Source organism: Durio zibethinus, chromosome 11, assembly GCF_047325235.1.
Source record: "Durio zibethinus cultivar Kanyao isolate XHJ-2024 chromosome 11, ASM4732523v1, whole genome shotgun sequence".
Classification (NCBI taxonomy): domain Eukaryota; kingdom Viridiplantae; phylum Streptophyta; class Magnoliopsida; order Malvales; family Malvaceae; genus Durio; species Durio zibethinus.
In genome coordinates this window covers 21,925,897-21,983,602 of record NC_143172.1, presented here as the reverse complement: position 1 = coordinate 21,983,602, position 57,706 = coordinate 21,925,897, and the positions used below count along the sequence as shown (strand labels likewise).

Below are 57,706 nucleotides of genomic sequence, written 5' to 3'. Positions count from 1 at the left end.
AATAGATAGATATAAGATAGATGGGCTATCTTTTTCTGTAATCGACTTTGGCTTAACTTGTTTCTTTATCACTATTACTTTTTCCTTTCTTGCCTCATTAATTATTTCTAAAGAATAACATCTTTTACTTCTAGTTATGCTATCTACACCAGTTATATTGGTAGTATCTGACTTAGGCATAATTTTTTCTTACTCTTAAACTGCCACTACATAGCCATACCTCCAATGTACAACATTCTCATTCTTATGTGGGAATGGGCTTGGGACTTTAAAAGTCACTAGCCTAGGAATAAGTTTGTCTATGATTGATTTTGGCTTCTCACCATAATGTAAGGTTATTTCTTTTGGCACCCACTTTGACTTATCAATCATAGCCACTTCAGCATTTTTTAAGGTTTATATTTTTTCATACAATTCGATTTGATATGAATTCATTAGATTTTGTATCTCATCATAAAATTGTTTACATGTTTTAATAGAATGACCTAAAGCCCCACTGTGGTACTTGCACTTTTGATTTAGGATACATCTCCCATGATAGATGCGTGGGTTTATTGGATGTACCATCCCAACCTTATATAAAGCATCATACAACTAACTGAATGGCATCTTGATCTCTTTCACTTTTTTTTCATGCGTTCTTTGTCTCCATTCAAAGCATTCATTATATGACTTGGTAGTGGATTGCCATTAATATTGTGTGTTACCTTTCCAATGTTATTAAAATTAATCAGCCCTTCTTTGATCACACTTTATACCCTATGCTTTAAAGATGTGCAATTTTTGATGGAATGGCTAGTTATTCCATATGATAGTCGTAGTGAGCAATAGAATCATATCACTTGGGGTAAAAAAGTTCTAGTGATTTTGTAAGGATAGAAACAACCAAATAATTTTTGTAAAATTCTTGGTACAACTCTGTATAGCTCATAAGAATAGGATTGAAGGTAGGTTTTTTTATTATTTTATGGTTTTTGTGTATCATTTGTTGGGTTTGCTAGATGAGCAAAGGGTTTTATAGCGATCGAGATGTTTGGGTTGTATGTATGGGCAGGTGGTCTGAATGTTGGTTGATAGGTGGGTGGATAAGAAGGTCATAGAGTTGGTTGGTATGGTAAGGCTAAAGCATTATTTACATTAGGATAATATGTGGGATAGATGGGTTGGGGATAAGAGGTGTAGCTTTTGAGTTATAGCCCTTCAAAACTCACAACTTGAGTTTTACTCTCTTTCTTCTTAGTTATTATTTTGGCAGCAAAGGGCCTTTATCCTTTAAGTTTATCATTCTTAATGGTATTTTCAATTATCTCACTCGAGATCACCATATCAATAAAATTTTTAGTCATTTTTTATTATTTTCTCGTAATAAAGTGACTTCAAAGTGCTCACAAACAAAACTATTGTTTCTCTTTCAATCAAGAATGGTTAGACTTGAATAATTATATCCTGCCACCTTTGAGCATACTCTTTAAAAGATTCAGTCATTTTTTTTTATACTTTACAACGAAAGATGATCAGAAGCTATATCTATGATATGGTGGTATTGGTTGATGAAAGATTGAGTAAAATCATTCCAAGATCATATACGATTCTTATCCAACTAGACATACCCTTTTATAGTAGACCCCATTAAACTGTCTTGAACACACATGTATGAACAGTTTCTCATTAGTAGCATGGGCTATCATTTTACGATAGTACATCATAACATGTGTAATGAGGCATTTAGTGTCGTTATATTTCTTAAACTCTGGTACTTTAAACTTCAAGGGTATCACCACATCTAGTGCTAGACAAAACCTAGTGGCATCCATAAAACCATAAAAATCTACGCCTTTTATGGCTCACAATTTTTCTTTAAGCATATTCGTCATATGATTAGATCTTCTAAGAACTTAGCCACCTTTAATTTTTCTTTTGATTTATCTAAATTAGGGATTTGGACTAGCTCAACTACCTTTTTAGCTAAGACAAGATTAATGTAACTCTAAACATTTTTTTGGCTGGGTGCGTATGGCATTCCCGGGTAATTATAACTTAAAAGTACAAATTGTTGTGACAGAAAGCTTTGAGTGGATTGGGCCTGATGTGGGCTATAACCTAAAGGATATAGTGGGTTAGTGACTTCATTTAAAATATCTTCCTCCACTGTTTTTCCCTTGTTTAGCTTACCCAAAGCTTCAAGGATCTTGCTCTATTTTCCTTTGATTTCTTCTTGACCTTTTTTCAACTTTCGACACGGCTCACATTATCTTGCTCCATTTTCTTAGCTTGAGCCTGGGTGTTATACTAATGTTGAGCTATACTTAAACTTTATATACCACAATCTAAAATTAATGACCTTATTATGAACTAACATGGTCAATGATTATAAATGAATGAATGAATACAATGCATGAAAAAGAAGTTATTTACCCCTTTAAGGAAATTTTAGCAAAAGTGAATTTTAATTTATTCCACTAAAGTCTATTTTACACTGAGTCTATTATTTTCTATTTATAAAAAAACTGAATCTGCTCATATTGATCCTTAGCCTCTTTGACGAAGTTTAATAGGCATTGTTTATATTTTTCTGATGGTTTAACCACTGTTTTCAATGCCTCAGTCTTTTTAACTTTCTCTCTTGCTTCGATCCCTGCCTTGCTTATCTAAGTTGTAAGATGCTCTATATATCTTTGCTTACCCAGACCTTCTCTTTTGTCAAACCATACTTGGTAAGATAACTCTTTATGCTTATTCGTGAGTGCCATAATGTGATCCCTTTGCTTATCCAACTTATGCTTCAATGCTTGAGTATATCTTTTAAACATCTCATTTTCCTATTGGGCTTCAACATAATCATCCTCCATTTGGGAACATTCTTTTTTCAAAATTTCATTCTCACAAGTTAAATCAATGATGTTCATTTCTTTGGCCTTCATTTGAATACACAATCTTTCATGCTCTTGACATAACTCCACCAATTATTTAAGGGCACTCTCATAGTCCCAATAATCTTTTTGCTCTCAACTTTTAATTTCTTGTATTGTTGATGAAGTTTAACCAAATCCTTAACTATTTATCACACATATTAAAAATCTTATAGACTCGGACCTCTAGCTTTTCTGCCTTGTCTTTTTATTGCTCTTTCTCTTCTTGAAGCCTTGACATCTCTTGCTTCATCTTATCTTTTTCAGCTTCAATTTTCAACTATAAAGGTATCTAATCCATCCCCCGATTCGCTGGCTAGTAATGATCTTTGAGTGTAAACATAACCTTTTTGCCTTTTTTGGGTTTTCACACCAAATACCTTATTTTCCTTGCGTAAAATAATGATATAAATGAAATTTTTTGATGATGATATTTTAAAGAAATCTGAGTAGTGATTCTCTAAAAATGCCTAGGTGAGGATATTTTTCTAAAAATAATACCAAAGTAATGGAGTATTTAAGAAAATATTCAATATAAAAAAGTTTCATTTGTATTTTTCCCAAAATTTTGATAGATGTTATTAATAATATATATTGATTTCTTTAGGTAATGAAATTGATATGGTCAAAGTTTAAAAATTAAATAAAAAAATATAACTAAGTAAGAAAGAACAAAATGAATAAAATTTTTCGAGGATGGGATTCTAAAGAAGTCAATTACAGATTCCTAAGAAATCCTTAGGTGAGAAAATTTTTCTAAAATACAGCTAGAGTATTGGGGCGTCTAGGAAAATTTTCAATAAATTTTATTTACTTTGTTCTTTCCAAAAGTGTTAGTGATAATTGAGAGAGAAGTAGGATGATTAAGATTTAATCAATATATTGTTTTGTGTGCATGATTGCATCATATAATTTCCTTTGTTCCTTTTAAATTAGTGAATGTAATTTTCAATGAATATACTTTCATGTTCATATTCTACTCTATTGTTTGTATTACATATTTTTTAAATATTTTTTTTTTTATGATGAGACTCTGAGAAGTCTGAATAGTGATTCCTAAGAATTCTCTAAGTGAGAAAAGTCTTCTAAAAATTACCAAAGTGTTAGAATATTTAGAAGTTTCTTTTCAATATGAAAATTTTCCATTTCATAACCATTTCTTTTAACTTAGATGGTTTTTCTTAATAAATAGGAAAATGTTTTCTAAAAAAATAAAATAAATGTATTTGTGGATTATTATATTATTACATGATTTTTAAAAATTTTTTTAAGAACAAACGAAAAATCTCTGAGGATAAAAACCTAAAGAAATTCAAGTAGTGATTCTTTAGGAATCTTTAGGTAAGAAAATCTATCTAAAATGCCGTCAGCGTATTAGAGCATTTAGATTAATTTTTGATAAAGATTTCTCATTTTTCATAAATAAGTCCTAGAAAAATATTATTTATTTTAGAATTACTTACTACTTTATTTTTTAAGTAACTATTGAAAATGAATATGAACTACAGAAGATAATATTTTCGAGAATTTCGTGTAGTAATTCTTAAAAATCCCTTAGGTAAGATGGTTCCTTTTAATATTATCAGTGTATTGAGATATTTTTAAGAATTTTTCAATATAAGGTTCTTATTTATTTTCAAGTTTACTAAAAATAATACAAATTTGTTTTTTTTTAAAAAAAAAACAATAATAATAAAAAATATATATATGAAAATTAATTTTTAAATACCAAGACTAAGACCATTTTTCTCAATATAAAAAATAATACATAATTAATTGATATCGTTTTAAACAGGCATTATGGGGTGCTAATCCTTCTGTGTAACCAACTCCCGAACCCAATTTATTTTTTATAGACCAAAACTATCTTTTTAATAAAACTTTAAATATGTCTTTATTGTTTTATTAAAGGATAAATTTTTTGGGTAGCCAATCACACCCTAAAAAAGATTGGTGGTGACTCTATTTCTTTATTTTTTCAAATTCGTTTAGCGGTCCCCAAAACCATTACGATAAAGCCCTTTTGGTTCATTAAACACATTAGAATAAGAAAGGAGTAAATTCTATGGTAGTTTAGGAATTTTTGTTTCACCATAATCAACCTGATCTTGTACAGCTCCACCCTAAATTTTTTCCTGCTAGCTTTTGTAATTTTTCACCAAAGATGAGTTTAAGTTTTCCATGAGGTTGTCCACCCTTCAATGTCACTTATTTTCTTTCTTTTTAAATAGTTCATTGAAATCAAGGGCCAATGGATTATACATTTTCATCCAGTCAACCCAAAAACCATATCACTCATTCCCATAGGTAAAACCCTTAGATCATGAGTAAATAAATGGCCCTGCATCAACTATTCCAGTTGGTGACACTTAGTTGTATTGTAAAACTTATCTTCATTTGTTATAGTTATCGTTAAAAGGTTTGTGTGTAGTAACTCCACTTTTTCTTTAGTCTATCGAGGAGTAATAAAACTATGTGTGCTTCCACTGTTAACTAGCAGATTAATAGGTTTACCCTTTATACTCCCTTATATTCTTAAGGTATTGTGTCCAACATTACCAGTCAATGCATTGTCAGAGATCTCCAAGCTTTCTTTTATGTTGATCGATTCTTCACTACCATCCTGTTCAGCTTCAGTTGGTTCAGTTTCTAATGTCTCCAATTCAACAATCTGTTCTTTACCAATAATAGAGTTGAGCTATATGTTCTTACAAGTATGCCTTGGGATGAACTTTTCTCCACATTAGAAACATTAGTTTTATAATCTTTTTTGCTTAATGAATAAGTTTTTGTTGGAATTTGGTAAGGTGTTTACGGTAGTTTTTAGTGTTTGGATAAATAAGGTTTGTGTCGGTTTCTAGTAAGTAGTGGTACATTGATTTGGCTTAAGAAATTGTCTTTACCTCTTACTCTCAAGCTCAATAGATAGTTCTTGCAGCTTGGCTTGTTTAAAAGCTGTAGTCAAGTTAGTAGGGTCATTGGCCTTGACTCTGATTTTAATATCTTTTCTTAACCTACTTACAAAATTGAAAACAAAGTAATTTTCTTTGAAGTTGGGATTATATTACAACATATAAGATCTCAACTTCTTAAATTTCTCTTGATACTCTTCCATAATGTTTTTCTAAACCAACTTGTTAAAATTTTCAATTATATCAAAGCATGATCTATCACAAAACCTTTGGCAAAGATCCTTAGCAAAATTCTACCAACTAACATCAGTTTTTTGCATTATGTAACCATCAAACCAAGTTTTAGCTTTCTCACTAAATACATGGCTGTTACTTTCAATTTTTTATGGTCGGCAATAGCAAAAATAACAAACTATTTTTGGCATTTCTTAATCCATCCCCTAAGATTATTACCATTAAACACAAGTAACTCTATATTAGATCCAAGTGAGAAAACATTTGTTGCTATGGCTGTGCTAGACACAGTAGCATTTTCAAGGTTTTTGTGCAATAACAAGTTCTTTTGAAAAATATAATTATTATCATCGTAAAGGTTTTTAACGAACAACCCAAGTTCATCCTTTTTTTAAGTAATTTTCCCATGTTCATTAATAATTGTCACCTTAATAGGTTGCTTAACTTCTGCCTTAGATTGGGAAATTAGAGTTTGATGACTATTGGACACCTGATTAGCGCCACTTGTTCCAAGCTTAGCTTGAACCTCATTTTTCTCCAATAATTTGAGGGTTGTACTAATATGGCTTTAATTCTCAGCCATTTGAATAACAACCTTATCTAAAAACTATTTTTTTACTCCTCTCACCATTTAGGAATCGTATGGTCTACCATTTACATTATCTCCAATTGAGAATGCATTTTTTTGCATTTGCTTATGCAATGTGTTGAATCTAGTTCCTTTTTCCATTACCTTTTATTGTTTATGTTTTCCCAGTTTTTAGTGGTTGGATTTCAAGGCTTTTATATTAATTTGTCATAGTTTTAATTAATAAAGGTTGAGAATAAAAAAGAATAAAAAGAACAGATATGGTAAAAGATAAGAATAAGAGAGAATAAAAATGAACAAAGAGAAAATAGAGAATAAGGAGATTGAATTTTAGAAAGAAAAGAAATTGATAATAACTTCATTCATGAATTTCGCATTTACAAAACATGTTCATATATTTCGTTACTACCACTACTAATGGTAATGCTAAATACAAAAGACCAATAGTAAAAGAGTAATATTCTCAACAGTCTACCAATTACCTACCCTTTTTCTCTTCTCAAATTTGTTCCATTAAGCTTCTTTGTACCATTTTTGTGATCAGCTCCCTCATGTGCCACATTCCTTGGTGAATCAACTCTTATCATTGTCTTGGCATTGTGTGCAGCAATTAAATTCATGACATCAAAATTCAAGAACAATTAACATATTTTAATTTTGGAAATACATAGGCATTAAGGTTGTTTGACAAAGTAAAGATTTCAGGAAAAAAAACTTTAAAAATTTTTTTGTTAGATTCTGTTAAAATTAGGAATTTTCAAGTTAAAAAAGATTTCATCCCTATAGAAAGACCTAAATTAAGCAATTAAGGAATAGACAGAGAAGCAATTAAGAATAACTAAATTAGCAATTTAGCACACAAGCAACTAAAGCAAAATTTTTTGAGTTTTGGGTTTTTAGGTTTTAGTTTAATCTTCTAGTTTTTTTTTTTTTTTTTTTGGAAATTTTTCTAGGTTTTGATTTTTGTTTTTCATTCTGGGATTTTGGAATCTATAAATTTTGGAATTTTGGACCATTTTGGGCTTTGGGGTTTAAATTTTGAGTTTATCTAGAAAATTCTAAATTTTTGTTTAAATTTTTGGGATTTTTCTAGGTTTGCTTGAATTTTCTAATGAAAATTGAGTTTTTCAGTTGAACTTCAGTGGTTAGTTTATGGGTCCTTTAATTTTTTGGGAACAATTTGAATTTTTTTGCACCATTTGAATTTTTCAATGTCAAAATCTAGGTTTTCTAGCCATTTTTGGAATTGGTGTAATTTTCCAATGGAAATTCTAAAGAGAGGTCAAAGCAATTTTGGGGTTAGAAAGAGGAGCAAAGCAATTCTAAAGAAAAGTTTGAAATTTGACTTTTATATTAAACCCAAATGATGTTTTTTGGAAGGGTTAGGATCCGCATGTTGCATCAAACTTATGTGTTAACCTGCTTTTGACTCAACCAAAATTATAGGTTTTTCTTTTTTTCTTTTTATTTTTTATTTTTTTATTTTTTTAATTTTATTTTTCTATTTTATTTAATTTTCTTATAATTGTGATTGAATTAATAGTGATGAGGAAAAGAAAAAAAGAAAAAAAATAGTAAGATTTGTATAGTTTTGTTTGCATGTTTTTATGTTTTTTTCATAATTTTTTATTATAATATTTTTGCATGATTTTTTATTATAATATTTTTGTGTGAATGATTATAACATATATATATATATATATTCAGGATATTTTGCAAGGATTTAATTTATTTGCATGATTTATTACATAATATTTTACATAGATTTTTATTACATTAATTTGATTGCATAATATTTTTGCTTTATTTTTTTTATATTTATTGCATGATATCTTTGCATCATTTTTTTGTATGATTTTTATTATAATATTTAGGCATTTTTATTATGATATTTACATGATCGCATGTTATGATGTTATTGCTTGCATGATATTCTTTATAATTTTTTTTATGATAATATTTTGTAAATAAATAAAAGGAATTGAAATTGGATTTTTTATGAGATATTTAATAAATCCGACGACAAAATTTCTTTAAGTGAACAATAAGTTTATTTTAAATAATTTTTAGGTGATAAAAAAAATTTTGTGAAAGCCTAAAGATTTTTTTCAATATTTAAATATCAAAATTAATAAAATTAATAAAAAAATCATCTTTGATTAAGGCTTAAACAAGATAATATATAATTAACTCGATACTAATTTTGGGCATAATCTTTTCTATACGTAATCAACTCCAAACTTAATCCTGTTGATGTAGACTAAAACATATTCTTTTTAGGGATCTTTAGTCAAGGTTAGGATAACTTTAAAAGACATATTTAAATACGTAGCTAATCACACCTTGGTAAAAAAGTTTAGTGACAAATCCATAATTTTTATATCTAATGGCCAAATTCTCGGACTTAATGTTTTTAAAAATAGAAAAATGATAAAACAATTAGATTTTTTCTTTTTTTTTTTTTTAGATTTTTTAGATTCCTTTAAATTTTTAAAGAATTTTTTAATTTTATATGTTTTTGTACAAAGTCAATTATCATGTTAGCAAAGTTAATAAAAATAATTGATCTTATTAATAATTAGATTAACATTATTAAATTTAATTTGTATAGGGATAAAATTTTTATGGATTATTTTAGAGGGATTAAAATTTAAATTCTATTATAGTACATTGACCATTTATAAAATATGACAACTAATTTCATCCATTTAACTTGTCACATCAACAAAAGTTAATGCCAAGTTAGCGATGTCAATACCTACATTATCAAATTAAAGGTTGCTCTAACAATTTTAATAGTAAAAAATTTGATTGAGTTAATGATTAGATTAAAATTATCAAATCAAAACAATATAAGGACTAAATTTTTATGAATTATAGTAAAGGGATTAATTTCAATTTTCAATAAAGTACAGAGATCATTAACAGAATTTGACCATTTTAGAATTTATGATTATGCAATTAGGGATATCAATGAATAGAGTATGGAACGAGTAGAGTATTTCCCATCTCCATTCCAAATTTTTTATATTATATCTCCACACCCATATCCAACAGGTATTTCAAATTCATTCCCATCTCCATTCTCGTAGATATTTAATTGGTATAGATAATTCTTGTACCTATAACTTTTTTAAAAAATAAAATGTATTTTTTAAACTTTTAAAAAAATTTTATTTTATTTTTGTAATTTTTTTATAAATATATTAATATATATTCTAAATAGAAATATATTAGTTCTAATTAATTTAAAATAATAATTTATATTATTTAATAGAAAATCTATCTACTAAATATATATATATAAATAAAATTATATATGTAGAGCATATGTACAGGTACAAGGCAGATATTATATTATCCGTAATTATCTCTTTATTCGGTAAAAAATTTAAAATCATACCAATTCCCATGATGTAATACTCAACGCCATCCCTATTCGGATAAAAAGTTAGATTCCTCATTGGGTATGAATAAAATTGATATCCTATATGCAATTAGATTTAAGTATAGGCTCTTTGCTGTGAAAATATCTTATATAAATATACAAAAATCAAAATATTTGATAAAAGGTAACTATATTATATGGACAAGCTCATTTTTTGACATGTGAAATGTAATACCCCAGCCTAAATGATAATTAGGCTAGACTAATACCAAAGCCCATTAGTTTATTAAGAGATTAATTAATAAAAGAAAAAAGGCTGAGGTATTAAATGAAAGAAAACCTAGCTATCGAGAAACAGAAAGGAAATGTGAGTTCTTTTTTCTCATTTTCCTTAGGTTAAAGAATATGAAAAATCAAGTTGGCGATTCAAAATCAGAGGCTACAATCAAGTTAATCCACTAAAGGTGAGTATATGCCCTCTTTTTATTTAAGAAAAATATACCATTTTGGTTGCTTTTATATGGAGTTAAGGTTTTGAAAGAAAAACTAAGAAAATTATGAAATCTTTCATTAATCTTCATGATCTATTTGGGTAAATTATCGGGCTTTGTTTATTTCATGTTCTTAAAATTTATTGATGATTATTGAATAAAGTTCAAAGGCTGAAAGTGGGGATTTGAATTTTTAAAGATTGAAGTAAAAAATCTATTTTTAGATGAGATGCTATGATCTGCAATAGTGAATCAAAATAGAATTATATATTAATGGATAGATTATTACTATAAGTATTATATATTGTTGGAAAGCTTGTTGAATCTACTTTCTAATGAAACAAATGGAAGTCGAATACGAGTTTTCTAATTTTTACTCAAGGATATGCAGGCTATATGATAGCAGCATCAGGGTTGGATTACAAAAATTATCTTAATTTTTATACAGAGAATTACATATTAAGCCATATATATTTAGAAAGCTTATTGAGTTTACTTTCCAATAGAATAAGCAGAATTGAATTTGGAGTTTCTTATGAATAAATGCATAATTTTTATTAGAAGGTATACAAGCTGTCTACAGTAGCATATAACGTGGATTTAAAAAATTGTTATAATTAATCCATAAGGAATCATGAGATGGGCCATATATGGTTAGAAAGCTTATCGAGTCTAGTTTCTAATGCACTAAAGAGATTTTAATTTTGAGTTGGATATCTCCAGATATGATCATTTTAGTAAAAGAAGCACAGGTTACCAGAATTAGTTACTTGAGTTAATTTTTATTTAACTTAATTATTTTGGTATAAGTGATCTCAAATGGGTTGATTAATCACTATTATGTTGAAATTATCTTGAATAGGTCGTTAATTATTTTGAGAAAAAAATTAGGTGGTGGAATCGAAAAGAAATAAGTAAAATTTTACATACTTTGTTTGTTTTTAAATCTATGTATATATGTATGTTTGTAAATGAATGAATATTTTATTTCATTATTTTTTATGTATGAAAATAGGATTAAGCATATGATTATTTTGTGTTTCTCTATATAAACGATGGATCATGCTTATGAATGAAATGAAAAAATGGTTTATGTTAAAAAAATGATTTTATGATAGCTACATTTTTACATCCCTGAGAAGTGGGATCATCGACATCAGATTAGTTCTACGACCCTGACTAACGGGTAATAGTAGTTAGCAAAGATATGATCGTACGACCCTGGCTAACAGGTAATAGTAGTTAGCGTAAAACCTTGGCTAGCAGTTATAATAGTTAGCAGCGATTATGATGATGAAATTGTCGATACGATCAATGTCACGGGTTATAGCAATGACCATAGCTAATGATAAACGAATGATAATGATGATTTATGATGATTTTTAATATTGTTCCATGATTTGTATGAAATATGTATTTGACCATAATTTGTAATTTATAATTGATAAATTGACATATTTTAACATTAATTTATGAATTTATGAAATGTTTGATAAAACGATGATCTTGGAATGTTTTGACATTATGATTTGATGACTATTTGAATACTCTATATGATATGTATGAAAACAATATTTAATCCGGTAAGGTATGTGAGCCTATACTTGCTGAGCTGTAGTTTGCTCATTCCTCTTTTACTTTTTTTTTTACAGATGAGTAAGTGATAAGTATAATTAGTCATATAAAAAGTTAGAAGATCAAATGGGGAAGATTACTTAGTCGTCAGAGACAATATTGGCTAATGAGATCTTATGAAACAGTTTTCTATTTTTTATGATTTGTATTTGATATATAAAGATATATCATTAGTTGGATTAAAGATATAGATTTTACTTGACAGACTATATCGATTTATTGAAGAATTTTAAAATGATTAAAAAAGAAAGCTTCGTATTACTTTGAGATTTACTTCAAGATAATATGACCATGTTGCGTCTTAGTTTCGGGGCATGAGATGAAATGTTTTGGATAAACGTCACATATTCTCTAATTAATAAATTTTATTTGATTTGATTTCAATTAAAATTTCAATTCTATTTAATTTAATTTTAAGTCAAAATCTATTTTATTATTAATTCTCTACTAACCTTAAATCATGCTCAAATCTTATTAGTAGTATTTTTAGAAAAAAAAATAATAAAAATTTGATTAATTCTCATTTATTCAAAAAATAATATTAGAAAAAAAATTTACTATGGCTTATTGACCATTGCATAAACTACTCTAAATTTGATATTACTCTTATCTTAATTTGATTCTTATTAATAATACAATTTTTAATCAATTAACTATTCAAAAATTTTGAATTTTTCATAATTATTTTCAACCTCCCATATGTAAGCATTCTGTTTTCGAATTCGATAATGCATTAGGGCAAAGTTTTGTTTTTGCATACCTATTTTTCCTAATTTTTTCTAAGAATGTGACTACATAAAATGTTTTTCTTTTTTCTTGATTCTTCTATTTTGTGCTGTTATATTAAGATTTGTTACTTTATATAGTTATAAAAAAATTTTGCAAAATGGTTTTATTGTTTTTAGGTTTTGTATTTTTGTATTCTTCTTGGATATAAAATTTTTTTTTATTCATGTATTTCATCACACCAAATAATATTGGTGGAACAATTATTCTTTTCAAGAAGTCTATTTTTTAAAAGAGTTTCATTCTTGAATATAATTTGATATATTCTTATATTAAAAAAATTATTCAACTTAAATTAATTATATATATATATATATTTAAAGAGTCAATATTCTTACTTTTTATTTTTATTTTTACTTCTACAAATAAGAACCTATTAAATTATCTAAAAATTAAAATGTGGATTTGAAAGTATACACTTCCCTATATTTCTTTTTAATATCACCTCTCTTTAAAATGTTTAATTTATTTGTTGAGCAACTTTTCATTCAGCTTTATATTTGGCTTTAATTTGCCTTTTTTTTATTTAATTATGCTAGATATTTGCTATGAAATTATTCGATCGTATATGCAAAATTTGTACATTTAATTTTATTTTATTAGATGTTGTTTGGATGTATGTATATGCGAAATTTATATTCCAACGCCTCCCATTTTCCGCCACGTGGGACGAACAACAATTTCATACGTGCAATCTTCTCTACCATAAACAGCAAAAATGAAAAATCTACTTGCTGCTGTGGCTCAAATATAGAGGCCGAAACAAAACCCATCTTATTCCACATTTACCCCTACTGTCTACAGGAACTTAACCAACAGGCCCAGGTCTGTTTTTGTAATTTCAGGTTCTAAACTTGCATGACATAGTCAAAATCCCGTAAACATCGTTCCGCCCGTTCGCACCCTATCCATAAGCCAAACTACAAAATTCTTCTTCTTCTTGTATCTTTAAAAAGTTTTCCGGGGAAATTTTTTGGAGCAAAGCGCGAGAAAGTGACGGAAAATTTTAATTTTCCGTCTAAAAAGTTAATTTTAAATAAAAAATGCATTCGCTGAGCCTTAAGGTTTTCACTGATTTGAATGCGGGTACGAGGAGGAACCAGTTTCCGGGTAGGGTCGGTCAGGGGTTGTCGGCGGATCTACACTTTGGGGGGAAGAGAAGGGTTGGGTCGGGTTGTTGGGATGGTGGCGTTGCGTGGAAGTGTAGGATAGTGGCTTGTGCGGTGGAGAGGAACGGGAATGGTGGTGGAGGGGAGAGTCCGAGTTTGAACCCGAATCCAACTCGGAATGAGAGTTCGTTTCTTTCTCGGAGCCAAACTTATGCAATGCTGAAACATCAAATGGAGGTTGCTGCTAAATCTGAGGTCAGTTGTAAATTTATTTATTTATTTTAAATTTGTCTTTAAAAAAAAAAACGAAGTGAGAGTTTTGTTTGGATTATAGGATTATAAAGAAGCAGCGAGGATACGTGATTCTTTGAAAATGTTGGAGGAAGAAGAGCCTATTTTGAGACTTAGGAGGCTGATTAAAGAAGCTGTTGCCGATGAAAGATTTGAGGTACTTCCCCAACAGTGGGCAGCTTTTTTCTTTTTCCCTGCCTTTAATTGATTCAGTCTGAATATGTAACTTTGAGTGAGAAGTATAGGTAGCTTGGAATCATGGAATGCGGCTTTTTTAGTTTGAAATGCTATCTGAACTACAACTGGGAAGGGTTGCAGTTCAAGATGGAACCATAATTCAACTGCGTTATGCGTTATAGACAAAACTTAGCTACCATTTCGTGTTTTCTTTTCCTACTGTTTCACAATGAATAGGTCTAAAGATTAAAATTATTGACCTCACCTAAAACTCATGCCAATTTTAGTTTTTGTGGTCAGCAATTTTGAACACAGTCTATTTTTTATTTGGATACCTAAGAAAGAGGACATAACTCATAAGTCTTGTCGAAGTTTTACCCATTATGCCATTGGGAGTCTAGAGATGGTATTACTACTGTGCTCTCTGTTTTGGTATCCTATCACAGTTTTTGTATGATATATTTAGATCCTGCATGTAACTGTTGCTCCTTTTATTTGTATACAATTTAGTTGGCTCAGCATTTAATTTTATTCATCATTTCCTTTTGCACATTTTGATGGCCTTTATATCCATTGTTCTTGTCTTCTTTATACTTTGAACACAGATAAGATCATCGCTATCATACTTTCTCCCCAGTTTTTTTTTTTTTTTTTCTGGCTTTTGGAATTTTCCTGAAAATCATCAGGAATGCAACCAAATTTCTAATGTTAGATAATTGAAGATTATTTATGGATAACAATCTTATATAATGCATGTGTATGTTAAATCTGTTGAAACTGATGCCTTTTCTGCAATTCTTTAGGATGCAGCTAGGTATCGTGATGAGTTGAAAGAAATAGCACCCCACTCTCTCCTGAAGTGTTCAAGTGATGCAACAACCTTGGTATGACATTGATCTAATTACACACATCTTCCATTTCTGGTTTCCAAAAGGATTTTTTATTATTTTTAAAATTATATTCTAGAGGACTACAGTAGGTTCATGCAATAACTCTTTTTCTGGTTTAGTGGATAGGTTAAGTAGTTTTTAGTCTCTATAAGCAGGATTTTACCTCCTTTGACTTTGTTTCTAACATTTAATTTGGTGTTAATTTTGTTGCTCACCTTTCTTATTTTGCAAGTGAGAAACAAAAAGTTTTGGATACAAAAGCAAATATATGTTTGAGGAATTGAAACTAAAAGTTTATTTTTCATAAATAACAAAATGAAATTTTAGATTTATGTGGGACCATTATATTTGAATTTATTTACTCTTTGAACCATTTTTTTCATTTTTAATCTAGTATGATTTTGCTTGATATCATCTTTTGAGAAAGTATAAGAGAAGCAGTACAAGCAAGAAGTGAAGCCTTAACTAAATTAGAGATATTTTGGTATTCGGAGAAGTCCTTGTTAAAGGTGTGCTCCGATGCTAAAGTAGGGTTATCAATTCCCATCTTCATTTATGTAACCTAATGGTACTTTTGATAACAATGTCTTCCTTGCTACTTTCTAAAATTATATTCTAGCTATGTAGGCTGAATTTGGCCATTATTGTTGTTAAGACCCCTGATTTTTAACTGAGATGCTCTTTTCAATTTTTTTTTTTAATTCTCTGACCAAATTCTTAAGTTGAGGTACCCTTTGGGATCCTAAGTACTTACCAACTGAATGGAGTAAGATCTGTAAGGTTTCTCCTTCTGACATTTGGCTTGGTGGAATATATTTCCACTCCCTTATTGGAAATTTTTATATAATTATCTGGATCTGTTAAGACAGAGCCAACACTCAATTACAGAAACTTGCTTATTTAAAGATGAAAGGGAAGAAAAAAATAAACCTTCAATGTGATACAAATCTTTGGATATTTCAGGGAATCAGAGTTCAAGTTAGGAGTGTGTACGTAGAGGGGCGTAGTATACCTTCAAGGGACCAGTACGTTTTTGCATATAGAATAAGAATAATCAATAACTCAGATCGTCCTGTTCAGCTTCTCAGAAGGCATTGGATTATCACAGATGGCAATGGGAAAACTGAAAGTGTTTGGTGAGTTAACTCTATTATCTTCTATGCTATCTTTTATTTATCATTTTGAAATAGCTTAGTTTCAGTCTTCTCCTTCCACAGTTTGAAAAGTATCTGATGGGATTTTTTTTTCATTCCTAATATCCATAAAATCTGATCCTGTAGCTTTCCTTTACTGCAGGGGAATTGGAGTTATAGGCAAACAGCCAGTTATACTTCCCAGAACAGGTTTCGAATACTTATCTGCTTGCCCGTTAAGTACTCCCAATGGCAGAATGGTAAGAGGGGCCTGCCCTTTGATTTACATTCTTTCTTGCTGGAAAAGATGTCTAATTTTATAAAAAACTGAAGTACTGTTTAATCAAGGAATCATGGATGCTTCTAAACCCCTTGCATACCTGTGTTGTATCCATGTTTGATGCTTTAATGGTTGTGACACATCGAAATAAATGTCAAACTTGGCCGGATTAAACAAAGAAGTAGAAAAAGAAAAGGAAAAGACAATTCTCGTGCGGATAATGATACCACATGTTCTTTTATTTTTGTGTCTATCATCTTTTTTTTTTCAATAGGGTAAATATCTTTTAAAAGTAAGCCCAATATCTACCATATATTTTTAACTGATGATTATAATAATAAAAAATATTTTGTTATTGTTGTGTCCTGCTGTATCCGTGTCCTCATTTTTTAAAAATTGTCGTGTTGCCATGTCTGTATCGTGTTGTCCCGTATTACGTGTCCGTGCTTTATAGTGTTTAATTAATAGAATTTGAAAAGAATTTCTTTTTCTAACTTGCAATTTTCAATTTGGCACTTGCCTTTACAAGAATGATGATTATGATGTTTAAGCATTAGTTAATTGATGCAACATGCTCTAATCTTTTTTAGTTATTGTGTAAATTGCTTCCAAGTTCCAACAAAGAATGTTCATATTCCAAGGTTTTAATCCTATTTATCTTACTATGCAACAAGTTGATGGCCTGGGTAGAAAATAGTACAGACAGATGACTGACAGACTGTACAAAGCCTATCTTTGAATTTATTCATTAAGCTACCAATGGGTTGAGATCCATAAGATAAATTTTGTAAATGTAGAGCGCATAGGACTCTTTATTGGGAGTGACATGTGGTTGTTTCATGATTTTTCTTTCTTTTTTTGCTTTTTTTTGTTTATTTAAAAATAATTCAGGTTCACAAATACTACATTTTTGTAAGTAAAAACGTAGCGTTTGAGAAAAAAAAAAAAAAACATTGTGTTTGTACATATTGAAACATAGTGTTTGGTTAAAAAAATTTACAAAAACTACGTTTCTTAAAGTAAAAAGTAGGCTTTTATATCTTACATCTTTTATACTATTTTTAACAATTAAAGTAATAAATTTAGGCAATAAAAATATTATTAAGAGTAATAAAGAAGATGTTGGAATTGATTGATAGAGATGGTGGTAAGTGGGCAGGTGTGACCCGTCCATTTTTTGTAATTTATTTTGTTTTCCTTTCTTTTTTTTTTTTTTTTTTGAAATTTTGTTTTGGTTTCAAACATGATTGATAATAAATAAAAAAGTTAAAGAGTAAAAATTTATTTAGACTATGTTTTCAATGTTAGAAGTGTAGTTTTTAATCACAAAAACCACGTTTCTTTAGTAAGAAACATAGTTTTAACATAAAATAACACCATGATATGACAGCATCTTGACTCCTTCTAAGGTAAGCCCCATGTCATGCTTGGTGTCTTTCTTTTTTCCTTCTCCCATCTCTTTTGCATGTAAACTCATTTTTTATCTGAAAAAATGGAGAGGGGTGGATGACAAGGTGTGTGAGGACTTTCATTTTTCGTCCTTTTTCTTCTTTTTCTTTCTCTTACCACTAAAGAAAGGGTTGGATGCTTCTCAGGCCATACCAATGCCAGAGTCACCTGCATTTGCCATTTTTTGGTGTTTATTTACTTTTTTATCAGAAATTTTTTTAAATCTAGAATGTATGAGATTGGTGATACTAACATCAGATTTGATCATTTTTTTCTTCTCTTTTCTTAATTTTTTTTCTCATTTATGCAAATCAGCGGCACCCGAGTGGCAAAATATGGCATGCCGATTGGCCTCTTTTGCAATTTCTCATAACTTTTTGAGGGCTCTCATATTTTCTTCTTGCCTTGGTTGTTGTGCTCTTTTATGCTAAAAATGTAAGATGTCAAGGAGATAAAATTTCCTCACTCAATCTCCAACTCTTCCCACCTCCGCTGCCTCCACTGCAAAGCCCTTCTCCTCCGAGGCCTCGATTACCTCCTTTGCATTTTCTGTGGCAAACACAAGACCAATATGACACCTCCACCCATCAAATTTAAGTCCAGTTGTGGTTACCGCTGGTTTATACTTTATCGTTCAGTTGTACATAGGTATTCTGAATGCAGCCCTAATGTTAGTCTTTCTACAGCATATTCATCATAGAATATGTTTGCTGACTATAAAAGTGAGTCAGATTACTTGAGTGTAGTCTACTTTGTGGTCATTTTCTCCACTTCCTTGAGTATGTGGAAGCTTATGCTAATGGTCCTTGTCCCCTTGGATGCATGTCATATGTACCATTTGTGTTTCATTTTTTTTTTATTGTTTTTAATACCCTTCTTTGTGAGCTTAGTCCTGAACTTTTTGGGCTACTTGGACAGTCTGTTAAGATGCTGTCAAGAAGTTCTTATTTCCTTGGGTTCATTGCAATGCAGGAAGGAGACTTTGAGATGAAACACATTGACAGAGTAGGCACACCGAGTTTCAATGTAGCCATCGCCCCATTTTCTCTCTCCACACTAGGGGATGATGCTGGTACCTTCTGAAATCTGAAATGACATTATTACCTTGGAGTAGCAGAATAACCTTATCAATAAATACAATCAGGTTATTTTCCAACTGAAGCTTGGCTTTGTAAAGCATGTTCTTTTGTGATCAAAATGTACAGATCTTCCAATGTAAGAGCGTACATAGGTTAATGAAATGTATTTTAACCAAACTTTAAACAAAATGATTTGATAGGGATAGATATAAATGTTTTATGTATAAAATTTCCCGTTTGGATGAATGAATAATCCCAATAGTATAAGTTGGAAGGATTTGGTGATTGCCTAAGCTTGCTTGTATATTTTGAGGAACTTAGTTGCCAACTATGGCTATTATTTTTGTGTAGATCTAATTGCAGGTTAAGTAAATTCCAAATACGCATGTACTGAAGTTGAGATTTCATGATCTTTCTATGAATTTCTAGACAGCATAAAAAATTGCTGTGATCATGAGAAGTTGCAGATTCCAAATTTTGTTGATTCCAAGCATTGGGTTTATATAAACCAACAAAAATGAGTTTCGCTGTTGCTTGACACATATCACATGGACCCGAATGCCCAACCTCTGGACTCTCATAACTTTTACACGAGTACAAACCCGAACGCTCATCAGAGCTTTGTCGTTAGTCTCTGGCTGCCTCACCAACAATCATTAAGAAAGCTCTCTCTCTCTCTCTCTCTCTCTCTCTGTGCTTTGCATGACATTGCATTTGAAAAAACTCTCCTTTCTCCAAAACTTAGAAAACCATGTAGAGAACCTCAACAATTGAACTACCTCGTTAATTATATATTGGTCTCCTTATGCTGGTTCATGCTCTCTGACCGTAACTAACCTAATCGATCGTATATTGAGCTTCCTCCTTTTCTTTTTCTTTCTTTCTTTCACCTTAAGCTTAGAATGTTTTTCCCTCACCCCTAATAAATTGTAGCTTTCCCTTCATTTTCGTTGCCTTTGCATCCAAGTTGTATGCTTTCCTTGGGCCAAGCTGACCATCAGCTCGAGTCTCGAACACCGTTCGATTAGAAGATAGGTAAGGACGAGGAAAAAAATTCTAATCTAATGGCTGACTCAAGTAAAACATGTATTATTTTATACCTCAATCATTATATTAGAACTTTTTTATCAAACGGAATGTTTATATGAAATTACGATAATTTTATATGGAAAAATATTATCTATCTTTTTTCATTCAACACATTAAAATAAAATGACAATAATTAAGAGAAAAGAGAAGATATTAAATGAGTTTCATGGTCTCTATCGAATCAAAACAAATGTATGCATGAGTTGTAACCATATAGTTTGTTTTCTAGTTTCATTCTTTGATTCATGACCTTGAACAAATTAAACACAACTATGTCAACTCAAATCCCAATCAAATTAATGGAAAATTTCTCACAGTACATTTTTTTTTAATTAATGAAAATTTTCTCACAATACATTTTTTTTTAACATAAGAGGTCATAACTTGTAAATAAAAAAAAAGGATTGCAAGTGCTAGAATTCGAACTCTAGACCTATTAAATGATACATCTTAAAAGTGATTGCTTGAACTGACAAGGACGGATCTAGGATTTACACTTAGTGGGGGCAAAAATATATATGATATTAAATATATATAAGTAAATTAAAATGTATAAAAAAACTGCTTTATATATACATAAAAGTAATATATTACAATTATTCTCTTTGAGTTTTCATATTTTGAAAATGTTGTAAAATCTTTTCATTATCAATATTACGAAATATATCTTTTTTTATATATGTAGCCAAACAATCATTCATTTAATAATCTCCCATTCGGTTGCACAAACGGTTCTTCACAATCTTCATAGCAAAAAAAACTCTTTCAACTGATGCAATAGAAATTGGTAAAATTAAAGCTAATTTCATAAGTAAGCATACCAATAGATATACAAAATGTTTCTTTATCTCAACAAGTTTCATGGAATACTTTTCAAGCTTGTAAACTCATCATGAGATCTTAAATTAACAATGTAAGTTTCAAGTTTATTGTCAAGAATTAGTAGCTCCACATTAAAAAATTTAACTAGATAAAACTGAACAAGACAAATAAACTTTTTCTTATCAAAAGCTGTAAAAGAATCACAAAGATTTAAAAAAGTCATAGAAACAAATAACTTCATATTCACCTTATTAAAATGATTATTGAGCTCTTTAAGTTGCATATCAATTATTGTGTAAAACAACTCAACTCAATAATAATGTAAATTTGTCATTGTTTGAGCATTGCATCGAGGCCTTCTATGAGTTACAAAGATATCATCCATATTTGGGATGTCAATATTATTTTTTTTACAAAATAAAGAAACCTTCTTATGCAAAAATTTCAATCCATCATCTTTCATCATTTGTAGTCATTGCTTTCCTACTCTTACTAATGCCATTGCATTCATAATATCTTGATCTCTCCTTTGTAATGCCAAGAACAATTCATTTGTAATCTCTAAGATATTTTCATCAAATGCAAGTTAAAAGCAAAGTCAAAAGATTGAGTTGAATCCAATAAAGCAGAAACTTCACCTTTTTGCCCCAAGTTATTCTCATCCTTCATAACAATTTCAAGCACATCAATAATGGAACTAAACATAATGATCAAATTTATTAAAGTCTCATAATGTGAACCTTATCATGTATCCTAGCTTGTTGAAGACTTCTTTCTTGATTTAAACCTTTTCTCGTAAAAAGTTCATTGACTCGTAATGCCTCAACAACTTTATGAAGTTGTTTTTCTTAAAGAACATCTTTTTGTTTACATAAAGCCCCAACAATATTTACTACATTTGTTACAATGTTGAAAAGTAATGCAATTTGAACATGATTCTTTACCATAGCTATAAGTGTCAATTGAAGTTGATAAGCAAAACAATGAACATAATAATTAGATACAATATCTTTCATGATCAAAGTTTTTAATCTATTGAATTCATCTTGCATGTTACTTGGTCCATCATAACCCTGCCCACGGATCCTTGACATACTCAAATTATTCTTAGAGAATAATGCTTCAATAGCTGCTTTAAATGACAAAGTGATTGTATTACTGACTTGTATTATACCTAGAATATGTTCAATGACGTGCCTTTTAGAATCCACATAGCACAAAAGCAATAGTAGCTTGTTCTTTGATTGAAACATCATGAGATTTATCAAGTAAAATGAAAAATAATCCATCTAAAAGATCTTTCGTGATATTATTGATATTCTTAATTGCTATGGTACGAATAAAATTTTTTTAAATATCATGTGCTAACACTTTTAAATTTCCCGATACATTCTTCAAGATAACACTATTGATAGTTTTGTTATGATTGACAAAAAATCTAAAAAGCTCAAAAAAATTTTTTTGATTGTGAAAATTTTTAGTTTCATCTCTATTACGAAATACTAAACTTGGACATAAGAGAAAGCAAATACAATCAAGTGTCGTAGTTAAGCGAAATTGATAATCTTTTCATGTTTGATTAAATTGTTTTGCAAAAGCAAATTGAATATATTGCTTTTGATTTAGCAAATCTTGACAATACTTCCAAGTTTTGTTATGAGTACTATTAGGTCCTCCAACATAAACATCAAATCTTTCTTCCTTTTTCCCATTTGTAAATCCATTTGAAATAAAACAATCACTGACTGCTTGCTTTCTAATATCTGTTCTATAAAGATAACAACACAAACAAAAAGCGTCATCATTCTCTCTACTATATTCTAACCAATTAGCATATTCTTTAAACTATGTAGGAATAAAACGATGTAATGCTTTTCCAAGTTTTCTTTGGAGAAAATTATGTTCATAAGATTGATATGGACCTTTTTGCAAAGAAGCTCTTTGAACCTTATCTCTATCATTAATGTCATAGTTCTTTTTTTTTTTTTTATAATCGAGGATCCGAAAAAAACTTATTTAAGTTTAATTCAACAAGAACTTGCTTTGTACAATGTTGTGTACCATTAGTATTGATTACAGATGATTCTTCAAAAATTAGCTTCCTTTTAATAAGATATTTCTTCATAACTAATTAACTTAAATAATTTAGTTTATGTAATTTATAAAAAATAAGAAAACATATTCAAAATACAATTATGCATGGAAATGAAGATCAATTGACTTTATATTTGAAATATATGAGTAGAAATGCAATTCACATATTGAATACATACTATAATGCAAGAAATTGGATAGAACTTTTAACTAGTTTTATACTCTACATATAAAAATTAATCTTTGGCAAACTTAAAAGTTAATTTAGCTAAAAGAGTAATAACTGAAAAGTAAAGCAAAATATAAAACACAAAAAACTAAAACATGATAAAAAAAAAACATATTATCAATAACATAATCAAATTATTTCATCAATATAACAAATTTTAAATAGTAAATAAACACTCTATCACATTGACTTGCTGACTAATTATAAAAATATATAAAAAAAAATTACTTATTTGAATATCTTGTTGGAAGAAAAAAATAACCCAACTTGTAATTTGTTTCTTTAGTTTAGCGACTTTTTTTTCCTCTTTTAATTTCTTTAGTTTCTTTCTTTGATTTTCTTTGTTAAAAATTAGTGTTGCTTTCTTGGTTTGAAAAAGTAAAAGCTATAAGTGGAGAAAGAAGAGAAAAACCAATGATTTTTTTACAATCAATTCACTTGCCCTTTTTTTTTTCTATAATAACTTTAAAATCTTTCTTTATTCAAATATCTATCATTTTCTAACTGATGCAATTTTTTACTTTTTACATATATCATATATTTTATTTTTAATTTCATTGGGGCATTATAAAGGAAATAAAAACTTTTAGCATTTCTATAATATATTTTTAAAGGGTATAAAGAGTTGCCTCCCACTATGCATCTATCACTACTAGCTGAATTAGGTTTCGAATTTTCACATAATACATTTTATTCATTATTATTTAGATTTTTTATTTAAATTTGATTTTTTGATTTCTACAATATAAGAATAAAGCTTTCTACTCAATAATCTAATTTTCATTTCCATGTTCATTTAGTGTGATTTCTACTTTTCTAGTACACACATTTCTTTGTCTAGTTCCTTTAAAGTATTTGTGGGCATGCACCTTTAATTTTCCATACACTTGTTTTGTTTGCCCACTATATTTTGTTCCTCACGATATCCTTTCCATCACAATTATACAACTCCTAAACATTACCCATTTCACATATTTAATTCTTTATTGTGTTAGCATATTACTTGGTATTGCATTCTTTCAACTCTTTTTGCCTATAAAGTACCATTGCTTTTGTTGTCTTTTAGGCCTAATTTGTATGTCACCGTAGCCGACCATCCATTGGATAGCAATGACAAGGCACACTAGAAGTAATTTCATCCATATGACTTTTCGAAGGAAAACTCTCTAGTGGTTAATTAGGGTTTTTTTTTTTCAAAAATATCTTGGGATAGTCGACTTCTCACCACGAGACAGTGTACTATCTCTTTTACTTTTTATTTTGATTTTTATTTAAAAATTATGAAATAATTTTATTATTTAATTTAATATAATAAATAAATTTTATTATTATATAAATAAATAAATAAATAAATAAATAAGAATTATTATTATGAGCTAATAAATAATAAATTTTATTATTATACAATAAACTAATAATAAATAAAGAAAAATAAAGAAAAATATTATTTGAATTATTACTATTATTTTTATTAATTTTTAATTATTTTTAACAAAACTATTATTTGATATAAATTAATTTAATAGTTTTTTAATTATTTATTAATTTATAAATGTAAAATAATTTTAAACTTTTATTACATAAAAATTTTAATTTAATATGTCAATTTTTTTCTCACTATAATTCACATCACCGCCATTGTTATCTTTACACTCAAATATATATCTTTAGCACTAATTGAGTTATAATCGCGTAACAAATCAAATTAAATTTGAGTATTTTAATATATATTTAACTTAAGAAGTTATAACTTAATCAAGTCTTTAATCTCTTAATATATTTGATATTTATATATAAATAAATCATGAGAATAAAATATTTAATGTTTATATTTATAATTTTATTAAAATTTTTAGCCGAACTCAAATGGTTTAAATAAATCATGAGTTAATTTCAAACATAAAAATAAAATTTGATCAAGATCGAGCTATACTTTTAAGTCTTGAGTTTTTAAATAAAACTGAAGTCAAACCTAATAATGTATTTACTCAATTTTATTCGATTATATCCGAGATAATTAAAGTGTTGGACTGAGAAGATAGTTTCGTATAACTAGATTTCCAGATTGAAATCTGTTGGGTCTCCTTTAGTTGCGCAACAAATAGCGGCGGGTAGTTTAGTGAAAACGGCTTCGTTGTGACCCGTGAGAGTGACTTTCGGAGTATTAAAATTCTAAAATCGAAAGCTGCATCATCGACCTTTACCTTAGCATTTGTGTTTGCACATTTTCTTGTTTCTTTAGCCACGGGAATTTCGCCCAAGTTTCAGATTAGGTTCTCCGTTGGAAAATGGAAAATTAAAAGGATTTGCAGTTGTTTATTTATTCAAAAAGCAGAGTTCAAATCCTCTTTTTCTTAGTAAAAGGAAAAGATTAATCGTCCTACAACGTGTGAGTTGTGCAAATAAAATCTTCAAACAAATGCCTTTTTGTTTGTAATCCAAAATATGATTATACATTCCATCCTTAAAGGGCAATAACAAATGCTAAATCAAGTTTAGATTTGGTAAATAAATGCTCTTTTTCTATTCAATGATTACCTAAATGGTATGGTTTCGTCAGTCCATTTCTTTATAAACAATACTAATGCTTTAAACAATAAGTGTTGAATCCAAAATATAATTTAAATTTTAAAATTTATTTTTATTTTCAAATTACGTTTCGTTTGTAAATAAATGCTAAGAGAAGGGCTTATAGCAAAATTGAATGAATCAAGAATTGGCTTAAAAGTTAAGCAACATTTGGCATGTATCAAATCCAACAGTTATTGTCACTTGAAAAGGGATTTTTATCAATGAATTCAAACAAGAATCCGTAAATTTAGATTGTTGAAATTGCCGAGTAATTCGTGTCCACTTTTTGATGCTTTCTAATATGCTTGGAGACCACGTTTATCATCCAACAAGTAACCCTCAACTTTCTTTGGATTTTCACGCCAATCCGTAAACCAATTATCAACATTCTTTCAAGCAAGAATGTAATAGAATAAGCTAATAATTTAACTCTTTCCATGTCCCCCTTCTTTCCTTTATTTGATTATTAATGGAGACCAAAAAGATGACAAATTCTCTTCCATACTTTCTACTTTTTTTTTTCTTTTCTTTTCCCTTTTATATATATTGTATGATGAATTGTACATGTGAAAATATAGGCAAAGATGGTAAGGCCTGTGATTTTTATGATAGGTCAGGACTTCCATGGCTAACAATTAAAGAACTTAAAATACAGTGAGTATAAATAAATTTTAAAATATTATTTACCAAATTTAATAAATAAATAAAAATAAAATCTATTGAAAAATTATTCATGAATCCAATATTTATTCTCTGACAACAACTTAATTCTTTTTTCTGTGGGTTTCTTGCATGCAAATGGCAAATTTTTTATTATGAGTTTTTTATTTATCAGCCCAATGAGGATTCTCAAGTGGGGACCCTGCTTGTCTAAACTTACCGTACAAGTGCAATTCAGCCAATACATTGATGACAAGTGTCATCATGCTTCGACCGACATTGCAGTGTATTACCAAAAACAAAAAACCCGAAGAATCATTAATTTTTGATTGCAAATCATCCCTAGATAACTTGCAAGCTTTGGGGTTGTGGGGCCTCAAATATGACTCTCTCGGGTCACATCTTGGCCCCTATCATGACCGACTGATTTTACGCGTTACCAAAAAAAAAAAAAAAGTTAAATCATTATGCCAAATGACCCTTTGCATGATAACAATTTAAGAACCCCAAATTCATGTCTCAAATTAGAGAATTTAATTCCAACAAAAAAAAAATGGAAATCCAAATGTAAATCAATGGCCCAAATCACTAGTCAAAAGAAAGGTTCATCACCAATTATGGTACTTTACTTCATCATACCATTCCCCTTTATGTTACTTTATTCCTCTAACAGAACACACCAAAACAATTTCTGAACTCCGAGAAGCATCAATCTGAATTCCCACATAAAATCCAAATATAATAGCGACTGTTCCTATCTCTCTCTGTCCTTCAAATTTGTAATATAATAATAAAAAATTACTAAAAGACTGGAAATCCAAGAAAAAAGTGACAAAAAACTTGCATGTCTGAGAATTTATAATATTTGCATGGAAATATGCAGATTATATAAAGTACTGGAGAAGGAAGAAGTTTCTTTATAAATAACAGGAAGAAATGAGAAACTTGGCCTCAAAGCCCACCGCCCTTTGATCCCTTTCTCTCTCTTTTACTTGTGCTTTATCAGTTTTGATTCTCTCATCTCTCTAAACAAAGAAGCAAAGCATCCCCTCTTAAAAGCCTCCACATTAACTTGCTTTCCCTTGTAAGTATCAACCTTTGCTTTTCTCAGAATGCAGCTTCTGCTTTTATGTTATCTTCAACATTAATCAAATATATATTTTTCTGTGCAAAAACATTTCTAAAGTTTGGGATCTCAGGCAAAAGCCTCATGCATTAGTTAATGAGATCAAATTCAAACTTGGGCAACTTTTGTTTTTGGATTTTCCATTGGTCTATTTCTTCTCTGGTTGTTTTGTGTTAATAAATACTGTATCAGAAAACTATAACTAATTTCGTTTCTTCTTAGACTTCTCTTAAATGTGGCATGTCTTTCATTCTTTGTTTTAAGCTTTTTAACTTTATTTTTTTATTGATTTGTTATTTAAATTGTTCCATAAACAATTTTGAAATAGTTAGTATGTTAAGATCATTTTTTTGAAGCTCTAATATCATAAGACTGCTCTGTTTTATGGGTTTGTTTCAGGTTTTCTAAAATTTAATTCAGTACTAAAAGTTGTTTGTTTCATCAGGATTCTCTAAACGTTTTCGGTTGTTTCATGCAATTCATGTTCCCTACTTCGTTCAGGAAATACTTTCCTTTTCCTTCAAGAAATCATTCACCATATTTTCATGACTTATTTTAGATTCATTGAAGAATTTTCCATTATTTTCCTGTATTGATGCTTTTTTATCACTTCATTGTGTTTTCAAAACCAAGTTTCTGTTCATCTTCTTATTCTTCTTTTCTTTTCTTTTTTGTGAAAGAATTTGAACACAATAAACCCATTTTCAAATTCATTCTTTGGCAAAAAACAGAGAAGTGATTAGTTGCTCCACCATGAGTTCTTTAACAGGAGGAGGAGATTCTTGGCAACCAGCCATGACTGGCAACACAACTACCTCAATCTACTGGTTCAATTGGAGGGTCTTGCTTTGTGCCATTTGGGTCTTAATTACAGCAACTTTTTCCTTGACTCTTATATGGAAATATGAAGGTTTCCGTAAATCAAATCACGATTATGGAGAAACTCAGCAAGAAACAGCAGGATCTCTTCATGAGGATGAGGCTTGGAGGCCATGTTTAAAAGGAATTCACCCTGCTTGGTTGCTGGCTTTCAGACTTGTTGCTTTCCTTGTGCTTTTAATATTGCTAATTGTCACTACTTTTGTGGATGGAGGCAGCATATTCTACTATTATACTCAGTAAGCTCTCCTTTCCTTTGGACTAAACATATTATTTTGTGACCAGCTGCAGAATTTGATGTATGACTACAGGGAAGGGAAAGTTCTTTTTCCTCTTTAATTAATGTATGGAAAGTTACTTTCATATATGAAGCAAGCTGAATTCCTGCTGTAACCTTCAAGTAGTGTATGCTTGTCTAATGAGATATAAGATAATTTCCACACAACAATGGTCTTTCAAGAGTTGCTTGCATTGCTAATTTAAGGATTTTGAAACGGTTATAGTATAGTCCATTTTCGTTTCTTGAAAAAAGAAAATGAATTTCTGAATTGGTGTTGTAGTAGTTCTTGAGTTTTGATAAATTGTCATTGTCATTGTCATTGAGGCTCTAAATTACATGGCTAGTCTAGGGAAATAAATAAAGTCTGTCTCATTATTACCAATTCAACTTATTTAATTAATGAAGTATGGGCTCAACTAATTTCCGAGTGTTTTTGCTTTTTCCTTGTTCTGTGCAGGTGGACTTTCACATTGATCACCATTTATTTTGGGGTATGCTTTATGATCTCTTTTATGAGATTTTATCTGTACAATTATGTATCTCTACAGCAATGCTCATTCTTCTGCCTTTCCATTCGTTATTGACTTATTTATCTTGTGTTTCATCTGCAGCTGGGATCATTGCTCTCCATGCGTGGATGTTACCAATACCACAAAACAGTTAGCGGTGACAAGGTTGATAACGTAGAGTTAGATTCAGAGCAAGGATGCAATGCAAGTGAAGAAACCTCAGCAAAAAACCCTGAGTGCCCGGAAGAACAGTCTGTTCGCCAACCTGCAGGCACTTGGGGTTATGTATTTCAAGTAATTTTCCAGGTATATTACTTTCAGAAGAACAATAACTTATCTCTCCTTGGAGTTATTCTCTTTGTTTTACCTCTAGCACTTAAAGGGAACTTCTTTGAAGGATTTTGCCTGGAAGCCTATTTGACATATGGCATACATTAGCTGGTTTGCTTCCTAGGGTTGGTGACATAGTTTTTCTTGTGAACAGATGAATGCAGGTGCAGTTTTGCTGACGGATTGTGTTTTTTGGTTCATAATTGTCCCATTCCTTGCAATTAAAGACTACAATTTGAGTGTTGTAAGTATCGCATTCACTAATATCTTAAGCCAACATGAAAACCAAGTTCATGAAATTAGATCTAGTTAGTGGCTATATCGTTAGATTCTTTGTAGAGAGTGCCACGGCATAACAAACCAAACCATTGCCGTGCTCAATCTATTAAAGAAAGCGAAAGAATAGAGCATTTCAAAACTACACAGTTTTTGTTTTTCTTCATTGTTCTGCGTATCACGAGGTGGGGAAAATAAAAGGCCTCAGTATTTTGTCAGTTTCTTTGATTCTCACTTGCACAATTTTTTAATCTTTTGGTGGCAGCTGGCTATGAATATGCATTCTATCAATGCTATTTTCCTCCTTGCTGATACTGCTTTGAACTGCTTGGTAAGTTGCCCTACTCAAAGTCGAATTTCGAAGACTGATAGTTGCCAAATCTTTCCATTATTTTATTGTTAATTTTTGCTTATTTGTCTCATTCAGCGCTTTCCTTGTTTTCGGATCGCATACTTCTTCCTATGGACAGTGGTCTATGTTATAATCCAATGGCTTCTTCATGCTTGTGAGAATGTTTGGTAAACCCATTAACCCTTATCTTTCTCTGGTGGGATACAATGTTCATTTGTCATTTGATTAATGTTAATTTCAATTATTTTAAACAGGTGGCCATATCCATTTCTTGATTTGTCATCTTCATATGCTCCCCTATGGTACAAGAAACCATATTTTATCTTTATAATTCTCAACAATATGTTTTTGCTAAGCATCTAGACATATTTATCTAATCTCATCTCTGATTGGGGATTTGAAGGTACTTTTCAGTGGCATTGATGCATTTCCCATGCTATGGTGCCTTTGCTTTGGTTGTAAAGCTGAAGCACCGTGTATTTTCAAGATGGTTCCCTGAGTCATACCAGTGTATGAGGTAACTTGGACTGACAGGTTATGCAGACAATTTGATTAGAAGGTCTTGACGAAAAATCTAATTTTCCTACAGAAGATAGAGAAATGTAATAGAGTTTGAAATGTCAGATATAACATAGTAAACTACTGAATTCTTTGTATCAAAAATTCACAAAAAGTTGATAAGTGGATCGAGTTTTGGAAGATGCAAGGTTGCCTAGCAAGAAAGCAGGCAATCTTTTTTTTATACATCCATGTTAGAGGAGTTGTGTAGCTTTAAGTTGTAACTACTTACACATATTCAAAGCAAATTTAAAGAAAATCTCTTATTCTCTTTGAGTACTTCAGATTTAGTGCTATGATGTTGTTCAACCTTCTGACAGGTTCTATATCCAAAGATTTGGACAGCTGAAATTGGAAACTGTCCCAAATCATTATCAATCTATAAGAGCAGGAGAAAGAAAAATGAAAAATTGCCAAGCAGCTTTCTTTCTAAAGGGCATCATTCAACTTGTCTAGTCTAACATTTGATTGCAGTCTAAAGAGCAATATCAAACTAACTGATAGATTTTCCTCTCCTGGTCTGGGCCTACCTTTTTACCTTTAAGTCTATCTAGTGGGGCATGATCTGTCTAGGAAAGAAAGAATCAAAGACGGCGAAGCATAATGACATGGTTCCACTTTGTGGATGCTGACTCAGGGAAAGGAAACAGAGCTCTTCTATAATACGTTGCTGTTTTTGAATGATGTTTTCACCTTGATAACAAGAAGGGCAAAAAGGAGAAAAGAAATTAAAGAAATGATCACCGACAGCTTCAATTTCAACTACAAATTGCAACCATTCTTCATATTAAAGAATTCTAATGGGCAAATCAAGAGCCTTTTTCATTTATCCTAACAACTTATTAGGACCTTTGCTTTGGTTTAACATTGAATAATAATATATTGGCATCAGCTGGTTCATTGGAGCTTCTAACATTGCTCCAACTTTAGTCAACAAATCAGTTGGTTCTTTACCATACATGGCCTTGGGGATCATGAAGAATTTTCGTGAGCAACGATATCATAATTAGGATTATTTGTATTAAAATTTGAGACTTGCAACCAACTAAACTAGTGAGGGCTTTAAAAAATTAGAAAAATTTTATATGTTCATCAAATTTTGCATATTCTCTCCTCGAAGGTCACTTTGTTGCGGCTAATGTTGTAAGATTGCAAGCCTTTACAAGGATTAAGGAAAAACAATCAAATGCTCCAAATATAGCATCCAGTTGTAATATAAAAAAAAAAGATCTCTCAAACTATGGTACATCATTGGTAGCTTTATAAATCTATTAATTCCAAATGTAATCAAATTTTCTACCTTAAGCACAAACCAGTAATAAAATATTAGTGCAGCAGAATGTTCATGATGTTGTTGTTGGAAATTTAATCCATAAATAAAATGATCGTGTAATTCAATTAAAATAATTAATGTGCATTGGATGAGTGTCAAATTGATTAGTGCTTAAGTAATTAATCAAAATCTAAAATCATAAAGGATCTAATATCTTTTGACCCAATAACATTAATTAAATTAACTGAAATCTAATTAATTGTGGAAAAATTTCCAAAACCGTGTGAGACCTTATGGTCTTGGACTATGTAAAGTTTATTTATATATAATTTAAATAAAACAATAAGCCATCAATGTTCGTCGATTTGTGTAATAAAAAATTTGATTTTTTTAAATAAAGTTTTAGTTTTGAATTTTATAAATGAAAAAAAATAAATTTGAAAAAAATTATCGTTTTATAAGTTTGATCCAACTTAATTCTGAATTAATCGAAACTTAAAATGATTATCAAATATTAAAAGATTTCAAACAAAAATAAATAAATAAAACAAAAAGCATGTTACCCTGTGAATTAAGAAGTTAGCGAGCGACAATTAATTTTGAAATTTTTTAGAAATTTGTTTCTAACCTTTTAACGCAATTAATTTACTTTTTTTTTACATTATTTTTATTTTTTATGCACTTTTGAATAATTTTAATTTAGGCTCATTTGTTACGTAAAAAATAATTTTTATATTTTTTAATATTTGTTTGACAAATTAATTGATCAATAAAAATGAAATATTTTATGGATATGCATTTTCGTATGTACTATAAACCAAAAATAAATGAATCTTGCTTAGGGATAAAACAATAATTTCAACAAGGATCATTAAGTAATCTTACTAATGGATTTTTTTTTCATAAAATTTTTTTTTTATTTTTTTGTGAGTGGAAAGTAAAAATATAGGTGCATTTAGAAGCTTTTTAATTTTTTGAAAATTGTCTTCCCTTCTTAAAAATGGGAAGACAATTTCGAAAAGAATTGTTTATGGATAAGGATATTTATCAATCTTGTAAGAATAGTTCTACTCAAATCGGACTTCAATATAATTTTTTAAGTTCAGTCTTAATTTGATTCAATTTGAAATATTATCATATTAATAAAAAATATTTTTATTTAGTTTTAATTAAAATATTAAAATATTAATATTAAAAGTCTTTTAATATTGTAATTTTAAATATTTTTATATTTTTACTCAAGTCGGATTTTGGATATAATTGTTTAAGTTTTGGCTTAATTTGTTTTGATCTTAAAAATTATTATATTAATAAAAATAATTTTATTTAATTTTAATTAAAAAGTTTTAATATATTTTGTATTTTTATCTTATTAAACATAAATAATTTAATATTTCATAATAGGTAGTATTATATTATTTTAATAATAAATAATAAATATTTATATTGTAAATAATATTTCTTATTATTTAATAATTAATATTATTTAATACAATATTATTATTTTAATAATATTAACATTTTTAATCATTTCTTAATTTTTTTTCAATTTAAAATATTTTATTTTTATATTTTAATGACACCTGTATTTATATTACTATTTTAATAACAAATATAAATAAATAATACTTTTGTAATGATTTATTATTAAATACTGTCAATATAAAATACAATTATTTTAAGAGTTAAATATTTTTAATATTTAAATAATAAATATTAATAATTTTACTATTATTATATTAATAGAAATAATATTTTAAAAGAAGTAATAGTATTTTAAATATTTTAAAATATGAATATAAATAGTCTTATTTTAATTATTTATTATCAATATTAAAATTTTAATATTAAATATTTTGATTAAAATGTAATTATTTTTTAATATTAATAATTTTAATAATAAATAATTTTTAATATTTTAATAATAAATATATTTTAATATTTTAATAATTATATAAATATTATTTTTTAAAAAAAATAACAAAAAAATTTTCATTGACTAATCTATTTTTCAAAAAAAATTATTTAATATACTGACAATAAAATTTTTTAACTCTACAAGAGAGTTAAGATGATAACTCATGTCCTACTTCTTCTTTTAAAGTATTATTATTTTAATCTCGCTTGTAAAATTAAAAAAATTCACTATTAATATATTTGATAATTTATTTTTAAAAAAATATACATTTTTCAAAAAACATTTCTAAAACTTATTTATGCAAAACAAACAAAACTACGGTTTACAGCTTCCTTAATCTTTACTTTGCATTTAAGTAAGTTCTCATGTTGTATCTCAATAAATCCTTAAATTTTAATTTGTATCTATATAAATCTTTAATATAAATCAATTTTTTGTTTGAAATAAAAGCATATTTGGATACAATTTAAAAAATAAAAACTTGAGTAAAATAAAAGTTTATTTAAATAAAGTAAGAAAGTTTAGGGATTTTAACCTAATGGAATTAAGGAGCTCACCTTAGAATTTGATCATATCAAATATGGATTAGTTCTGATTATTCGGATAATAGAAACCAAGGTCCCACAAATAAAATCCCAAACGTCAAGTCAAAGTATCAAACTGCATGTACAAAGCATACCATACAGGGGATCACAAATAATTGCTTGGCAGAGAACCCATCAAAATGATATTTTCATTGTCCTTGTGGTCCATCCCTTCTGCCTTTGTCCTTGAAAAAAGTCCAGAGAGGAAACCCACAGGTAACCCAGAACTTGACCTCTTCCCTAACAAGTCCAATGCTCCATTTGCCCCACGGATTAGACTATTTGAATGCCTCGTATCCTCATCTGCTGTAAGTAGTGCCCCACAAGGACAGTTTGCAATCTTTTTAAAGCAATGCTTATGGAAAACTGACCCACAGGATATACACTTTTCAATCTCACCTTCCTGTTAAATATTTAATGCCTTCAGATTGTAACAATGAAACCAATAATGCACAACTTTTTAGCTTTCTCAAGCAAAAAATGTAGTAAATATACTACTTTTTTTCTTTGCTACCAGAGGAAACTATACAGCATGTGTACAATTTGTAATGCTCAAGCTCAATGGTTCAGGCATTATTAACAATCCCAACTACAAAGATCATGGCAATAAAGACATCAGGATTATAAGAAAATTCTTATGGAAAAATTCATCTTGGAGCAATTGATTAGCTAGATAGTAAACAGCAATAACCGATAGGATGTATACTGACCTGAAAAGGAAAGATGAGAAATGATGGGTCATTACACGACTGGCGAGCACTGCAGGGGACTCCCACATCACAGCATATGAGGCATTGCTCTACGATATGCTCCCGAATTTTCCTTGATACAGTTTCCACCATCATAGGAAGAGCTGACATGAGAATTGATATATTTACTTCAGAGTCAAACCAACATAGAGAAGAAAGCCAAAAGCATGAAGGGGAGTACTAGAAAAAACATTAAATTTAAATCCTATGCTGCCAATTCAAAAATGAAACTGAATAAAGCTAGATAAAAGTGGAATTCCTCTTTTATTTCTCAAGCGATACATAGAATATGTTATATGAAGACTTCACTATCAGATAGGGGAACAGACAAACATTACTTTTAAAACATTTAACAGTCAAAAACTTCAAATTTTAGTTGTTTGTGTCTTTTTTTTTTTTTTTTTTTTTTGTAATTTTGCAGGTCACAGTCTTCCCAAAGGTGGCATTCTGCCTGCCCTTGTTGAAGCATATAGATTCAAAATAACAACCTCTAAATAGAAAGTGAATCATATAAAGTTCAGTAGAAAAAGAATCGGATAGATTCAATTTTTAGACAGATTTTTTCATGATTAGATAATCATAAATTCCAGCCTACCAAGGTTTCATGCTTTATAAATCATCACTGTTTCCACTAAGCACCAACTGTCTAACCCAACTACCATCACCATCATATGTGTGTGAGAGAGAAACCGCACTGATCTTAAAAGAAAACTAATAAAATACTCATAAACAGCTTATGGGGCAGTTTGCTTTTCATCCATTCTGTAGCCATGATTTATAAGGCAAAATAATAGCATAAGCAACAAAGCCCTCAGGGAAGGAGTAAACCACTAATATATTTAAAGCTGAAAATGCAATACAGTAACCTCCAATAAAAACCAGATGCTTGTGATGGGAAATTAACCTGCAAAAGCTCCTTTGGAAAGATCAATGAGATCCCTAAGTGCAAAAAAATCATTGCTTTCTAGAAGATATCTTCGAGATCCAAGTCCTTTGTTGATTGACATGCGAAATGGACAGCGAACATATGGAAGCATATTTCCTATTTTTTTCCTGATGCCCATAACATGGTGCAGGGCTGGAACTTTCGAAAACAGGAAAGGATTAACTGCACTAACACAAAGCATGGGCTACAAAAAGAAAAAAAAATAGTATTTTTGTTAAAACACCTGGCTTGACCTTAAGTATTGATTAAGTAAACATTTGGGAGATTAAAGTTGCACCTAAAAGAATTTCATTAAATGCATACAAAAGTCTGAATATAAACAAAAACTGCACAACAGATCCTGGTTGGGTGAGGAAGGAAGAAAATTCAAGCGCAGAGCCAATGACCCTAAAATAATTCTTGGGCTTCCTACCCAAAGCGATTTCAAGATCCATTGGAATATAATGAGAATCCATGTAAATCATGTTATGACCTTATCTTTAAATTTTGTTAAAAGTATGAAGAAGCAAGACTAAGGGAATTGCATTTTGAAGTAGGAGTAAAGATATCTACCTGAATGCACTAATTTCCATCCTGGATGGGCATATGCAAAACAATGCCTAATCCCGGTTGTCTTTAACATGCAATTCACCTATACCTAGATCCTACAAACATTTCATAAAAGCACCACAGTCCTTACCTGGTCATGTATAGAATCCAGATATGACTTAGCCAATTGAGAAACTGGATATCGAATAAAATCCCAATGATGCAACACTCTTGCTGGTAAGACTGCCATCTCATTTGTGTGACAGGAAGAACAAAACAACTGGCCAGTGTACTCACAAAGTCTAGGCTTTCCCCATCCAAATGATTGGACCAAATCTTGCATTAGAGTCATTCCATCATCAAAATGCTTGTGGCATCCAGCACAAGTGTAATGTTGAGCTTCTAAAATCTGTTTCATTGATTTAGGTGGTCGAATTTCGACAATAAGCGATATAGTCTTCCCTAAGGGAGAAATATTTTGTGTATCTTGCCCTCTTGAAAAATATGTAGACTGAGACAACAGGTGATTTGGTGGAGAGCTGCCAGGAAATGAATCTTGAGGAGACAAAAACCAAATCAATGCAGTTGGAGGACTAGAAGAAAACCTGGAATGTATAATGGAACGTAAACATTCTTGAATAAGAATGCTTCTTTCAGCAATAACAACAGGAGATGCATTCCCAAATATCTTTCTAGATTCCCTTTCTACAGATGACCAGGGAGGAGGAAGAATCCAACCTTGTTCAGAGAATAATGATTTCAAGCGACGATGGAGAGTACAGAAATCGCGGTATCTGCGTTCAACCTCCCAATGGTCATTGCCACACCACACTCTTATCTTATACACAGTGTATTCCTTGACCCCAACCAATCTTTCACTAAGGGAGACGTCTCCTTTCTTCTGCTTTGCGCCCACCACTTCAACACCATCTATTCTCAGCACATGTGCAGAGCGTGGGTAAGCATCATCTCCACCTGAAGTAGAAGCAGTTGACCCTCCATCTCTTAGAGGTACGGATAACTGTGATTGAAACATCCTATTGCCCTGAGAGAACATGAGTCCGGGAGAGTCAACAGACTCAAGCAAAATTTCTTCCATGTCATGAACAACCTCATCATAAAATTCGTTTAGCTCATGATTCTCCACCTGCATGATGTAGGGGATGGACAAAGAAGAATATTAGCATTTTAAAAAGCAATTTACGGGAGCACACTCACAAGGTTGATAAGCACTTAACAACACATAAGACAGTTGATCAATCACAAAGTCAAAAGTAGGTGGCACATCAATTTTGATAATAAACCATTACATAAATTGATGCATTCTCTGCTTAGGGAGCTCACTCCCAGCTACATCGCACAGAATGTTAAGTCTGTAGTCAGTACAATTAACAAAGTTCAATATACCACAACATTAGACAATTAACAACTATGGTAAGAATCATAGTCAGTTAGTTAATGCTGCAGCACATCTTAGAGCTTTCCACAAGTTTACCACTAAGTTATTATCCCAATTGAGTTGAGCAATGCATCATCATGCTTCTTGACCAAAGTATCCAGCCACCCAATAGTTTAAATAAGACAAATAAAACAAAAAACTTTTCCAGCCAGACCAAAATGATTTTGTCTAAGTTAATATTCATTCACTTTACTAGCAAATATGTATAAACATATCTAGCTGACATTTGCAATCCATAAGCAAATGAAAATCTTAACTAATCCAAAGTAATTAGGATACTAGCACCTGAAAGAAGAAAATTTACAAGTGAATCACCTTGGCTGGTCCAGAATGCTCTTCAAATACATCTGCTGGCACTGGGAGATTCTTGAATGTACTGCTCACAATACTTTCACACGTAGATGTAGGTGAATCTGGTTTGCCATCGTCAAACAGCTCTGCATTTATTTTTTGAGGAGAGTGTAGTGGATGGACACAACCAGCAAGGGGATCCAATTCTGCTTTACACTTGCCAATTTCCTGTCTTTCAGATAATTTACTCTCATCAGCAGCAGTCATTTCCTTAACATCAGAAGATTGATGCTGCCTTACCCTATCCACAACATCCAAACCTATCTCCACAGGAGCTTTTTCTACAGGAGGATCCTGCTCCATTGCAAAGACATCAGTAACAGAACAAGTTTCTAGATACTTCATGTCGTCATTGGCATCTTGGTGTTGATTTTTAGTAGCAGGAATATATTTCACATACTTCTCTTCCTCATGACCCCTTCGAGAACCCACTGCAATGACCAAAGAATTTTTTGCCTCTTCTACTAAATCATCAGCTACTTTTTTTTCATAACTCACAACAGGAATGTCTTTCACTTCTTCTACAAGCTTCGATTCACCTGAACTTGAAAAATAAATAGGAAATACACCGACATTCTCTTGTAATTCATCCCTACCTTGAAGTTTTTCCCTTGTGATGGATGCATCTAGTACGAAAGAAGTCAGATCATCCGAGCCCGCTTCTAGCTCAAAATCATCCCAATCATTGGCACCAAACGTCACAGACGAATTAATCCCCAAAGGATTCTCGTTCACATTCTTACTCTCATTCTCATTTGTATCTTTCTTCCTATAATAATAATAATAATTATTCCTAAACTCATCATCATCCGTCCCATGGTTATACATCGAATCTTCCCCTTCTGAATGCTCATATCTCGATGAATTCCCATCTTCCTCCCTTAACTCCGTATTCAAACATGATGAACTACCTTCCTCAACACTTTTAACATTAACAAATCTCCTTTCTTCTTCGATTCTGTCTTTTGGAAACTCAATTGTCCGATTGGATGGAACTTTCCCCTCCAAACTGAAATTCTCAAAATCATCATCTAATGAGAAACCACTAATACTCCTCACTGACCCGAACTCAGATTCTCCGAAACAATCATTAAATGTAGCTATTGAACTCGGCGTTCCAAGCGCCGAGTTCGCGCTGCAATAGCGTTCGAACTCGGATTCTCCGCAAGATGAATAGTGCGGCGACGATGTCATCGAGAATTTTAATCAAACGAATCGACGGTTGTGATCCGATTTACGAGAGCGAGAGAGAGAGAGAGGGAGAATCAGAGATTAATCTGTTGAATCCGATCTGATAGAAATAGAAAGGGGTGATGTCAGCTTAGGGTTTGGTTTGATTAACGTCAAGAGTGGAGTAATCGGAAAGCGTCAAACCGGAGAGGATTGAGAAACTGAAATGAAAGATTTTGACTGACCGTTATGCCGCCGGGGCTTACAGTTAGAGACAAATCAGATTTCTGGAGGTGTGCGTGACTTTGAGATTTTTGTTTTGTTTGATATCAAGGCAACCGCGTGTGATTCGTAAAATGAGAAATGGCATGAATATTGATGAAAAATGTTAATTTTCTTTTTTTTTTCTTCTTCCATCTATATAAAAGTAGCGTATATCACACCAATTATAATTTTTTAAAAAAAGTTTTTTTTTCCACTATTACATGATTTACTTTGGACTACAAATGAATACATAGTACAATTATATATATATATATATATATATTTGGATAAATTATATTTTATTTATTCAATCAAGTAAAGTTTTGTTACAACTATCTGTCTTTACAATTAACTACCAGTCTTATTTTAACCATAACGATAGAATCGAATCAAATATTAAATTATTCAAGATTTTGAATTATTAGGTTAATAGTTTAACCATTAGGTTAATGAATCAATTGTCAATTTAATAAAAAATATTATAAAAATATAAATATTTTAAAATTTTAAAATTTAAATTTTTAATAAAATTATAATTTAATAATTCAATCATAAAATTATAGATTTTAAATATAAAATTTATAGAACAATTAATTACTAATCAAAAACAAAATTACTTAAAATTTTAGTAAAATCATATTTTATATTTTAATAGTTAGAAATAATATTATATTTTAATAAATAGAATAAATAATTATTATTTATATTTATTAAATATAAATATTAGTTATTAATATATAATAATTAATTTTTATGTAATAAAAAAGAAATATCTATATATAAAATTAATAAAAAGAAAATATTTATATTTATATGAAAATTAATAAAAAGAAAAGTAAAATCATTTTTATATTTTTTATATGAATGTAGATTTTTTTATTAATTTTACATATATAAATTTTCTTTTATTAATTATTTACTATCATAGTCAAGTGATTAATCGTTTTTATTAATATTTTATTTTTTATTAGTTTTATATATTATTATTTTTATAATTATTTTTAATTATGGTATCAATTAAATTAATAAAATTTTTTGTTAGATAATATTTTTTTAAAAAAAATTATTTATTTTTATAAATGTATAAGTTTTTTTATAATATCATTATCTACGTGTCTCAAAATATGCCTACATATTATTAATATAATGATGCAAAAACTTTGATAATAAAAATAAAAATTGAGGGGTTTATTTAGATAAATAGTAGTATAATAGTTTAATTATATTATTTTGAATATTTGAAGGGTTTTTTTTTTATATTTTAACTAAATTTATTAGTTGGTATTGAACCAGTTCAGTTAAAAAAAATTATATGATTTATTGGTTTATTATGTAAACTGTCAGTTTACAATGATTTAAAACGATTTAATTGTAAAACTGATCTAATTATAAAATCGAACTGATTTCAACATCAATTCACCCAATCGAATCGATAGTCCAATCCGATTCAAATAACTATAATTCTAACGTAGCCACATTAAAGTTTCAAATATCACATAACTCTTTACATAACTCTTTATTGATTGTATCTACAACAATATGACTCGACCCTTGTAATTGCATTCAAATAGCATCTTTAATTCGATTTTATATATATGTTGTTGTCTCCTCTTTTTGCTTGAATATCTTGGCTAGTCTCAAAATGATGGATATCAATGTTTTTGCCTTCAATCTAATTGTTGCCCAATGTAATTATAAACCCTAATTCTCCACTATTCTGCGAATTTTGCAAAATTGAAGCAACCGTTGCCAAACTTCTTTTGAGTAGGCACAGCCAAAGAACATACGATCCCTTGTTTCTGCTTCAGTTTTGCATAACTAGCACCTGTCATCAGTTTCCATTCCCATGCTCTCAGCCTATCTTTGATTGATAGTCAATTCATTATAACCATTTAAGAGATCAATGAATGCTTAAAGATATAGTATGTGAACCATATTAGCATGTGCCATCTGACATTTTCTTAAGCCTAAGGATCATTCACGCAATAGCAATAGAATAGCTATTATTTGGAAAAAGCTAAACTTCTACTCTATTTTCCAACTTAATGAACTGCCAAGCAATTTGCCTTAGTTGCAACAATTTCTTCCAACTTCAGTTGCTGTTTAGCTGAATTGGAACTTGCCCGACACTTCTTCCTTTTATAGCATAAGCATTAGCCATGCAATCCGTAATGAACAAGCCTTTATGAAAATGGGCCATATGTTTTTCAAGAGACGGGCTTGATTCTTGGATATTAAATCTTTGAATCTTAATCATCTTTCCAATTTAAGATAACAAATTGCTTTCCAACTAACATTGGTTCCTTTAGCTGTTTTTGTTTTCCTGTTCCATAAAAAGGCTGGTCAAAGTTGGTTAATCTTCTTTACCAAATGCTTAGGCAAGATAAAATGTCTACACCAATAATTCTGCATTCTGCCAGCATATGAAAATTGTTTTGTAACCCAACTTTTAATTCTAACTGTAAACTTTTCTATCAATGAAGTGCAATCTTTTTTCTACGAGTCATCTAGTGATCAATAGGACGCTTAAATATCTGATTGGAAGTGTGTCAATCCTAAATCAAGAAGTTTGAAATGGCTAGTAATTCATGTCTGTCAATTCCAGTATGAAATAGCTTACTTTTTGCATAATTTAGTTACAGTCTTAAAAATGTGTAAAATGCTTGCAGCACCTCTGTCACCCCATCTCTTATATTTTTTAATTGAGCTGAATAAATAATTTTAATAAAAATTTAATATTTATTTAATAAATAAGTTGATCTAAAAAAAGTATACATAACTTTTCATGAACAAATTTATTTGTCTCAGTTATAAGACTGTTTATCGATTAATTAAATACTAATTTACAGTTCATCCATTGTTCACAATAATAAAATAATGATATTATTATATTCTATCATTATTCATTTTATTGATATATTTATTTATATTTATATTTAATTTTTTAAGATATTGTTTTTAAAATGATAAACTTGTTTAATTAACTTATTTTTTAAATTTTATTTTAATATCATTTATTTATTTATTTATTTATGAACAGTTGTTTTATTCACAACTATATTTAATTATATGCTCTTAAATATATTTATTTCATATTCATAAATAAAATCATTTAATTTAAATAAATTATTTACATAATTATATCAAATTTTAAACAAATCGAACTCGAACATTATGTCAAAAAATTTAGTGACTAGGAATTGATCTTAAACAACTTTAAAAATGAACAAATGATCATAAATAGAACCAAATGGCTCGTTTACAGTCCTTTGGCTTTCTTTTTTTTTTTTTTTAAGAAATAAGTTATCATTTAAAACTTCATCCTAAAATAACTTTTTAAAATCCTAAAAAAATTATTTCTAGCTCATATAATATAGTATTTTTAAAAATATTGTTTCAAATTACGAATTAGAAAATTTGAATTGCAATTTTTGTTTTAAAGCATAAATATAGCATTTAAAGTGTTTTTGTCGAAATTTGGTAGATGTATAGATTATCAAATAGGAAACTCATATTGATAATAGAAATGAAATCGATTCGAGTTAAGTAAATATTAAGTTATGCTTGAATTTAAGTTAGATTACAAAGTTTAAGTTTAAATCAGGTTCTGTTATTTTTTATACTTCAATTCAAATTTTATAAAATTATAAAAAGGTAGATAAAGGTTAATATATAAAACTTTTATGTATGACTAGATTAATTCATCTATAAATAAAAGGTAATAAATTGCTGTTTTGGCAACTTAGGTTTTTGAATTTTGGATAAGTAATTATCTTTTTATTTTTTGGTATTTGAAGTTATTAGATATTGAATCCTTATTATTAAAACTAAAAATATAATACTCTATCATTTATTAAATTACAAAGAAACTAGCACAAAGAAAAATACTAATTATTAAATTACACATATAGCTCTTGCAAAATTTAATCATTCAAATTTTCACAAACTCACATATATATCCTAAAGACTCTTGTGAAGAAAATTAAAAAACTTTTTTATCTAATTATCATTTATAGTTATAAACACTATTGTAAAGAAAATACTAATTATTTATACTAATTGTTAAACTCCCAAATTGTTCATTTAAAATTTCACATTTTTAAACCCAAATTGCTCCTTTAAGCTTTCATAAACTCAAATATATCTCAAGTACACTTCTCAAGAGAAAAAAGCCTCTACTTTTTTTTTTTTTAAGAAAAATCTCAAGGTAAATAAGTTATTTAATTTTTTAAGTCAAAATAAAATATATCATATTTGATAATTAAAATAGATGATTATAGATCGTACATTCAAAATAATTTCAATAAATAATCGCAAATAAAATTCGGACTCAAAATTTTTTTATCGAAAAAGATGAGCCTTTATCTAACTTTCATTTAGAGGATAGATGTTTCATTTTAAAACTTTAAAATTTAATTAAACTTATACATGAGTATTTAACTCAATAATAAATGTGTACATTTTTTAATCGAGAAATTCAAATAAAAAGATTAAAATATTAACTTTTTTTTTTCTCACCTAACCGAATCTAAAACCATAAACCCCAGAAATCCAAGCTAAGTCCAAAGCCAAAAAGAAGCTAACAGCCAAACTCGTTCTCCGGCAATGGTGACATCAATCGAAGCAGCAGTGGAATTGTTGTGCCAAATCAAGTCAAAGGAGCGGCCGGTGTGGCTCGTGCCAAAACAGGAGTTCTCACAAGCGGTTCGCGCGGCGTCGAAGCAGCTCTTCTCGAGTCTGAAACCGCACAGCCCGCACGCTCCATTTGATCAGCTTCTGATCGAGGGGTTCGACGCGGAGCAGATATGGCAGCAGATTGATCTCCAATCGATGCCGCTGCTATCCACCCTTCGCCGCGAGGTCAAGAAATTCGAGAAGCATCTCGAGGAGATTTCCAAGCTTAAAGAAGCTGTAGAAGGAGGAAAGAAGAAGAAGAAGGTTCTAGAAGAGAATGAGAATGATAATGTTTTTGTTTACGATGATGATGACGAGGAAGACGATGAAGATATGGATATGGACGAAGATGGAGATGATGATAATCATGATGATGGTGAAGAGGAGGAGGAGAGAGGAAGGGAAGAAGATGATGAGAGTGAAGCAGAGGAAAAAAGAGGGATAGAGGATAAATTTTTGAAGACCAAGGAATTGCAAGAGTACTTAGAGGAGGATGAAGCTAGAGAATTTGGCTTCAAGAAGAAGAACACAAAGACAGAAACTAAGAAGGACGAAGAAGACTCAGAAGATGATGAAGAAGAAGGAGAAGAAAATGATGATGATAATGACGAGGCAGATGAGGAGGAAGATGAGGTAAGAACATTTTTCCTTTTTTTCATTTGGTTATTGTTTGAGAATTTTCTTTATTAGAATTTAATGCAATTTGTATTATGCAGCTCGGACTCTTTGATGGAGATTATGAAGTTGAAGAAGACAACTTGGAAAATGCCAGGTTCGGTTTGCGAGTTATGTTTATCATTTTGTTATCTTTACTTTGTTTCATTCTCTGTTCCTCCTTCCACTGAAATGAAATTTTACTATATTTAATAACTGAATCTAGTTATTTCTTAATTTTGCTACCGATAGTAATGCATTACTGGTAATGCTTTCATTTGTTGCATGATGCTTAGCATTATAGTATCCACATAAGAACTATTACTGAGTTTCCACTTTGTTTTTGCTGCATAATTGTTTCTAAAATTATGAAAACAATATTTTGATGCAACAATAACTGATGCTGTTAATGGTATTGGCATTGCACCACAAAAATATCTGCTGTAGTTAGACATCACTACTAATTTTGTCACTTCTGCCATTATAAGTGACGATGTTTCTGCTTCCTATTTATTTGGAATCCACTAGTCTATGAGTTGGTAATGCATGTACTGTTTTAAGTTATGTACCTCATTGTTTTAAAATCAATCTAAAACATGTATCAGTCATACCTCTGCAGTAACTTCCTGCAAAAAGGAAAATTTCCTCTTTCTATTTGGATTTTTCACATAGCAAAATGATTGAAAGAAGTCCAATCATCACCTCTCTTTTGCCCTGGTGTGATATGATGCTTCCTTAATGCAGTTTGGATGGTTTCTATTTCTCTAGCATTATTTTCTTGATGTTATTGTATGCAATAATTGCGCCACATATCATTCGCACTTGCTTCGTTCTAAATTTTAACCGTCAGTTGACCTTTTATTTCCTTTCTTAAACCTTGTGCCCTTGTTATATTCAGATATGAAGATTTTTTCAGCAGGAAAAAGAATAAGGGTTCCAAGGAGAAAGCCAAATCTAGAGACAGGTTGGAAGAAGATTCAAGATCAGATGATGAACAAGATGTTGATAAGGTAGCGGGAAATTGGGTTTTGTATTCTCTTGGTGTATAATATATGAATATATAATGGAACTTCACATACAGGACTGATAACTAGATTTTGGCACATCCCTACAAGGGTGGAAGAGGGAAAATAGTTAAAATGAAAAAAAAAAGTGAAAATATTTGGTGAAAGGAAGAAAAGAAGTTATCTTACAATAGGAATGGATAACTTTTTTTTTCCAATCGCCTGGGAAATTTTCAAAAAAAATTAGTTCAATTATGATCTAAATCATCATTTATAGGAAGATTATATAACATTTATATCCTTGATTCTGTATATTTGCTATGACTTGTTTTTTCTGTAAATTTACCGAGTCGGTATTACTTGACTTCTAACGTCAAACTTGATCAGGAGCTTTATACATGTAGTATAGACATATAATATTTCAGTCAATAATACTGCATATATTGATTTTACTGGACGAAATTTTTTTTTCTTTTACAGAGAAAGGGTGGTCTTTCTACACATGAAAAAGATCTTGAAAAACTTAGATCTAAAATAGAGCAGATGGAGAAAGCAAACTTGGATCCAAAAATTTGGACAATGCATGGAGAGGTAACTTTGTCGCAAATTAATTGTATAAGCTCTCTTAGTATTCTTTAGTACATGTGTGTTTGGAAAGAATCAGATTATTTATACTAATTTTTTTAATAACAGGTAACTGCTGTACAAAGGCAAAAGAATAGTGCGTTAGAAGTTGATTTAGATTTTGAGCACAATGTCAGGCCTGCCCCTGTAATCACAGAGGAGGTTACTGCATCACTTGAAGATTTGATTAAGACTAGGATCAGTCAGGTAAGCTTCTTGCCCAACAGCTGGAATTTGGAATTGTTCTTTAGTAAATTTATTAACTTATCTCCGATGTTTACATCAAAATGTTTATAGTAAATTGTGAAATGTATGTACTTGTCTCTAAAAACTGCAGCACTGCCTATCTTTCCGTTTCATATATCTCTTTAACCCAGTTAAGTTTGTTGAGTGCTTGAAGAGTTCTACATATAACTAAAGTATAGATGGCTTGGTATGTAATAAGTTTATGTAGCTAGACATTTTTTTTATGTTTGTAAATGAATGCATTATTTTCCTAAAATTTTGTGCCTGTTGATGCGTGTTAGCTGATATGTCTGAAATTCTAGATTTTGTTTTAAGTTGATAAATAATTTTACTCTTAGTGATTGTATTGCTTGGATTTGTTAATAATTTAAAATATACATGCTCTTAAGAATGTTAAGGATTCGTGGCATTTAAACTTCTATGTTTGCCTTACATTTTTCTTACTTTTTTTTTACTGTGTAGTTAATGAGATAGTCTTATGCAAATTGAAGTGCTTCTTTGATCCTTGTGGTTTTAATTTATCAAAAAATCATAAATTCTCATTATTTTCCACACTCCAAGAAAGGGGCTGTTTACTGCTAACAAATAATAATGTTATGATTTTATGTAGGAGTGGTTTGATGATGTTCAAAAGGCTCCCACTTTATCTTCTAAAGCACCTAGAGAGACCAAAGAACTGGTAAGTTGTAATTAATCATTAATGGTTTCTTTTAAGGTTTTGACATTTTGTGTCTTTTTTTTTTTTTTTCTAATGACTGAAATTAATTATTTCAAGCACATCTTTGTAATATTGCAGGATGAGAATAAGAGTAAGAAGGGTCTTGCTGAAGTTTATGAGGTTTGCATGCAATGTGATTGTCATATATGGCTAAATGTTATATTAGATTAAAACATCCTCTCCTATTACCGTCCTGTGCTTTTTTTTGTATTTCTCATTCACACTCCAGCTTTTTTATATATGCTCAAGAATCATGAATGATAATTGTAATTTAGAATCTTTTAATCTTTTTCTTCTTTTAAATTGTAAAAACTGTATAATCTTTGTAGGAAGAATTTGTCCAGAAGACAGATCCAGCCTCTGCCCCATTGACCTCTCAGATGAACTAAAGAAAGAGGTAAATATTATATAGTTTTGCCCTCTGATACCGTAGTCCCACAGCATTCCAGTCAAGAATTCACCTTTTAGATTTGTTTTTATGTTTGATATTCAGACATCTCAGTGGTTTTTTTCCTGTATTTTCTTTTGCCAGGCCAGTATGCTGTTGAAGAAACTTTGCTTGAAGTTGGATGCTCTTTCTCATTTTCACTTTACTCCAAAGCCTGTATGCTTCTCATTTGGTTTCCTGATTGCTATATACAGTCAGAACAAATCAGCTTGCCAGAGTGTTTAGTATATGATGTCTTGATTTCTATAGGTTGTTGAGGACATGTCTATACAAAAAAATGTCCCCGCCCTTGCCATGGAAGAGGTACAAAGGTTTCCCAATTATTTTTTAAGAATCTGGTCTTCTCATAGTTTACAATTACTCACATGTCTATGTGTGTGTGTGTGTGTGTATATATATATATATGTATGTATGTATGTATGTATGTATATATGCTTATTTATTAATTTTCCTTGGTTAGATTGCACCTATGGCCATCTTAGATGCAGCTATGCTTGCTCCCGAAGAAGTTTTTTCTGGTAAAGGTGACATTAAAGAAGAAGCAGAACTCACAAAGGTGGAAAGGAAGAGGAGGAGGGCTAACAAGAAAAGGAAGTTTAAGGGTAAGCAAATTAAAATTTCTTGAGCATCATTAAAAGTAAAAACAATAACTAATACTTTGCTTTGACTGTAATGAAATTTAGGGACTTTTAATGTCCCATGCTTTGTATATCAAAACCTGCTGAAAAAATATCACGTAAACTTGTATTGGAACAGTTTTGGCAAATAAGCATTTCCTGCTAATGGTTTTGTGCACAACCTCTCACAAGCTTATCATTCTTCTTTTGCTACTCCAATTATTTAAACGTCCAATGATGGGATATACTTAGTTTTGGTAATTGAATGATTATAACGTGAAAAGAATAGGGTCTAGTAGCCAAGGCATCAGCTGATCCGGTTAACATTGGTTCCTGGCTCCCTAGCCCTTATGTTTATCTTGTTAAGCTTTTGGTTTATGTTTTAAATTTTGATTCATTTCAACAATCAACTTTTGCCACCATGATTACAGCTGAAGCAACGAAAAGAATGGCTACAAAGCCACGAGAGAACACAGCACTCAACAACGATGAAGGTGGCTATTCTATCTACTATTTTCCTTTGTAAATCTTAACTATAGAAATTAGTTAAATATTTTTCCTTTCTCAAACACTTCATACTATTTGCAGGCAAGGAAGAACAGTGACTTACTTTCCTCAAGTATGGGAGATCTCCTGAATCCTTTCAATTTGTGTTTTGAAGTTTCGGACATGAAGACGTATTTAAAAGAAGATGCACTGGGCGAAGCCTGGAAACGTTTTTCCAATTAAAAAAAAATGGAAGACAAGTCATGCTTGGGTTCATCCTTAATGTTACAGCTATCAATATCTAGGTCTTTTAGCTAGGGAAACAAATACAAAGAGGTGAGTGGGAAGTCAACCGAAAGCAGATACAGGGATTTTACTCTTTAAGGATAGATATGGATATTATACAAGTTTTGGTAGATAATTTGGTGAGATAATGTTTAATGTTTAAACAACCAGATGGCAGCATTTGTGCGAAATCAAGTCATTAATTGCCTTTTTCTTTTTTTAACAAATTCAGCTCATATAAATTTTTTTTGCTTTGCCAATCTTGTTTATTTAAGAATTAAAGTGAACCTGTACATTATCATGTCAAAGCAACAACGAAGGGTGAAAAAAGAACCATGGCCAGAGTATATGAGATATTGTTGTTGCTGTAATTTAAAATTATTACCTTCAAGAAATTGCTTTATGGCTCTGTGTCTAATTTTTCGTGTGGACTTCCAAAATTTGCTACAATTTGTGTGGTGGAAACTAATTTGTTGAAGACTAGCTCTGGAATTTAATCGCCTAGTTGGCTACAATGTATATAAGGGTACTCCTATTGAGATTCAGAGTGTTATGATGCCGCAAATCCAATGCCTACTTTTTATTTAAAATAAGTTTCTCGAAATAAGTTTATTTTTAGTTTATGAAAAGAAATCCAAGTTTTTTTTGGTTTTCATTTTTATAGAAAATAAAGAATAATGAAAAATTTTATTTGGTTGAAAAATAAAAATGAAAAAAAAAAAAAAAGAGAATATTAATTCCATAAAAGTTGAAATTTACTATTGAAAAATGTTTTTAGCTCCTATCTCAAGGAATTATTGAACCCATTTCTTTTTTACGAGCATTCAAAGCGTTTTATGTCGATAAAAGATGAGAACAAATTTATAAAAAGTTGAGATTAATTATTAATTATAAGCTTCTTAATTTTTTTTATTGCAGATGACAAGTTTCTTCTCTCAAAAAGACTTTTCTTTTTTTTTCTGGAAGAATTGTCATAAGCAAAGTTGTTATCAAAATTTAACCAGAAATCAAAATTTTGACGGTTAGTATTCATCGTTAGAAAAGATACAAAACAACCTTTTATATTCCGCAACATCATTTTCAATAGCTTCATCACTATTTCACAAAGTACTTTGTTTCAGATAAACAGATACATCCACAGTTACTTGTTAATTTTCAACCCATTGTACAACGGTATGGAATCATGTTAGAAAGGAAATGAAATTAGGCACCTCAGAAATCGATTTCCTTCGAATGCACCTCAAAGATCGACAATATATTGCTTAATCACACGTTGTCTAAGCCCTTGAAGATTTTTCTGAGAAAATCTATTGAGAAGACAAGTCCAGTAATTTCTCGAAATTGTCAATTATGAGTGAATTCCTGCCAAACTTGGCATAGTTGACAAATTCTCTCAAACAAAATTTCAAACAAAAAAATCCATCAATGATCCCAAAATTAAACATAGTCAATAAAGATTCTCAAGCAAAAGTTAAAGTCACTTCCAATGTTTCAAATTTCCTTTGATGACAAAAGAATTTTACATACTGATAACAGTGATAAATTTTGGTCAATAATTTTATTGAAAGAAAAATATAAAAAATGACAGATATGTGAAATTAGAAATCTGCTATCACTTTATTCTCAATGAGATACTTGCAAATAAATATGAAATCCAAATATTTGAGTTTCATGCTATTATTTTCTTATAAAATTAAATATATCAATTTTTGTGCAAATACTTAATTAAAAAAAAAAAAGACAATGTTGAATACATAACTATTAAGGGTGAAAAAAAAATTAAGAAAATTGAAATTGATTCGTAATCGGAGTGCTAGGTTTGGTTCAATCGATTTTTTTTATTCGATTCAGATTAAGTTTGAATTTTAAAAATATATATTAAGTTTGAATCAAATTTTAGATTAAGAAATCAAAAATAAAAAAAAAATCGAATTGAACCAAATTGAACTTAATTATATATTTTTATTAGATTTTATATATTTTTAAAATTTTTATAAAATAAAAATAATTATTTTATACCTAAATCTATTTAAATATATTAAAAAATCATATAAAAATAATATATAAAAATTAAAAAATTAATAACCTATGAACCAAACCAAATCGAATCGGTAGAATTTAGTTTGGATTGAATTGTATGAAAATTTAGTTCAAATTTTAATCGAATTTTAAAAATTAATAATTTTATGCATTATTCGAAAAATTAAACCAAATTTAATTTGATCCGAACCATTATCACCTCTAACAACTGTTATAAATAGCATAATGCTTTTCAAAGTATTTCTTCACAATCAAACATATAAAAAGGAAATGATAATTTCATTCCAGATATGCTATTCGAACCTAATCCATTAAAGCTTTTGAAGATCATTCCAATAATAGCAATAACGAATTCCCCCTGATTTCTTTCAACCTTTTTCATCAAAGTTAAAATCTCCAACAATCTTCAAACCCTTCTTCTCTAAAGAGCCTACCCTTCCAAACCCTTGACTTGCCTAATAACTAGAACATTTTAGTTGATTGACTTTTTCTAGAACTCCAGCAACTTATGGCAACAAACACTCTTGATGGAAAAGCACATCATCTCTTATTTAATTATCAAACTAAGATTCTTAGAACATTTCGTGATATCTCCATCCAATCTTTAGCATTGAATCCAAAATACCCATTCGTTCACTCTTTAACCTGCCATGTGTTAGTAATAATGACTCAAATCCCATAATAAATTTGTTTGAGATTGGTTAGATATTGCTTGATGGACAAAAAGACTTGCAGAAGAAGAATTTTAAGAAAATAAAGATTTTTAAAAGGCAAGTTTGACTTACAAAAAAAAAATTTTAAGAAGAAAGAGATTCTAAATAGGCAAGTTTGTATGCTTATAAATAGGTGAAGTTTCTACAAGGTTAGTATGAGAAAAAGATGTAAGAAAGTTATAAGATTTTATGGGTAGACACCGTATAAATTATTAAAGATTTACGTCTTATAGATGTGCATGTTTATTTATAAGTGGACTAGAAGAGATTGAGATGGTTTATATAGATATGATGCATGAGTGCATATGGGTATATGTTTGATTATGTTGAAAGAGTGCACTTGGGTATATGTTTGTTTGAGTTGAGAATACTCCATAGGATTATAAGAGATTGATAGGGTCTACAAGTATTGATTGTTGAGTGGTTGATATATTTTGATGTATATTTTTAATTTTTTACAACTAGTGGATCTTATTTCTCATCTATAGATGTAGGTTAGTTAGATCGAACTACGTTAAATTATTGTTTCTTGTGTGATTGTTTGATAGTTTGATTTTGCTTTCATTGGTGTGATTGGATTGAGGCTATTTGACCTAACAAGTGGTATTAAAACTGTGGTGATCTCTAACAAATGGTATCAAAGCTAAACGTTCGAGACGTGAAAAGAGCTGAAGGTTCAATCCATGGGAAAAAGCAAGTCCAGATGAGCTTAACTCAAGGAAAAAGTTTGCGTTCATGTTTTAAAGATCAATTTGCATGAAACGTGAAGACACACAAGAGAAAATGATTGTGAGACTTTCATTATAGGTAAAGTCAAGCATGTCTAGCATGAAGATAGATGATTTGATAAAATTTGAGTTAAGGTGAAGATTGTTGGGAATAATGACTCAAATGCCATAACAGATTTATTTAGGATTGGTTAGATATTGTTTAATGGATAGGAAAACTTGCAAAAGAAGAATTTTAAGAGAAAAAAGATTCTTAAAAGGTAAGTTTGACTTGCAGAAGAATAATTTTAAGAAGAAATGAATCTTAATAAGTAAGTTTGTATGCTTATAAATAGGTAAAGTCTCTACAGGTTAGGTATGATAAAAATATATAAGAGAGTTGTAGGGTTTTATCGATAGACACCCCATAAACTATTAAAGATTTATGTCTTATGAGTGTGTATGTTTATTTATGAGTGGACTAGAGAAGATTGAGAGAATCCACATAGGTATAATGTATGGGTGCATATGGGTATGTGTTTGGTTGTGTTGAAAAGGTGCACATAGTTATGTGTTTATTTGAGTTGAGAATACTCCATAGGACTAGAAGATATTGAGAGGGTCTATAGGTATTGATTATTGAGTGGTTGATATATTTTGATGTATGTTTGTAATTCTCTACAACTAGTGGATCTTATTTCTCATCCGTGAATTTATGTCAGTTGGATTGAACCACGTTAAATTATTGTCTCTTGTATGATTATTTGATCATTAATTTTACTTTCGCTGGTGTGATTGGATTGAGGCTATTTGGCATAACACCATGAAACTCATAATCTTCTTAAAGAAACTGTTTGTTTTCTCTAATATTTGTGCCACCTTTACTAAATCATAATAGAATATCGTTTACACAAATTGGTGCAACTTTTCTAGAAGTTACACCATGGTACCATTCAAACCAAAAAGACACATTTGGACCCCAGTCATTAGAATATAAAACATTTTTTTCAATGGTTCAAACCTATTCCCACGTGGATTCATTGGTTGTAGACCTATGAAACATATAATAAGATACTCATATTCTCCACATCACTATTGTCTTTTACAAGTGTAACTAAGTATTTTTCATATGTGGGAATCTATAGTTTTCAATGATGCTTTCTTGCAAATTCAATGTATAAGCATCTTAAAGAATACCAAGACTTACGAGAAGTCTTTAATAGATGAATCAGAGAGTCCTCCCCAATTTTGGTTGCCTATAGACGAGGATACTTTTTGATTAAATTATTCATCGAAATACACTACCTAATTACACGTAGGCAAAAAAATTTATGAAACAAGATTTTCATATCCTTGATCTAAACCATTCACACCAGACATTGAGTTCTACTTCAAAACTACAATTGCTAAACCACTTTCATGGAACCTTTATTGGAATCCTCTTGAAACATTTGATGAGTCTCCACCTTATTGGCAAGACTTCATGACCCATTTGATTTTGATAATTCAAATCAATGACTAAACAATCTTGGTTATGATCTCACTCCAAAAATGGATAACTTCTACTTGAATATATTATAGATCATAGTCCCATTTACAAATAAAACCTTATTCTCAAATACCCCTATGCCTTATTCCAATCCAAATGTTTTGCTTGTATAATTAAAATATTTTCAATATATGTGCCTAGTCAACTACTCAAGAAGCATGAAGCCTTAGCATTTAGACAAAAAAAAAAAGTTATGTTGTCACTTCAAAATTGTCTACTTTTTTTAAAATGTGCTAGTCTTTTTGTTAGAGTCATTGTCACTATAATATTGTATAATAGTGTTAGATAACTTTTTAAGGCTATAAATATGTATAACTTTTTTCACTACAAAGGTAGAATTAGAATTCCAACTTACTCTATAAGATATTGTGTAATATAAGCTATGAATTTTAAATTCTCTTTTTTGGCTACTTTTTTTCTCCCAATCGAATAACTGATCAATCTATTGTTCTATTATTATGGTTTATAGTGATATAAGTAATATGCTCTGCAATTACCATAATAGTAGATCCTCTACATCCAAAAACTTAAAAGATTGATAAACTAACTTTGATCCACAAAAAAAAGTTATTGTAGCAAGGTTTATTGAAATCAATTACTCTAGCAAAAGGCATAATTGCATAAAAATTAGATCATTTGTTCGATATTAATGCCTAAAAGGTGCTTAAATTTGGAGAACTGACTAGAACACCTTAATTTATGTTGAAGCTATAAAGAGAATTTTAAAAAATTATCTGTATTTCAGAACACGGATTCTAATATGTAGATATGAAAATGGTTTTTTTTTTTACTCATATTATTTTCTTCTCTTTTCTACAATTGCTCCTCTTAAACCCCATACTTTTTTCTTCTCTTATTTTCTTAGGTTTTTTGGCTTTTCCTCTCTATTATTCACTTTTTTCTTCTCTAGACTTAGCAATTTATATTTTCATATCATCTCTCATGTCATATTTGACACGTGTAATAACACAAATATTAAAACATGAACATCATATGAATTATAAAACGTGTTTAAATCATAAACACAAATACGAAACATTTATTATACGTGTTACACATGACATGATATGATTAACACGTATACAATTAATATGTTTAAATGTGACACAAAAAAAAAAGAATAACATGAAAATATACGAATAGACACGATTAACATGAATATATACAAAAACATAACTAAAATAATAAATAATTATAAACTATTCAACATTTACAACTTAATAAACTTGGCATATTAATAATATGAAAATATACTTACATATTAAAAAAATAAAAAAAATTTAATACACATTTAATATGTATTTAATATATATATTTAAATTTTAATATATATTATATAACTATATTAATTTTTAATATCAAATTCAAAATGATAAATTATTAAAGTTTAAAAAATAAAATAATAATGCATAAGACTAATATTAATATTATTTTATTTTATTAATATAAAAAATAATTTTATAATAATTATTAAATGAGTATCATAATTAAATATTTAAAATAAATTTTATACGATATTAGATAACTAATTAAGTATCATAATTAAAAGATTAAAAATTAAAATAATCTTTATATATTTATACTATATTAAAATAAATATAAAAAATGTGTTGAATGTGTTAAACATGTTAAACGTATTAAACAATTTAAATATATATTCATATGATAAAATTAAATTAAACGTGTTATTCGTGTCATATCATGTCATGTGTTTAGATATATCAACACGTATAAGACACGAATTATGTTATGTCGATACTAATAAATATGAAATACATTTATTTAAAATATATATACGATTTTTTCTGTATCATTTTTATATCGTATCATCGTATTGTGTATGAAATTGTCATATCTATTCTTCTCCCATTTCCTTCATTGTTTTGCAGTCTGTCGACATCGCGTCGGCCACCACCGTCGATCAAAGCAGTTTTACCAATAACACAATCTGACCTGGAGAGGGTAAATACTCATGCTTGACGAATCTGTGAACATCAAAGAAATTGGAAGGAGCAGCTTTGTGGAAGCAGAAACAAATGCCTAGGCAAATAAAAGCGAAAGAGTGATGATTTTAAAACCTGATGTAAATTTGAGTACTTGGGAAGTACATGTTCCACCTAATGTCAGATTATTTTGCTTCAAATTCACTTGTTACTCTAAGACATACAACTATAGCTTCATATTACGAAGAAGACTTTTTAGTGTTGTGAAGCATACTCTAAGACATACAACTATAGCTTCATATTACAAGGAAGACTTTTTAGTGTTGTGAAGCCATGCATGTCATGTTGGCATGCGCTCGTTTGCAGAATCTGCAAAATTTTCATTCCTGTCAAAGCTCATTTCTATATATATATATATATAAAATATCGGTCGTTTACTTGTTTGTTCTCTTTAATTTTCTTTTCTTCTTTTTGTGGGAAAAAAGATTGATGTTGGAAAGAATTTTGTGCCAAATAATGTGCAATGAAAGATTTGGCTTGTATTTGGAAGAAATTTCTCATGCAGCAAAATGTCCAAATCATTTTATTTTCTTGCGGACTCTATTTGAAAGAAATTTCTCATGCAATTC

The 57,706-nt window shown here is 29.6% G+C and overlaps 3 protein-coding genes and 2 pseudogenes across 7 annotated transcripts; 3 read left to right on the top strand and 2 right to left on the bottom strand.

The window, feature by feature from the left end:
- The first annotated feature begins 13,835 nt into the window (after window positions 1-13,835).
- LOC111291139 (uncharacterized) lies at window positions 13,836-19,645 on the top strand. The gene is made up of 6 exons (XM_022882746.2): window positions 13,836-14,308; window positions 14,388-14,501; window positions 15,325-15,405; window positions 16,375-16,547; window positions 16,708-16,804; window positions 19,246-19,645. Exons 1-6 carry the CDS (start codon window positions 13,988-13,990, stop codon window positions 19,354-19,356), a joined length of 897 nt encoding a protein of 298 aa, XP_022738481.2. The 5' UTR covers window positions 13,836-13,987; the 3' UTR covers window positions 19,357-19,645.
- Window positions 19,646-21,142: 1,497 nt separating this feature from the next.
- LOC149516190 (uncharacterized) lies at window positions 21,143-25,225 on the bottom strand (annotated as a pseudogene).
- A 2,358-nt stretch (window positions 25,226-27,583) lies between these two features.
- On the top strand, window positions 27,584-31,411 carry LOC111291272 (UDP-N-acetylglucosamine-N-acetylmuramyl-pyrophosphoryl-undecaprenol N-acetylglucosamine protein). 2 transcript variants are annotated; one of them, XM_022882916.2, is made up of 9 exons: window positions 27,584-27,901; window positions 28,713-29,061; window positions 29,560-29,593; window positions 29,714-29,917; window positions 30,096-30,185; window positions 30,483-30,548; window positions 30,645-30,736; window positions 30,824-30,871; window positions 30,973-31,411. In XM_022882916.2, the coding sequence occupies exons 2-9, from the start codon at window positions 28,739-28,741 to the stop codon at window positions 31,088-31,090; spliced, it is 975 nt and encodes a 324-aa protein (XP_022738651.1). In that variant the 5' UTR covers window positions 27,584-27,901; window positions 28,713-28,738; the 3' UTR covers window positions 31,091-31,411. The 2 variants fall into 2 exon arrangements, with proteins under 2 accessions (XP_022738651.1, XP_022738649.1); XM_022882914.2 differs by having other exon boundaries at window positions 27,744-27,901; window positions 28,675-29,061.
- A 3,388-nt stretch (window positions 31,412-34,799) lies between these two features.
- Window positions 34,800-40,451, bottom strand: LOC111289560 (Phox (PX) domain-containing protein). 3 transcript variants are annotated; one of them, XM_022880703.2, is made up of 6 exons: window positions 40,351-40,451; window positions 38,900-40,226; window positions 37,277-38,272; window positions 36,556-36,781; window positions 35,613-35,755; window positions 34,800-35,305 (listed from the first exon to the last, which is right to left on the bottom strand). In XM_022880703.2, the coding sequence occupies exons 2-6, from the start codon at window positions 40,127-40,129 to the stop codon at window positions 35,009-35,011; spliced, it is 2,892 nt and encodes a 963-aa protein (XP_022736438.2). In that variant the 5' UTR covers window positions 40,130-40,226; window positions 40,351-40,451; the 3' UTR covers window positions 34,800-35,008. The 3 variants fall into 3 exon arrangements, with proteins under 3 accessions (XP_022736438.2, XP_022736436.2, XP_022736439.2); XM_022880701.2 differs by having other exon boundaries at window positions 38,900-40,451; XM_022880704.2 differs by lacking the exon at window positions 34,800-35,305 and adding an exon at window positions 35,312-35,491 and having other exon boundaries at window positions 38,900-40,451.
- A 4,422-nt stretch (window positions 40,452-44,873) lies between these two features.
- Window positions 44,874-50,341, top strand: LOC111290339 (M phase phosphoprotein 10-like; annotated as a pseudogene). Its single transcript, XR_016346492.1, has 13 exons — window positions 44,874-45,676; window positions 45,760-45,815; window positions 46,596-46,707; window positions 47,182-47,292; window positions 47,395-47,532; window positions 48,182-48,250; window positions 48,368-48,409; window positions 48,619-48,686; window positions 48,822-48,893; window positions 48,987-49,040; window positions 49,198-49,339; window positions 49,786-49,848; window positions 49,943-50,341. The product of XR_016346492.1 is annotated as a M phase phosphoprotein 10-like (transcript).
- Window positions 50,342-57,706: the final 7,365 nt, after the last annotated feature.

Excerpts from the sequence above, each read along its gene's own strand:
- LOC111291139 (XM_022882746.2), top strand. The coding sequence starts at position 13,988 with ATGCATTCGCTGAGCCTTAAGGTTTTCACTGATTTGAATGCGGGTACG. Across the intron at positions 16,548-16,707 it reads GGGAAAACTGAAAGTGTTTG|GGGAATTGGAGTTATAGGCA; the intron begins GTGAGTTAACTC and ends CCTTTACTGCAG. Across the intron at positions 16,805-19,245 it reads GTACTCCCAATGGCAGAATG|GAAGGAGACTTTGAGATGAA; the intron begins GTAAGAGGGGCC and ends ATTGCAATGCAG.
- LOC111289560 (XM_022880701.2), bottom strand. The coding sequence starts at position 40,129 with ATGACATCGTCGCCGCACTATTCATCTTGCGGAGAATCCGAGTTCGAA. Across the intron at positions 36,782-37,276 it reads TGGATTCTATACATGACCAG|CCCATGCTTTGTGTTAGTGC; the intron begins GTAAGGACTGTG and ends TTCTTTTTGTAG. Across the intron at positions 35,756-36,555 it reads TTCCAAAGGAGCTTTTGCAG|CTCTTCCTATGATGGTGGAA; the intron begins GTTAATTTCCCA and ends TTCTCATGTCAG.
- LOC111291272 (XM_022882914.2), top strand. The coding sequence starts at position 28,697 with ATGAGTTCTTTAACAGGAGGAGGAGATTCTTGGCAACCAGCCATGACT. Across the intron at positions 29,594-29,713 it reads TGATCACCATTTATTTTGGG|CTGGGATCATTGCTCTCCAT; the intron begins GTATGCTTTATG and ends TTTCATCTGCAG. Across the intron at positions 30,186-30,482 it reads AAGACTACAATTTGAGTGTT|CTGGCTATGAATATGCATTC; the intron begins GTAAGTATCGCA and ends TTTTGGTGGCAG.